Raw genomic sequence first — 72,089 nt, 5'->3', positions numbered from 1 at the left:
GGCTTTAATATCTATGAATTGCTGAATTCAGTATGTCTGATTGTCTCCTCACTCACCCCTATGTAAATCAGGAGCAACTCCACTGCAGTCAGTAAGGCTGATTCCCCTTTCACTCATTCCAATGTAATTGGTCCCATTTCTGTGCTTCAGTTTCCCCAGCTGTGAAATCGGAATCCTGCCTTCCTTGGTAAAATGCTTTGAGATCTACTGATTTAAAGCCCAGTGTAAGAGCTAAGTATTATTGCTATTCTTTGGCTGTCCCACTGTGCTCTGTTATTCAGCCCACTCTTTTTGGGACAAGATATAAGAATAATGGATGGAGGTTTGACATGAAGCAAGAGCATGAAGACGTTGCTCAGAATTTAGTGCAGGGGAACTCTATGTAGGAAAATGTGTGAGTTCACAACACCCATACAGACATGTGGGAATTACAGCCAGCTTCTCTGAGGCCTGGCCCTTGAGTTATTTATTTAATGACTTCACAAGCAATCCACCCCAAAGCTCAGGAGAAAGTCTGTGAATTTCTCTGTAGATCATGTCCCAAGGCTGCCTCTGAGCAGATTAAATCAGCCTTCCTGAGTCGAACACTGTTATTTTGCCTGAATAGAGCATACAGGAAAACCTAAGCATATAAGATATAGATAGTTCGGTTTTCAATTACAATGTGATGTGCCTACAATCTATTAAGATATTGGATGTTTGACTCCAATAGGGCAGGCTGAGTGCTTGAACCTTTTGACAAGTTTCAAAAGAAGTGTGTGTTAGAGAAGCAGATTGACTGGTTTTGGTTTTCTGACGGTGCTAAAACATCACTTTCTTCACTTATGATGTGATAACAAATGTTTGTTTGTTTTTTTTCCAATTCAGGATACATCCACAGGTTTGCTACAAACACAGTGAGTATATTTTGAAAATTCTTCAAGTACCTTCCCAGAATACTTAGCAGTTACACCAGTTTAATTGAATAGACCAAATAATAGTAGTAGTAGTAGTAACAATAATAATAGTATGTTAGAGACATGAGCATTATATGTCCCAGATGGTTATAAGCACATCAATATAAAGTTTTACAAATGGCTGTAAATCAGATTTATAAGCAACATATTTTGACCAGTGAACTCAGTACAAATTGCCTTAAGCATTTATGAAAACATCAATTACTAATCCTTCATGAACTATTTATTAATATAAAATATGACTGAAGTTAGAGGTGAATGGAGTCTGTCAATCTGTGGTACCATCACAGTTACAATTGGTCAAAGGAGGCATAAGTCAAATATGAGGGTATCATGAACAGCAACAGCAGATTGTCCTTTTCGGTGTTAGGGTTGGGGACCAAGTTGCACACTAGCGGCAGGCCCCTTTAAGATGTCTCAAAGCAGACATCCCAAAACAGAGGCACCCCAAATCAGTAGTCTTTTTTGAAAATATATGAAATATAGGACTCTTCGGTGTGGTTTCAGGCTCTGGGTGAGGAGTGTGTTCTAATAGCTCAGACGAAGGAACAGGGAATCAGGGTTCTGTTTCCAGGTCTGGGAGTGGAATGGATGCCCATCTCTGTCTAATGCTCTGAGCCGACAATATGCTGAGGGCTCTGGGCTCCCATTGAGAGCTTTGAGCAGGGGGTTGGACTAGATGACCTCCTGAGGTCTCTTCCAACCCTAATCTTCTATGATTTTATACATGTGCACTACACCATACAAGTTCTGTTCAGCATCCAGATATATATGTGACTGCTCACTTCATTGTCTATCAACAATGATATGGCTCTAACAATATCACCTGTTATTTCTTTGTCTTCCCTTTACAGTTTCATGTATTTTGGCAGGTACAAAACCTGGCCCCAATGGTGAAGGGAAATCAAACCAATGTGAAGGAATTTATTCTGCTTGGGTTCCCTGGCTCTCGGTATTTGCAGATCTCACTCCTCATGATATTCTTGTTAATATACCTCCTGACATTCACAGGAAACACCACCATCATATCCTTAGTGTGGACCCACCGTTGCCTCCACACCCCTATGTACTACTTCCTCTGCAATCTCTCCTTCCTGGAGATCTGGGTCACCACAGCCTACATTCCCAAAATTCTTGCCAATCTCATATCACAAAGCAAAACTATCTCCTTCCCCAGTTGCCTCCTGCAGATGTACTTTGTTTTCTCCCTAGGCTGCACTGAATTTCTACTCCTGGCAGTCATGGCCTATGATCGCTATTTGGCCATATGCCACCCATTGTGCTATCACTCCATCATGAACAGCACCTTGTCCACTCAGTTGGCCCTTGGCTCATGGGTAGGTGGTTTCCTGACTCTTTCTGTGCCGATGTTTCTGATCACCAGGTTGTCCTTCTGTGGCCCTACAGTCATCAACCATTTCTTCTGTGACATAGATTCTTGGATAGCGCTCTCCTGCACAGACACACACCTGGTTGAAATGGTGTATATTGCTCTTTCCTTATTGTCGTTCTGGGGTCCTGTGCAGTCACCCTTGGCTCCTACATTCACATTATCTCCACCATTGTGAGAATCCCATCTGCCCAAGGCCGGGAAAAGGCCTTTTCCACTTGCTCTGCCCATCTCACCATTGTGGTTATGTTGTACAGCTGCTCCATCTTTCTGTACGTCAAGCCTTCTAAACAGAACTCACTGGACATGAACAAAATGGTCTCTGTCTTCAATACTATTGTGACACCATTGCTTAACCCTTTCATTTACACTCTAAGAAACAAAGATGTCAAAGAAGTCATGATAAAGTCTTTCAGTAGGACATGACATGATTGTTCAATGACCTGGATATCATTAATTTAGGCAGGCAGCAAGGGAAAAATCAAGCGAAACATCAAAACATACCACTATTAAATACATTTATCTGGTTATCCAAATAAACTAATAATAATAATAATAATAGTAATAATAATAATACAGAATTTGGCCCAGTGTTTGGAAACTATATTACATGGGCCTGCTTCTCATTCACAATAAAGCAACTCTGGACCCTTTTGGCAGTGTAAATGGGCCTTAAAGTGGGTATAACACTAATTTTTCAAGCTCTTGAAGACCTCTTTACACTGCTGGAATGATGGAATGGGGACGTGTAGTCGGGTGGTGGTCATCCCCCCGCCCCCGCCAGGTCGAAGGGAGGCCACACCATCTCACTACGCCATCGGGAGCTAGGACTAGTATTTGGAGGGAATTAGCATTTAGGTGTTAGTATCCTGACTAGCCTAACGGGATTGAATTCTCTGATAGGCAATTAGCCTCTGCCCGTAGGCAGAAACAGGTTCTCACAGGGTCCCATATGCCCTCCCCCCAAGGCAGGGGCTGAACAGTCAAGAGTCTATAGCCCTTGGGCCCTTTAAGCAGGGATTGTGCAAACACCCTGGTCAATTGGCCCTGGCCTCTTGATACAGAGACAGCGCAAACCCAGTAGTCAATTAGTTCAGGGCCCTTATTGCAGAGCCTGAGCAAACTCCAGGTGTCGGATGTCCTAGCTCCAGCGAATGGCCCACGAACACAGGCCACTGGACCCGGCAAGGGGAGGCTGCCACCTCAGCAATGGAGTGGCATGTGGGGGCTGGGCTTACCCTACTCCACTGGACCCCGACCCAGGGCCCTAACAGTGGTGAAGCAGTCCACCACTGGGTCAGCGGGGATCCCAACTGCAACACGCTGACCAGGCCTCAGGCAGAGCTGTAACCAGACAAAGGTTGGCTATCCCTGGGCCACCTCCTCTCCTCAGGGTGTACCTGGGTCAGCGGGTGTCCTCCAGCTCTTGTGGGTAGGTGGCCCATAGCAATCCCAGCGGGTCCATGGCAGAAGCAAGTTCCCTGGAGGGCAGGGCATCGCTGGGCTCAGCAGCAGGGTCAGCACCCAGGAGCGAGCAGGATCCATCTGCCTATCTCGGTGTCCCAGCACCAACTGAATGGGAGGCCCCGTCCTTTATACTTCCTGTCCTGGTTGCATACTTCTGGTTGGAGGGGTGAAGCAGGCCTAGCTCTGCCCACTTAAGTACAAAGGGTGGTTTCTCCCCCTCTGGCTCGGAAAGAGGTCACACTGCCTCATTACAGGCTGTATTTACAATCATAGAATCATAAAATCATAGAATATCAGTGTTGGAAGGGACCTCAGGAGGTCATCTAGTCCAACTCCCTGCTCAAAGCAGGACCAATTCCCAACTAAATCATCCCAGCCAGGGCTTTGTCAAGCCGGGCCTTAAAAACCTCCAAGGAAGGAGATTCCACCACCTCCCTAGGTAAAGCATTCCAGTGCTTCACCACTCTCCTAGTGAAATAGTGTTTCCTAATATCCAACCTAGACCTCCCCCACTGCAACTTGAGACCATTGCTCCTTGTTCTGTCATCTGCCACCACTGAGAACAGGTCATGTCCTCATTGTTTGTGTGTAAAAAAGTCTGATAGGAGGTATTTCTCCATTTTACCCAGATAGTTGCTTGTGACATTTAGCACTCTGACAGTTTTGGCTAATCTCCTCATGCATTGGCACCACTTTGCTTACATTCCAAAAACTGTTGATCAGACTGTCTGAAAACTTGAAGAAGACTTGGACATGTCTGCAAAGCTGTGACAATACTTTATCACATTGATGTAATCCTGATGTAGTTTAACAAACTTTTACATGATCTGACCTCTCTCTCTCACTCTATTACATCCTTTTGTCAAGGGTCTATGGCCCAACTCCTTAAAGGTATTTAGGTGCTAAAATCAGATTGGCATTTTCAAATGAGCCTAAGGGAGTTAGGCATGAAACTTTCATTCTGATGGGGTTTGTGAGCCCAGCTCTCTTCAGTGACTTTCAAAATTGCAACCTAAACAACAATAAAACATATTGGAGCTAGGTGTTGGTAAACCTCACATTTTCAATGATAGATATTCAAAGTAAGAAAAATGCTGCTTGACCACTTATTAGAGTCAAAATACAGTGGTTTAGACTTTTGAATTAGGTTTGTTACAAATGGACTACCGAATGAACAGTAAAAACATGTGCAATTTGTTGATTTAAGGATATTTAATGTGCATATTTTGATAGAAGAGGTTGAGATTCAATATGTTAAGCTTCATAAACCATTAAAGCAAAAATGTTCAATGTCTATTGTCATTAAATAATTGTTTGCTTCCCCATAATTTTGAAAATTTAAATCAATCTAAAAAAAAGAAATTCTTAAGAGAAAACATTGATATCGTCCATCAGATTCCACCAAGCCAATGCATATACATCAAATGTAAGTCAATGATGCTATTCATATGAGTAAGACAATTACAGTCTGGCCTAGTGACTCCAGAGATTTTTTGCTTTTTCTTATATTTTTTTAAAACTGTAGATATCATGTTGCCTTACTTAGTTACACTGATGTAATTCCAGGGGAAATCCACTGCATGTAGTAGGTGGACACCAGAGTGAATGAGATCAGAAGATTTTCAGTCTTTTGGTTCTCATCACAGCACTGCCAACTACTTGCTGTGGGTTAAGATTCTGTGCCTCACCGCGATGGGATGGTGGCCCCACTCAGGTGTAGAAAGAGTTAACTAAGCAGCTAGCAGCAGAGATGAGTCCTTCGAGCAGCCCAGGGAGGCTGGGTGAGGTGCAACCAATCAGGCAGGAGTTGCAGGGACCAACCAATCCAGGACCAGCTAGCTCAGATAAGAGGAGCTGAAGGGCAGAGCAGGGTGAGTAGCTGCCTGGAGCTCATGAAGTGAACACTGGGCTCCCAGCAGGTGGAAGGCCACTAGCACTGCAGAGCTTGAAGGCCGTGAGGTAAGGGTGAAGTAGGCAAAGAGGCTACATGGAACAGGCCCAGGGAAAAGTAGTGAGCAGTTCCAAGGAGAGCAGCATGAGGCTGCCATTGACAGGGTCCCTGAGTCAAGACCCAGAGTAATGGGTGGGTCTGGGTCCCCCCCACTGACTACTGGAGAAGTGGCATGATTATTGGACTACAATACTAACCCCCGGAAGGGGGAAACACAGATGATGACACGGCCAGAAAGCCAAGCCAAGAAGAGGGTGCTGCAGCTCCTGAGGCTGTGAGAGTAGCTGCAGGACGATGCAGAGACAGAGTGACAGTGTGCAAACCGCAGACAGGAAGCATTGGCCTTGAGCTAATCCCAGGAGTTGACCAGGCAGAGGCACCAGCCCAGAGGTGAGTGATGGACCCCATGACACTCACCTTACCCATCTGGACTTACTGACACTTAATGTATCTGAGATCCTTATTCAGACAGTATCAGGCATTATTATTTGAAACATTTTGATATCTGTGTCTATGGGCCTGATTCCCCCTTTTCTGGTCTAAATCAGGAATAATGACCTTGACATCAGCGGGGCCAGATCCCCAGCTGATGGAAATCAACATAGTTCCAATGAAATCAGTGGGGCCAGATCCCCAGCTGGTGTGAACTAACTCCATTGGATTCAATGGGCCATTTTGCCAACCTGATGTAAACTAGCATCGCCCCATTGAAGTCAAAGGGGTGAGATCCGCAGCTGATGTAAACTAATATACTTCTTTTGAACTCAATGGGCCAGTTGCTCAGATGGTTTTAATCAGCAGTAGCTCCATTAAGATCAATGGATCCAGATCACCAGCTGGTATAAATTAGTGAAGCTATGTCAGTTTACACCAGCTGAATATGTTGGACAAAGTTTTTTTTTCTGACTAAGAACTATTCTGTGGGCTGACTCTTCCAGCGGTTACTCATGAAACTATTTCTTACCCCAGTGAAAGCCTTGGCATCAACAGGCCTATTCCCACAAGTAAGGATCTTCAGGGTTAGGCCCATTTGAGTATTTGCAGGACGCAGCCCCTAACTTGTGTGGTTAAAAGGACAAATGACTGACCTGATTATTCACTCATGCCATTCCATTTTTTTTGCACAGATCTCCAGTGATTTAATGGAACCAATCCCCATTTACCTTAGTGAACATGATGGGAGAATTTGGCCTGATGTATCTGGTGATGACTTAAAATTCCAGGTCTCGCAGCTAGACAGAGCCTAAGGTTGTTAGACGCCTAGCGCCCATTGACTCTCTGTAGGATTTGGACACCTAACTCCCTTCATCCCCTTTGAAAATCTCAACTGCAGTTTTCCTGAGCAAATCGTGTGGTTGAGATTTTCAAAGATGTCCAATTCCCATTGATGTAACTGGGCATCTGAATCCATTAGGCTGGTATTCACAAAGAAGCCTACAGGAATCAGGTGCCCAACCCCCATTGAAATTCAATGGGAGTTGAACACCTAACTCCTTTAGGCCCTTCTGAAAATCACACCTTGAGAAAGCCTTGAAAATCACAAGCTGGGAGTTTGGGATGTGCTGGACCAAGCTGGCTAGATGAAATATGTTTATTTCTTGAACCTTATGTTCATCCACAATAAATTTACAGTATGGGATACATCCTAGATCTGCTCTAGGAATTATTTTTGGAAAGTTTTGTTGCTGTGATATGCTGGAGGTCAGACTAGATGATCACAGTGGTCCTTTCTGATGTTACAATCTATGAATCAAAGAACTGCATTCTGCCCCATATCTTTATATTTGGGTATGTCTACACTACGAAATTAGGTCAAATTTACAGAAGTCGATTTTTTAGAAATCGATTTTATACAGTCGATTGTGTGTGTCCCCACTTAAGACCATTAAGACCATTAACTCGGCAGAGTAAGTCCACAGTACAGAGGCTAGCGTCAACTTCTGGAGCGTTGCACTGTGGTAGCTATCCCACAGTTCCCGCAGTCTCCGCCGCCCATTGGAATTCTGGGTTGAGATCCCAATGCCTGATTGGTCAAAAACACTGTCGCGGGTGGTTCTGGGTACATGTCTTCAGGCTCCCCCTCCCACCCTCCATGAAAGCAACGGCAGACAATCATTTTGAGCATTTTTTCCTGGGTTACCCCTGCAGACGCCATACCACGGCAAGCATGGAGCCCGCTCAGCTCACCGTCACCGTACGTCTCCTGGGTGCTGGCAGACATGATACTGCATTGCTACACAGCAGCAGCTCATTGCCTTTTGGCAGCAGACGGTGCATTACGACTGATAGTCATCATCGTCATCTCCTGGATGCTCTTTTAGCCGATCTCAGTGAGGTCGGTCAGTGGCACCTGGGCAGACATGGGTGCTCCTGGCAGACCTTGGTGAGATCGATCAGGGGCATCTGGACATAAATGGGAGTGACTCCAGGTCATTCTCTTTTAAAGTTTTGTTTCATGGAGATTCAGTCGTACTGCACCATCTTCTGGTGAGCACCCAGGAGACGACGACGGCTAGCAGTTGTACTGCACCGTCTGCTGCCAACCTAAGATGTATAAGAGAGATGGAATGGATCAAAACAAGAAAGAGACCAGATTTGTTTTGTATTCATTTGTATTCATTTACTCCCCCTCCCTCCCTCCATGAATAGTGGGGGGAGGGATACCTCAGTGGTTTGAGCATTGGCCTGCTTAAACCCAGGGTTTTGAGTTCAATTCTTAAGGGGGCAGTTGTGTGTGTTTCTCCTTGATGCAAACCCACCCCCTTTGTTGATTTTAATTCCCTGTAAGCCAACCCTGTAAGCCCTGTCATCAGTCACTCCTCCCTCCATCAGAGCAATGGCAGAAAATCATTTTGCGCCTTTTTTCAGTGCAGACACCATAGCACAGCAAGCATGGAGCCCGCTCAGATCACCGCGGTAATTATGAGCACTGTAAACACAACACGCATTATCCTGCAGTATATGCAGAACCAGAACCTGCAAAAGCAAAACCAGGTGAGGAGGCAACGGCAGCGCAGTGACGAGAGTGATGAGGACATGGACACAGACTTCTCTCAAAGTATGGGCCCCGGCCTTGTGGACATCATGGTATTAATGGGGCAGGTTCATGCCGTGGAACGCCGATTCTGGGCTCGGGAACAAGCACAGACTGGTGGGACTGCATAGTGTTGCATATCTGGGACAATTCCCAATGGCTGTGAAACTTTCGCATGCGTAAGGGCACTTTCATGGAACTTTGTGTCTTGCTTTCCCCTGCCCTGAAGCACAAGAATACCATGATGAGAGCAGCCCTCACAGTTCACAAGTGAGTGGTCATAGCCCTGTGGAAGCTTGCAATGCCAGACAGCTACCAGTCAGTCGGGAATCAATTTGGAGTGGGCAAATCTACTGTGGGTGCTGCTGTGATCCAAGTAGCCAATGCAATCAAAGAGCTGTTGATATCAAGGGTAGTGACTCTGGGAAATGTGCAGGTCATTGTGGATGGCTTTGCTGCAATGGGATTCCCTAACTGTGGTGGGGTGATAGACGGAACCTATATCCCTATCTCACCAAGCTAGTGAGTACATAAACCGAAAGGGGTACTTTTCAATGGTGCTGCAAGCACGGGTGGATCACAAGGGACATTTCATCACCATCAACGTGGGACGGCTGGGAAAGGTACATGACGCTCGCATCTTCAGGAACTCTGGTCTGTTTCAAAAGCTGCAGCAGGGGATTTTCTTCCCAGACCAGAAAATAACCACTGGGGATGTTGAAATGCATATAGTTATCCTTGGGGACCCAGCCTACCCCTTAATGCCATGGCTCATGAAGCCGTACACAGGCAGCCTGGACAGTAGTCAGGACCTGTTCAACTATAGGCTGAGCAAGTGCAGAATGGTGGTAGAATGTGCATTTGGACGTTTAAAAATGCACTGGCACAGTTTACTGACTCGGATAGACCTCAGCGAAACCAATATTCCCATTGTTATTACTGCTTCCTGTGCACTCCACAATATCTGTGAGAGTAAGGGGGAGACATTTATGGCGGGGTGGGAGGTTGAGGCAAATCACCTGGCCACTGATTACGTGCAGCCAGACACCAGGGCGATTAGAAGAGCACAGCAGGGTGTGGTGCGCATCAGAGAAGCTTTGAAAACCAGTTTCATGACTGGCCAGGCTACGGTGTGAAAGTTCTGTTTGTTTCTCCTTGATGAACCCCCCCGCTTGGTTCACTCTACTTCCCTGTAAGCTAATGTGAAAATAGAATGAATTGTATTGTAAAATAGAATGGATTAAATAAATGTTGTATGTACCTTTAAGCAGAAATAAGGAATGTTGAAATACAGGAAAAGGAACATTAAGGCATAAACAATGAGTCCACTTAAGCTAATGGTGGAACATTAGCCGGAGATATGTAAAAGTTAGTAAGAAAAATGAATATGTATGTCTAGCCTCGGGTAAACTTGTCAGTTCTGCTTTCTTTGTCCTCTTGTTATGTTCGGGCTCTTTTTATCTGTATAAAATAAGGTAGGGTGGGTCTTGCATGGTGCTCACATTATCTGAATGTATTAGCAGAGCAAGGTGCTAATAAACAGAATGGTCTAAAAAATTGTGAGTCCTGAATCTAACTTTGACACTAACCACCCTCCCCTCCCCTCTTCGATCACCGCTTGCAGAGGCAATAAAGTCATTGTTGCTTGAGGCTAGGTCTATACTACCCGCCTGAATCGGCGGGTAGAAATCGACCTCTCGGGGATCGATTTATCGGGTCCCGTTTGGACGCGACAATCGGTCCCCGAATCGTCGCTCTTACTCCACCAGCGGAGGTGGTAGTAAGCGCCGCCGACAGAAAGCCGCAGAAGTCGATTTTGCCGCCGTCCTCACAACGGGGTAAGTCGGCTGCGATACATCGAATTCAGCTACGCTATTCACGTAGCTGAATTTGCGTATCTTAAATCGACTCCCCCCTGTAGTGTAGATGTACCCTCACATTCATGCATTCTTTATTAATTCATCACACAAATAGGGGGATAACTTCCAACGTAGCCCGGGATAGGTGGGGGAGGAGGGAAGGACAAGGCCACACTGCACTTTAAAACTTATCGAATGCCAGCTTTCTGTTGCTTGGGCAGTCCTCTGGGGTGGAGTGGTTGGGTGCCTGGAGGCCCCCCACTGCGTTCTTGGCTGCCTGGGTGAGGAGGCTATGGAACTTGAGGAGGAGGGTGGTTGGTTACATAGGGGCTGTAGCAGCAGTCTGTGCTTATGCTGCCTTTCCTGAACCTCAACCATATGCCAGAGCATATCAGTTTGTTCCTCCAGTATCCTCATCATTGCCTCTTGCCTTCTGTCAGCAAGCTGATGCCACCTATCATCTTCAGCCTGCCACTTATTATCTTCAGCCCGCCACCTCTCCTCGCGTTCATATTGTGCTTTCCTGGACTTTGACATTGTCTGCCTCCATGCATTCTGCTCTGCTCTTTCAGTGTGGGAGGACTGCATGAGCTCAGAGAACATTTAATCACGAGTGCATTTTTTTCACCTTCTAATCTTTGCTAGCCTCTGGGAAGGAGAAGATAGTGTGAGCGTTAAAACATTTGCAGCTGGTGGAGGAAAAAAAGGGAGAGTGGTAGTTAAAAAGACACATTTTAGAGAACAATGGGTAGACTCTTTCACGGTAAACCTTGCTGTTAACATTACATAGCACATGTGCTTTTGATACAAGGTTGCATTTTGCCTCTTATTGAGGGTATGCCGGTTTGGTGTGAGAGATCACAAACGCAGGGCTGGGCAACAGAATTCAGCTTGCAGGCAGCCATGGTAAGACACAGTCTTTTGGCTTCTTTAACATTCATAACTTGTGGGAATGGTTTCAAACAGCAGCGCCCTCATTTCCCATACCAAGCAGCCGTTGGGTTGGCCATTTAAAATGGGTTGGCAATTTAAAAGGAGGGGCTGCGGTTTTCGGGTTAACATGAAGCACAAACCCAACTAACCCCCACACACACACCCAATTCTCTGGGATGATCGCTTCACCCCTCCCCCCACCGTGTGGCTAACAGCGGGGAACATTTCTGTTCAGCCACAGCAAACAGCCCAGCAGGAACAGGCACGTCTGAATGTCCCCTTAATAAAATCACCCTATTTCAATCAGGTGATCATGAATGATATCACTGTCCTGAGGATAACACAGAGAGATAAAGAACGGATGTTGTTTGAATGCCAGCAAACATGGGGACCATACGCTGTGTTATGCAATGATTCCAGACTATGTGCTACTGGCCTGGCGTGGTAAAGTGTCCTATCATGGAGGACGGAATAAGGCTGCCCTCCCCAGAAACCTTTTGCAAGGGCTTTGGAAGTACATCCAGGAGAGCTTTATGGAAAAATGATCTTGAAAGAAAGATATGTTTAAAAAATTCAGTGACCATGAAATGAAGACAACTTCAGCATTCCATTTCTGCCACACCCCTCCCCCCAACCCAGAAAATTGTTTTAAATATTTTTGACCAGCTCTTGGTAAAACTGTCAAAAATCCGTAAGTGACCTAGCACTTTCTCATGGAAAGTCAATGGACTTTGTCTACATAGGAGAAATTGACTTGCATATGTAGTCCAGAATAATTTCGCTGTTCTGGAAATACTTCCCCATGCGGGCATTGTATTCAGAATAAAAGTGATTTTAGGCTGGATTAATTACTCTGCTTTGTAAGAAGACTAATTATTCAGGAATAAAGTTGTTCTGATTCTGGAATACAGTGTTCACATCGGGAGCTGTTCTGGAATAGTTATTGAGCACAGCCTATTCTGCAATAGCTATGCAGGTTGATTTTCCCATGAAAGCAAGATCTTTAACTCCTAAGCAACTAAATTACTTTTGGAAATAGGACTTACTCTCTGAAATCATTTAAGTACTTTTGAAAATTGTATGCTTAGTCAATAGTGTTTTTCTATGTTATTGCCAGTGCAAATGAGAAGCACTGTCCAATTATTGTAGGAGTTCCATATGTTATTGCCAATGCAAATGAGAAGAACTGTCCAATTATTGTAGGAGTTCCACCAGCAAAGAATCTATCCTAAAGTTTAATCAGAGTAGTCAAAGCACTTGCTGTCTTTATTGTGATAGGGACCATCTAAGTAAACGGTTCCTTGTATCGTTATTGGCAGCATGTCAAATATTTTCCTTTGTGTATTAAACTCTTTTGTCCCTGTCTTTTGCACAGAAATGTTTGCCATTCTTTGCATACTGAATAGGTTTCCTTGAACATATGGGACACCAGATCCTCAACTTTTGCAAATTGGTCCAACTCCATGTAAGATGCTATTTAAGATTCGTATGTATTTGACTCAAATTCCCATTGAATTCAATGTGAGTATAAAGTGGATATGGACTAGAAGATTAGCCCCTAAGATTTCTACAAGCAATTGAAACCAGGGTTTTTACTTACTGCCTGGAGCATCCGTTCACATGAATTCCACATCCTCAGCTGGTGCAAACTAGTATAATTCTATTGAAGTCAATGAAGCTCTTGGATTTACACTAGCTGAGGATCTGACCCTATATGTATGCTTGGCAGAATTATTATTTTTTACTTTGTTGTGATTTTGATAGCTATCAATGTTTATTTTTAAGCATTTTTTAAAATTTTCAATTTACATTTTCACAGTTGCACAAATTTATGGGATGAGGTTCAATATCACATGTAAAAATACACAAAATAAATATCCTTGAATCAAACTCTAAGTGCTCAAACAGCATTTTTGTATTTGTATATCTGCAAATTTCAATTATTATAGATAGAAATATTTTTGGTCAATTTATATGTGAAATTGATGTTTACCAACATTTACCAATAAAAATGTAATGCTTTAAACCTACCTATATGTCATAGTAGATGTTTGCAGAATTAGCAGAGCTGCTCAGATAATTGAATTTTCATCCTGTAGGAAATTCTGATATTTCAACATTTGTTTTCATCTCAACTTGGGAAAAAATATTGAATTTTTTTGTCATACAACAAATTCAGAATTTATTCCGAAATGAAAAAAAATGGCATTTGTTATTAAAAACAAAATGTTTCTTTAGTCATTTTAAAAAATGTTTTATTTTCAAATGTCAAGTCAAAATGAAACAAAAAAATTGAAACGAAAAATCTATTTTCCAATTGATATTTTTAGACTTAAAATTACATTATGAGTTGAAATATCAATTTAGAAGTATATTGTTCATGGAACCAAAACAAATGATTGAAATTGATTCTTTCCTGTTAATTTCAATTAAACCACATTTTGCAATGGGAAAATTGTTGGTCAAATATTCACTATTGTATACCCTCACACTCAGATGCCATCAATGCTGGATTACATTTACCATAAGAAAGGAAGAAAGAAAAAGGAAAAGGAAGGAAGGAAGGAAAGGACCGAGTTACAGTAGTACATATGAATAATAAATTAAATAAAGCACTGTTCTCAGAACTAACAACATTCTTCTGGGTTGCTTTCTCTCTATATGAAGACATGTCTGGTGCAGGAGGGGAAAATCAAACCACCATCACAGAAAGCAACAGAGAGTCCTGTGGCACCTTTGAGACTAACAGAAGTACTGGGAGCATAAGCTTTCGTGGGTAAGAACCTCACTTCTTCAGATGCAAGTAATGGAAATCTCCACACTGATATATACCTGCCTCTAGAGATTTCCATTACTTGCATCTGAAGAAGTGAGGTTCTTACCCACGAAAGCTTATGCTCCCAATACTTCTGTTAGTCTCAAAGGTGCCACAGGACTCTCTGTTGCTTTTTACAGATTCAGACTAACACGGCTACCCCTCTGATACTTGACACCATCACAGAGTTCATCCTCCTGGGATTCAAGGACCTTTGTAAGCTGAAGATCCCTTCTTCTTGGCTATCTACATAGTAACACTCACTGGGAATATCCTGGTCATGGTGATGGTATCATATATCCACATCCTGGGAACCTGTTTGTCCTGGAGATCTGCTTCACTACCAGCATCACCTCCCAAAATGCTGAAAACCATCCTGATTGTGCAAGAAGAGGTTTCCTTCTCCACTATCCTCCTGGAGTTCTATGTCTTTGGCTCTCTGGTGATTGCTGATTGCATTCTTCCTGCTGCCATGTTCTGTTACCACTACTTGGCCGTATGTAACCCACTGCCTTATGCCTCCATCATGTTCTTTCAACTTTGCCTTTGGCTGGTGATGGGATTGTGGGTCAGCATGTTCCTTTCACTGGTGCTCACCATGCCCATGGTTTCTACCTTAACTTTCTGTGCTTCCAATGAGATCGACTATGTCTTATGTGACCTGACACCCATCATTAAACTCTCCTGTGGGGACACCCACATGGTTTGGATACCAGCTTTCATCATAGAGTCTCTGGTGTCTTTCCTCCCCTTTTCTTTTAACCTTGCTGTCCTGCTACAAAATCATCTCCACCATCCTGAAGATCCTTTCTGCCAACTGGAAGCAGAAAGTCTTCTCCATTTGCTCCTCTGTGTGGCCTCATGGCCAACCGGTGGCCAAACATAAAGAAGGCCTTCTCTGTGCTGTGCATAGTGGTGACCCCAATGATCAGCGCCATTGCATGCAGTCTGAGGAGCAAGGAGGTCAAAAAGGCACAGAGAAAGCTTTTCACTAAAAATCCAGTGTACACTAAGGGGATCATTAAGTCCATGAATGGGGCTCTGACTGTATCAGAATCACTAAATCTTTTTTTTTTTTTTGCCTTGTACACACAAGTGGTTCCATTGATGGCATTTCTCTGCTTATCTGTCTGACTGTCTGCAAAGTGAAAATGTTTTCACACCATATCAAATCAATTCAGAAATGTCAGGGAATGTTCTAGGTGTCCATGGGCAGAACCCTGTGGAATTGAGGGAAAAAAAACAGAAAACTGAAAAGCTCAGGGCACAGTAATATGTCACATCCAAAGACTCTTATTGTATATGTGTGTTCGGGAGGGTTGCTTGGTTTTGTGTTTTCAGAAAACTTAAAAAGCCATTTGCACTGAAAATGTTGGCTAACACACTCATCTCAGCCTACGCGAGCAACAAAGAATGACTTTGGTCATTAGAGAGATCATGTCTGGGATTTTAAAGGGCTGTAAGTGAGCTAGGTGCCTACATCCTACTAAGTTTCCCATTGACTTTAAAACCCTAACCCATAACAAGGCTCATATTTCTAGTTATTTGAATGTAAAGCCCCATGAGTCTAGTACCCAGGTCTGTAGCACTACCAGGCAGTTAACATCTTCAGGCTGCAACTGGCAGTAGTTGTAACTACCCTGCACTCCACTTCCCATGACCCACTGTGGACACAGACCATGGGAAGGTCTGCCTCAAGGGTTTGCCTGGCAGCAGCCCCATGGCTCCTGATAGCTCCCTGCCATCTATAAACCCAAGTCCATGAACCAGTCAGTATTTTATATAATAATTTATACAATGTGGAACATCTTAAATACCCCAGAATACTTTAGAGACTAGAGATTACGTCTCTTTTCTCAGCGTTGGGAGATCTCACTTCAATTCTCTACCACCCAACAGGTAGACAGGGGAAGAAAACCATTGTCTCCCATATGGAAGAAGTGTGACCTAACCATTGAACTAAACTTACAAGAAAAATTGGTAGCTGTGGGAGTCCTCTTCCTCCTGCTATTCTGTGAATTTAGCCCAATATTTTTTTTTGGGTTGAAACAATTCAGCCAAAATCTGTTAAAATTATGAATAATTTTGAGCTGACCAAATCTTCCCTGTCGGGTGAATAAACTGTTTATTGAAAAAAAAAACCTTACAATTTATCTCCTCCTTTGTCTCAATGCCTATTATTTACAGCCATCATACACAGTCTATTTACTCCTTTTCCCCATTCCCTAACCTATGTCCATTTCTTAGTGAAGTTTAAGGCTGGCTGACCATGTTGCCTTCTTGTGGTAATTATATCTATTTGGCTAGGAGCTTCAAAGCACTGTAGGGGAGATGAAATTATTTGCTATTTGGGTGTCTAGCTCCTTAGGCTGTTTTGAAAATAGGAGCCTAAATACATGCCTTTTTTATCGACTGTTGCTGAGATTGGATACCTAAATCCTGTAATAATCCAAGCCCCATTGCTGTCATTGTTGCACACTACAGAGTGTTTCTTAAGGGCTGACCCTGCCCAGTGTTAGTAGGAGCTTGTTACAGAGAGTGCACTTCAGGGATCTTGTCCCAGGGGGAACAAAATGGCATTTAAACAGTTGTTAAGAAATCAGCATTTAGTCTTGGAGTCAGCTCAGCAAAGGCTCTTTGCTCCACTCCCACAGATAACCACATGCACTTTGAGGGGTTTCTCTGCTCCGGGGAAAGGGTGCAAGGGTCACATCCATAGACATGTTAGATGTCCTCAGATGCTGTATTCCAGATGCAAATAGACAGACTAGATAGCCAAATCCATACATCAGTAGGTAAACTAAAATCACGGGTCAGAATGATCTCACCACATATATGATCCATGTTTAAAAGGCAGGTGAGTTGATTCATATTTTCATTCCTTTTTAATCTTTTTATTCTTTCAATTTCAAAGGACCAGAATCTGCCCCACTTATATAGGTGTGGTTTCTCTGCAGAGTACCATTGACTTCTGCATGGATGCAGCAGTCTGCTCTCGCAGAGTCAGTTACACCATGGGGCAATGGCTGGCAACCCAGCTACTATTTGAATCACCCAGCTCGCTGTCTCACCCAGGACAGCACTGAGACAAATGAGATCAGTTGGTGCGTGTTAGCAGTAATTTCTATTTGTGGGATGTGTGTGTTAGTGGGTGGTAAGGTTAGGGGCAGGGCATTCTCTGCAGAAAGCACTTAGCTTTGGAGTTCACTTCGCACAGAATCTGCCTGTGTTGACATTCAGGTTCTAGTGCAAGATCTCTTTGCTTGGGTGTTTGCCTGATGAGCTGATAATGAGGAAAAGATTTAGTTTATTTCTGGGAGACATTTGGGATTAAACATAGATTTAACATTGGACAGAACACTGGCTCTGTTCCCATTTCCATTTAAAATCAATGTCAAAATAGCCACTCACTTCCAAGAGGGCAGGAGACATTCTCTTATGTATGAGCAGCCTGATATTCAGACTTGCGGGACACTGAGCCAGAAGTGCCATTAGGTCAGAATTTCAAAGGAACTTAAGTGATTTAGGCACAAAAGTCCCATCTACGTTCAGTCGGACCCCTCTTTTTAAAATCATGTCAGCGTGCATACAGAGTGTTTTCTGGGCACATTCCTTTATTGTGATTATTGTTAATGTCCCTCAATATTATTTAAGGTGTATTTAAAAAAAATAGTTTTCACAACATACAAAATCTTTAAGCTTAAGAAGGAGAAAGCTGCTGACTAAAATGTATCCTCATGAGTCATAAATAAATCCTGGCTGAACGGACTCTGTAGGTTTGGGTAGTTGGGAGATTTGTTAAACCCTCTGCAGAAATCCTACATTGTAGGTGCTCAAATTTATTCATTCTCCTTTGACTTTCCTTCACATTCTCGTAGTGCCTTAGAGTGCTGTCTTCTGGAAGTCACTGACCATGATGTCTTGCAGTCTGAACATGTCCATACCCCTAGGGATCTCGCCAAGTGCTCCAATAACTGCTGGAATTGTCTTTGTTCTAGTTTTCCATAACTGTTCCCCTTTGAGGCAGAGTCCTTCATACTTCTCAATCGTCTTTTTTCTGTTTCTGTCTGCTGGCATGACAACATCAATGTACACAGGCTTGTTTTGCCTTCTTCTTTTCTAAAACTTCTCTGGACTGTTTGACTGACCATTTGGTCTGTGACAATGGCCAGATCCCATTAAATCTTACCCTCTTCTTTTTCTAGAGTGCTTTCAGTTTGGTGTTTGTAACAGTGCAATGTTCATACAAATCCATACTTAACACAGCTTCTAAAGTGCAGACATTTGGCAACCTCACTGTGTCTTTTCATATATTCTCTCCTAGACAGACTTTAACAGTTACTCAATATTGTTCCACCATCTCTTCCTTTTTAGAATCCATTCTACACTTCAGGGAGAAGTTCTGTCAGTCATTTTTACTTCTTATATAATTAAGCCTTAAGGACTTCCTCTGTCCACTCATAATGAAGCTCTCTGACTCTCTTTTGAGTGATCCGTCTACAAGCCATGAGTTTGTTAATATTTTATCACTAATAGGTTTGATCTCACTCCACCACTGTCCATCCACTGATTTCTTGTAAATCGAGTCTTTTGGGGGACTCATTTCTTTCACACTTTCTTGGCTAGGATGCAGTTCAGTCATTGCTTTTTAACATGACCAGATGATCTTTATTGTGGTTGACTCCTCATATATTTTGATATTATATTCTTCATTATCAATTGCTTCCTCTATAGATAGCAGAATTTTTCTCTCATCACACCATGGGATGTACATCTTTTCAATGCCTTCCTTGCTAATCAATATTTTGACATCCAAACAAGACAACTGCTGGTGATGCATAATTTTTTTTCTTCTCCTCTTGATTCCACTTGATCGCTCCAGCAATGTGCTGTACTACTGGCATCACCTATACATAAATGGCTGAGATCAAATTCTTAAGACTTGAGTTTTGTCCTTAGAGTAGTTCTTACACATCCATACAATTCTTTCCTCCCTCTTTCTCTCAGTTTCTGATGTTGCATCTCTGACAGTTCCCTGATTCAAAGATATTTTTAGGGGCAATGCCGAGATTTCATGGACAATTCCTTCACTAAAGTGCATGCCATCAGATTGTACCAGTTTGGCCATCTTTACAGATGCTGATACACAGTTAGCCAAGCCAACCCATAGCTTTATATCTCCACCAAACTTTTCCACACATCATCCATCTCTGTAGAGCCTTTTTGTGACTGTTCATGGAATTTCACAAACAGAACAGGAGTACTTGTGGCACCTTAGAGACTAACACATTTATTTCAGCATAAGTTTTCATGGGCTACAGCTCACTTCTTCAGATGCATAGAGTGAAACACACACACAGAAGATATTTATACATACAGAGAACATGAAAAGGTGGAAGGGTGAGGGTTAGGGTTAGGGTTAGGGTTAGATTGCCCAGGTCTAACAAATGGTTAACTGGTCGTTGCTCTTTGCTGATCACCACAATTTATCATATCTCAACAAGTATCCATGCCAGTGGCTACCACAAATAGCACTGGTGCTAAGGAATCCCTTTGAAAGATTTCTTTTAATTTGAACCTCATCAATGAATCCCTTACCTGTAGAGTCGAGTGCTCCAGTTCAACATAGATTGCTGCAGAAAGGAAATGATCTTTGGATGAGCCATGGGCATTTTCAGTGTCTCAGTGAGCCATGATTGTGCGACACTGTTGTATGCTTTAGAATAGTCTATCCACACAATCACTAACTTTTTCTTTCTTTGATTTTTCTGTTTATTCCTTTGTGGTGTAATTTGTAAATTTTTCCTCTTGTTTTTAATCTGGTTCACTGTCTGATTATGTTGCGCAGTCTCAGACCAGATTTCCTTCCAGTAGCACTGAAACTATTCCACATCATTTATTGGCTCCCTATTTTTGCCTATTCTGTTTTTAAAATCCATCAGATCAAAGAATCTCCTAGGGTGTCTGATGAAGTGCCTGATTTCTTGATACTAATAACTTTGTGCTGAATATCTTTCAAGCCTATAACTCTGATGGATAAGCTTTCATTTACATTGTTCCTTCACAACTCTCTCATCCAGCTGATATCTCCAAAGCCATTTGCTTCTCTTGTCTCTTCAGATGATTTTTCTGATTCATCCAGTAGGCTGGTATCTCAATGTAAAAGCTTATTCTTCTGCTTTAACCTTAATTGCCCTGGAGGTTATTGAGTAGATGGAGTTTTCCAATGATGCACGTCCTCAGATGGCTTGATGTTAAACCGATGAGATGCTACTATTACTGTAGCATAAATTATATAATTCTACTGGCTAAACCTTGTTGGTTTTACTCCACAGTTTTCTTGAACATTTCATTAAGTGCTTGCATTATATCATCCAGTCTTTGCTTGTCTACAAATTTCATACTTGATAGCACTGGTCAATCCTCAATGTCTTGCACTCTGCATGATCTCGATCAACAAATTATTCATATTTCCCATACTTTCATCAGGTGCTGTTTCACTCATATTTGTTCTCAATTTTTCTTCCATTCCTAGCTTCTGTTTATCCTGTGTCACTACTCCCACCAAAATGTTTTCATGCAGTTCCACATGACTAATCTCCCTTTTCAAGCTTTAAATCCCCATTTGCATAAATTCCCTTCTTTAGAATAAAGCTCTCAGTGGTGCAGTGAGTCTATACTCGGCCATTCTCTCCTTCCAGTGTTGGAGCATTTGTTTGCTCCAGCCTCTCTCTTCTGGTTTTGCCAAAAGATAACCTCAGATCACTTCTGGGTTTATAAGATGAGTCCTTTTTACTCTTTTGTGGCAAATGATCTCTGGTGTTTGTTTGGACAGTTGCATGATATATGAGGTTGCCCATCTCCACACAAACACACGCTGCTAGGGGAGAAGGCTGTCATCCAGATAAGATCTTCTGAGGCCCCCTTTATGGCATTCATAATATTTATAATTTACATGGTATTCTCCATATTGGTTTGGGTTGACGGGCTATACCCTGCTGGGTGGCACACCAGTACTTCTGGGCCACAGTGGTGGGTAGGTGCCAAAGTCCAACAAGCCAATTTTTTCTATTTACAACACACATTTCACAGGATGTAGTCAGCCTTTCTTTACATTCATCCTACTAATCAGATGATCTCCATAGGCTATTTCAATGTATTTATATTCGTTAATTTCATTATTTTTTTTCAGTCTGACATGTAGGATTTCCTGAGTCAGAATTAATGGAAAATCGAACCAATGTGACTGAGTTTATTCTCCTGGGACTTTCCAGTGACCCACAGATTCAGATTTTCTTCTTCCTGGTGTTTTTAGTTGTCTACCTAGCCACACTTTTGGCGAACATGGTGATCATGCTGGTGGTAAGGGCTGATTCTCACCTTCACACCCCCATGTATTTCTTCCTCTTCCATTTGTCCTTTGTCGATATCTGCTATTCCTCAGCCATTGTCCCTAAGATGTTGGTGAATTTCCTAGCAGAGCACAAAACCATTTCTGTCAATGGCTGCCTTGCCCAGATGTTCTTCATATTCCTGCCAGCTGGTGCTGAAATTTTTATTCTCTCAGCAATGGCGTATGACCGCTATGCTGCCATCTGTGACCCATTGCGTTACATGAACACCATGAGCAAAGGAATCTGTGTTCTGCTGGTGAGTGGTGCATGGGCAATAGGCTTCATAGATGCCCTACTTAACACAGTTTTAGCCCTCAGGTTGCATTTCTGTGGCTTCAATCAAATCCACCATTTCAGCTGTGAGCTCCCTCCTCTATTACAACTGTCCTGCACTGACACCTTCACCAATCAAGTGGTGCTGTTTACTTCTGTTGTCATACTTGGATCAAGCTCCTTCCTCTTCACCCTCATCTCCTACATTCACATCATCTGCACCATCCTGAGGTTACGCTCTGCGGAGGGCAAGCGTAAAGCCTTCTCCACCTGCAGCTCCCACCTCATGGTGGTTGGTTTGTTGTACCTGACAGCTTTTTTCCAGTACACAAAACCCAGCTCAGTCTCCTCTGTGGCTCTGGATGAAATGGTCTCCATCCAGTACAGCATCTTGACTCCCATGTTAAACCCCATCATCTACAGCCTAAAAAACAAGGAGGTGAAAACAGCTGTAGGGAAAATGTTGGGGAAATTCAAGTTTCTCAAGTAGTGTCAATCTCATTTTAAAAAAATCAAAGAGCATAGAACTGTGGGTAACTTGCGTTTTGGAGATTCTCAGCTCAGGTATCTCACTAACATTTTGGGCCAAAGCCTCAGCTGGTTTAAATCCATTGAACTCAACAGGTCAGATCTTCGTTGGGGAGAAACGACACTGGAGCAAATGGGACTGGATCCTGGGTCTCCATCTAGGGTAAGTGCTAGAAGCACCAGGATCTAGTGCCAGTTAAGAAAGACACCACCTTCTCCTCTCAGTTTCACAGGGAGAATTTCTTCTTTCACATTCTTCAAAAAAACTGAATAGAGCTGGTTGAAAGTGGGAATATTTTCAAGAAAAAATCATGTCCCTCTTCCTCATCAGAATTCAAAACATATGTAACCCACTCATTGAATAGAAAATAGCACAGTTTAGCTACTTCCACCTCCTGCTTTCACAGGGTGGTGGCCTGTCTACTAAGTATCATTCTGTCAGATTGTGATTTCTTTAGCATAGGAATGATGATTACTGCTATGTTAGTTCTGGTCAAAATTTTTCCATGATTGGAAAAAGAATCGGAAAGTGTTGTTACATCAAGATAGAAATTTTCTGTGGAAAAATCTGAATTTTGAAGAAAAAATATTTCATTTTATTTGGGGGGGGATTTCAATTCAATTTCACATCTCAAATACATAATAATAATAATAATGCAGAATTTGGTCCAGTATTTGGAAACTATGGTACATGGGCCTGATTCTCATCTACAGTAAGGCAACTTTGGACCCTCTTGGCAGTGTGAACAGGCCTGAAGGTGAAATTAACTTTAATTTACAAGGTCTTGAAGACCTATTTACAGATAGTTAAGGGTTAATGCCTCTTTTACCTGTAAAGGGTTAAGAAGTTCACCTAGCCTAGCTAACACCTGACCAGAGGAACCAATGGGAGGACAAGATGGTTCAAAGGGAAGGAGGAAAGTCCCCTTTGTCTGTTAAGTTTCACTTTGGACCGGAGTGGGAAAGCTCCAGAATTCAGCCTCTTATTAAGTAGTGAGTATTAGTGAAGGAAATAAATAGGTTTATGTTTATTTCTTTGTAACCTGTCTTGTGCAATTAGAGGAATAGTCAAATTGGGTATTTGAGTATCTTTTTTTGTGTAACTAAGGTTTTGCCCAGGGGAACATCCTCTGTGTTTGGAATCTGTTGTCTGTGAGAGTAGCTGGTATGCTAATCTCTCCCAGAGGGTTTTCTTTTACCTTTCTTTTTCGTAATACCTGATTGATTTTTCCTTGTTTTTAGATCCAAGGGGGTTGGATCTTGATCCACCAGGAGTTGGTGGGAGAAAGGAGGGGGAATGGTTAATTTCTCCTTGTTTTAAGATCCAAGGGGTTTGGATCTGTATTCACCAGGGAATTGGTGAAGAGTCTCTCAAGGCTACCCAGGGAAGGGAATTAGCACTTTGGGAGTGGTGGCAGCAGACCAGAGAAGCTGGTAGTTAAGCTTAGAAGTTTCATGCAGGCCCCCACATTTGTACCCTAAAGTTCAGAGTGGGGAAGCAGCCTTGACAGATGCAAAGGAACTTTATTTTAAATGAGGATCAGGGTCTCATTGTTCATGTGTCTACACTAGTCTGATATGAGATATTTCTCCATTTTGCCCAGATACTTGCTTGTGATCATTAGTACTCAAAACTTTTTGATGTATCTCCACATGCATTGTCATGATTTTGCTTACGTTCCAGAAACTGTTGATTAGACTCTGAAAACTTGGAGAAGACTTGGATGTGACTGGGAATCTGTAACAATACTTTGTCACACCTGTCAACACCTTGATGTAAATCTGATATGTTTTCATAAACTTTTACATTTGATATCTCTCTAACTCCATTGCAATAATTGTTATAAGGCTCTATGGGCCAGATCCTCAAAGGTATTTAGGTGCTAAAATGAGGCTGAGACTTTTAAAGAAGTTTAAGGGAATTAGGCACAAAACTCCCATTCAATTTTGATAGGATTTGTGGGCCTAACTTTCTTAGGCTCCTTTAAAAATCACAACCTAAACAACAGTAAAATATAAATATGTGGCCAGTGTTGGTAAAACTCACATTTTCAATTCTGTGTACATAGGCTTGGAAGCATTAGATATTTGTCAGTAAATGCTGGCAAAATGTCAATCTCACCGTACACACACAAACTGATAAACAAATAGTCTCACTGAGAATCACATAAATTTACTGATAGGCAAAGTAAGACAAATGCCGCTTGACAACTTATTAGAGTCCAAATCCAGTGATCTACACTTTTATATTAGGATTGTTACAAATGGACTTGTGAATGATCAGTAAAGACAGTAGGATTTGTTGATTAAAGGATCTTTAATTTGCACATTTTGACATGTGATGTTGACAATGTGTGTTTTAATGGTTTATATAAAGCTTATTGAATCTCAGTGTCTCCTGCCACTAAGTAATTGTCGGACCCTCCACATCCATAATTTTCTGCAACTGTATCAATCTGAAGTAACTCCCCTGAAGTCAGTGGCATTATAGCTGTGTAAAGCCAGCATAAGAGTCTGGATGATCAGTCTCTCAGATTCTGGGTTTTTTGTTTGCTTGTTTTTTTTTTTTTTTTGGTCAGTTCCATTGATATTTAGGGAGATTTTCCCTCTGAAATAACAGCAGGGAAAGGAGAAAAGAAAATAGTTTCCATGATGCCAGCATGAGTCTGGTGGTGGGGAGGTGGTAGGTCTGTATCTGTAGTCACACAAGCCGAAAACTGGAGTAACACAGAGGTGAATCAGAGATGCAGAGCCATTGATTTCAATGGGAGTTAGGAACCTAGGTGCCGCTGAGTGTCTGGACCATTGTTCTTAAACAGTTTTTCGTGTAAGTTACGGCAAGTTAAAAACAATGGAGCTGCACCTATTTACTCAAGCAGAACAAGTGAAATCTCTTAGCAGAGTTCAGAATTTGTGTCTAAATCCATTGATTAAGAGGGCTAACTCTGAATTTATAATAGGATAATTGAGATCAGATTCCATCTTGATTCTTTTGACTTCAGAGGGGAGGCTGTGGATTTGCATTGAGGTAACTAAGATCAGAATCCATACCTAATCCCATTGGCTTCATTAGGATAACTGAGTTCAGAAACTGGCCAGAAACCCTGATTAGAATGAGTTATACTGGATCCCCATGAAAACATGGTAGCTTTGACTTACATGAATAGATAAGGTTACCTATGTATTTTTAATATCCCCTCAATAGCCCTATATTTTGGGCTTTTCTACTTAGTATACTTTTAAGTTAAACAGGTACCATTCACGCAAATGGCAGCCATTTAGAGCAAATGGTCATTTGCTCTAAATGCCTCCCAATTTCCCCATGAGAAATCATCTTTGACTTTGATCCAATGAAAGCAGGATCAAAAAGGCCCTCTTGATGCCATCAACCATTATGTTTTAGATGTTCAATAGACACCTGCCCCATACAGGCATTATACCCTGTAACGCGCCAGATTTGTTTCAGGACAGAACCTCATGGAGGCACAAAATGTATTCAATGGCCTCTGTGCTGTCCACACGATATGAGAACTCACCAAGTATTTGAAAGTACATTAAGATAAGGAAGACAAGGACACTTTAGTACATGGAAAGAGAGTTCACATGGGAGTTAGTGCAGAGACACTAATGTACTGTAAACTTACCCCTAGCTTGCTGCCCACTAACTTCTTCTGTACACAAGTTCTTATTATAGGTAGGGCATTCCACAAATAACAGCATAACCCTACTTATCTTTCTAAAGCAATTGGCAAGACTTCTGGGAGGCAATAGAGCTGGTCAAAACTCTGAATTTCCATTTTGTGGGATATGTTGATGTTTTAAAATTTGTTTTCATTCCTAACCAGAACAGAAACAAGTATTTTCTATATGTCATTTGAAGTGGAAATTGATAAACAAAGTTATTTCAAACTGTTTGTTTTGGGGAAAAAAATAAAAACTCCACTTCAAAATGAATTTTTGTTTTGCAATTTACTTTATTATTCCTTATATTAGTTTAACATTATGTCATGACAAGTCAGTAGTATACACAATATGGCATGCCTTATTATGTTGTCTTCATACTATGACAATAAAAAAGTCAAAATATTATTTTCTTTTCTCGTTTCTTTTTTCTCTTCCCTTTTTCCTTTTCACAAACAAACAAATTTTGGAGGGCAGCTGCTACTTAGGACAGATTTGAACAGAAAATATGATAATGTATGAAAATGGCAAACTGCCTCATGAAAACAGAAATAATATCCCTTTTGATCTAGAAAGAAGATATTTCAATCTGCACTGAGCAGTAGCTGTCATTAGTTTTTTTAAGTAAAATAATAGAAAAACACAATACAATAATAGATTATTTCAATTTATGTTGTGAAATATTGTGAAAAATAACAGAAATAATACAAACACGAAAAAGAAAATGAAAGAAAGCTATCTACTCTGAAGCTTGGATTTCCAAAGGAGCGTAAGAGATCAGGTACGCAAATCCCATCAGAGGTGCTGACTAACTACCTTGGCATCCTTTGAAAGCTGCAGACTAAATTCTTCCCTCTGACCTATTCCCCAGTACACTGATCATGAGCAGCTATGGTTCGGTATCTAGGGCACTGAACCATGAGCCAGGAGAGTTTGGGTCACTCCATGACCTCACACAATAGCAGATGTAAAGGTAGCCATCTTACAGCAAAAAAACTTCAGGACCAGACTCCAAAGAGAAACTGCTGAGCTCCAGTTCATTTGCAAATTTGACACCATCAGATCAGGATTAAACAAAGACTGTGAATGGCTATCCAACTACAGAAACAGTTTCTCCTCCCTTGGTGTTCACACCTCAACTGCTAGCAGAGCACCTCACCCTCCCTGATTGAACTAACCTCGTTATCTCCACACTGATATATACCTGCCTCTAGAGATTTCCATTACTTGCATCTGAAGAAGTGAGGTTCTTACCCACGAAAGCTTATGCTCCCAATACTTCTGTTAGTCTCAAAGGTGCCACAGGACTCTCTGTTGCTTTTTACAGATTCAGACTAACACGGCTACCCCTCTGATACTTGACTCCATGACCTCAGTTACACGGACGTAATTTCAGAGAAACTCCACTGCATTTAACAGCTGGCCACTACAGTGAACGAGATCTGAAGATTTTTAGTCTTTTTGTTCCTGTCACAGCACTGCCAGGTATTTCCTGTGGGTTAGGATTCTGTGCCTCACCTTCCCCATCTGGTGATATTGACACTTAATCTATTTGAGAATCCCAATTGAGCAGTGCTAGGCATTCTTATTTCAAAAAACTAGAGCTGTCTGTGCCTATGGGCTTGATCCCCCTCCTTCTTGCTTTCTCTGGTCTAAATCAGGAATAGCTCCCCTTACCTCAATGGGCCAGATCCCCAGCCAGATGCAAATAGGCCATACCTCCCAATGGGGCCAGATCCCCAGCTGGTGTGAATCTGCATAGTTCCAGTGCAGACAGTGGGGCCACCTCCACTAAGGTCAAGGGGATCAAATGCCCAACTGGTGTAAACCAATAGAGCTATGTCAGTCTATAGCAGCTGAATACCTGGCACAATCAGCAGTTCCTGACTAAGAACTATTCAGTAGGCTGACCCTGCCAGCTTTTACTGAGGAAAGTACTTCTTACCCCAGTGATCTCATTGTTACCAATGAAACCACTAATGTCAACAGACCTATTCACACGAGTAAGGATTTTCAGGTTAGGCCCATATGAGGGTGTGCATGACTCAGCCCCTAACTAGTGTGGTTAACAGAAGGACAAACGCCTGACCTGATGATTCATTCACGCCAGTTTTTTGCACTGATCTCTCCCAAATGACTTCAATGCAGCCACCTGTGATTTGCCTGAGTGAAAGTGGTGGGAGAACTTGGCCTGATGAATCTAAGCTGGGGGGAGAAGTAGATATGCTGGAGGGTAGGGATAGGGTCCAGAGTGACCTAGACAAACTGGAGGATTGGGCCAAAAGAAATCTGATGAGGTTCAAGAAGGACAAGTGTAGAGTCCTGCACTTAGGATGCAAGAATCCCATGCACTGCTACAGGCTGGGGACCGACTGGCTAAGCAGCAGTTCTGCAGAAAGGACCTGGGGATTACAGTGGATGAGAAGCTGGATATGTGCCCTCGTTGCCAAGAAGGCCAATGGTATATTGGGCTGTATTAGTAGGAACACTGCCAGCAGATCGAGGGAAGTGATTATTCCCCTATGTTCTGCACTGGTGAGGCCACACCTGGAGTATTGCATCCAGTCCTCCAGAGAAGGGATGTGGACAAATTGGAGAGAGTCCAGCAGAGGGCAACGAAAATGATCAGGGGGTTGGGGTACATGACTTACGAGGAGAGGCTGAGAGAACTGGGGTTGTTTAGTCTGCAGAAGAGAAGAGTGAGGTGGGATTTGATAGCAGCCTTCAACTACCTCAAGAGGGGGGTTCCAAAGAATCATAGATATCATATGTAACCCCCAAGGAGATTATCTAGATTCCTGGGGCCCTGTCTGCTGGCAGCTCAGGGAGAGGCACTCTGTCCCTGGTAGGGAGTGGGAGATAAGGCAAACTCAGAGTCTGCCTGGCAACCAATAGGGAGTGAGATGCCCCTCCCAGGGAGTTCAGGAAATGGGAGAAGCCATTTTTGAGTCGGTCTGGAGCCAGCCAGGGCAAGGGCAGGACTGGCTGTGTGGGGAGCGGTGAGTCCCAGGCCTGCATGCAGGGTTCCCCCTGAAAACTGGCCTCTAGGGACGTGAAAGCTAGATCCCTCAGCTGGGCTTTTCCCTCTCCACTGATGATTCCCAGTTTGTAGAGATTTGCTGGGAAACTCCCCCAGCCAGGCTGAGTTAGCCCTCCAGCTCCCTACGGAGACCAGTCACCACATGGTCAGCTCTGCTCTGGCTGCTAGTCCAGGGCTGCTGCCTGCTCTGTGTATGTCTGGATGCTAGGCTAGGAGACTACAGTTTGGATTTTAGTACAGTTGTGTAACCTGCACCTTGAGCCCTGCAGCCCTTTGTGATGAGGGGAAATCCTGGGACTGAAGCAGCCTGATTCCTGCCTGAAGAGGATCCCTGCCAGTAGAGATCAGCCCCTCTGCAATGACTGAGGAGTCCAGAGTCATCTCTGAACCTGAGGATCATTCAAGGAGTTTGTGAGTGCACCATCTTTTAGTTAGTCAGTCAGGGAATTTGTTTTGGAGACCCCCTACTCCCTGAACTGTGTCCTCAAGCCAGGGAGTGAGGGTTTGGGGATTTTATAACCTGCTGCATATTAAACCTGTGGAGGGATTTACCATCTTCTCCCACTTGTGAGTCCTTTGGGCTGTATTGAACCCAGTCAGCCACACTGCTAAACCACTGCAGAGAAGAATTTTATGGTCATTGGTCATCAAGGGCCCCAACAAAGTATGCGTACCAATGAGACACTAATCTTACATTTGCTACCTCAAGTCACATGACTGGGGAAAGTCACAGGTATTAGCAGCTTGGGCACTGGTGACCGTAAACATAGTGTTTTACCCTGTTATGCATATTCATCTAGTGTTTAATACAATTATTGTGTTGAATATATTGTGTGTTTGTGTTATTTCTTGGAAGTCTCCAACTATCAGGCAAGTAAGTGGGTATTACCCTGTGGTTAGAGTTTTCCTCCCAAGCTGCCCTGGTGACCCCGCCAGGAAGGAGCGAGGGAGGGTGGAGGCACCGCGAAATAAATTCATAGGAAAAAATAAAGAAGATACACCCTGCTGAATGGGTGGTGGGATCCAGAAGAACCCAGACCTGTCCATGAAAACCTGTAAGCAGATTGGCATTAAAGAAGGTAACCGGGTGGAGAGGGGGTGCTACACATAGAATATCAGGGTTGGAAGGGACCTCAGGAGGTTATCTAGTCAAACCCCCTGCTCAAAGCAGGACCAGAGGATGGGAGCTAGGCTATTCTCAGTGGTGGCAGATGACAGAACAAGAAGCAATGGTCTTAAGTTTCAGTGGGGGAGGTCTAGGTTAGATATCAGGAAACACTATTTCACTAGGCATGTGGTGAAGCACTGGAATAGGTTACCTAGGGAAGTGGTGGAATTTCCATCCTAAGAGGTTTATAAGGCCCAGCTTGACAAAGCCCTGGTTGGGATGATTTAGTTGGTGTTGGTCCTGCTTTGAGCAGGGATTGGACTAATGACCTCCTGAGGTCTCTTCCAACCCTAATATTCTATGATCTAGTGATGCCTACAATTCCAGTTCTGATCCTTTCTTACAGCCAGACAGAGCCTAAGGGAGTTAGACATCCACCTGGGATTCACAAAGGAGCTTAAGCAAATTTGGTGCCCAACTCCCACTGAAATTCAATGGGAGTTGGGCACCTCACTCCCGTAGACGCTGCTGGAAATCATACCCGCTGGTAGCCTGGAAAATTACAACTTGTGTGTTTTGGCTGTGCTGGATCAGGCTGGCCAGATAAAACACACATGCTTTGCTTGACCCTTATATTCATCCACAGGACATATATATAGTGCGGACACCATCCTAGCTATATTCTAGGAATTATTTTGGGGAATTTCTCTGGTCTTTGTTATACGGGGGGCAGACTAGATTAGCACAATGGTCCTTCCTGTCATCAGAATCTATGAATCTAAGCATTGCATTCTTCCCCATCTCTTTATCTTAGTCAGTGTCCCCCAGCCCTAACGTAGAGGGACGATCTGCCTTTCTTTAAAGCCCCACAAATCACCATGATATAAAGGAACCTCCGTGGTAAATTGTAACATCTAACAGTTCAGGAAAGTGACATTCACCGGTGTGCAGAGTCAACGCATGGCCAATTAAGCCCTTGAAATAGGATTGTGATGACCCCCTGGGGTACATCTGCGGAGACAATACACAGATACAGCCTATGAAACAGTTGCCCCAAGGCAATAGGTATAGCTCTAGAAACACAGTGGGTACAAGAGTCCCACAACTTTGGGATGACGTGGTAAGAGGAAGCAGGGTTTACAGGACTTTAGCGGCATGTGGACCTTGTGTTTTACAGACATTGGTTTTCTGTTTTCAGAAATAAACTTACTTACAATTTAGCTCCTCCTTTGTCTCAATGCTTATTATTTACCACCATCATATACAGTGTATTTATTCCTTTTCCCCATTCCCTTACCTGTGTCCCCTAACTAAGGATGGCTGGCCATGTTGCCTTCTTGTGGTAATTATATATATTTGGCTAAGAGTTTAAAAACATTGTAGGGAAGATGAAGTTTGCAGATGATATTAAACTGTTCAAGATAGTTAAGACCAAAGCAGACTGTGAAGAACTACAAAAAGATCTCACAAAACTAAGTGATTGGGCAACAAAATGGCAAATGAAATTTAATGTGGATAAATGTAAAGTAATGCACATTGGAAAAAATAACCCCAACTCTACATACAATATGATGAGGGCTAATTTAGCTACAATGAGTCAGGAAATAGATCTTGGAGTCATCATGGATAGTTCTCTAAATATGTCTACTCAGTGTGCAGAGGCGGTCAAAAAAGCAAACAGGATGTTAGGAATCATTAAAAAGGGGATAGAGAATAAGACTGAGAATATATTATTGCCCTTATATAAATCGATGGTACGCCCTCATCTCGAATACTGCGTACAGATGTGGTCTCCTCATCTCAAAAAAGATATACTGGCACTAGAAAAGGTTCAGAAAAGGGCAACTAAAATGATTAAGGGTTTGGAACGGGTCCCATATGAGGAGAGATTAAAGAGGCTAGGACTCTTCAGCTTGGAAAAGAGGAGACTAAGGGGGGATATGATAGAGGTATATAAAATCATGAGTGAGGTAGAGAAAGTGGATAAGGAAAAGTTATTTACTTATTCCCATAATACAAGAACTAGGGGTCATCAAATGAAATTAATAGGCAGCAGGTTTAAAACAAATAAAAGGAAGTTCTTCTTCACGCAGCGCACAGTCAGCTTGTGGAACTCCTTACCTGAGGAGGTTGTGAAGGCTAGGACTATAACAGAGTTTAAAAGAGAACTGGATAAATTCATGGTGGTTAAGTCCATTAATGGCTATTAGCCAGGACAGGTAAGGAATGGTGTCCCTAGCCTCTGTCTGTCAGAGACTGGAGATGGATGGCAGGAGAGAGATCACTTGATCATTGCCTGTTAGNGAGCATAAACTTTCGTGGGTAAGAACCTCACTTCTTCAGATGCAAGACTTGCAAGATGCAAGTCTTGCATCTGAAGAAGTGAGGTTCTTACCCACGAAAGCTTATGCTCCCAATACTTCTGTTAGTCTCAGAGGTGCCACAGGACCCTCTGTTGCTTTAAATAAAAGGAAGTTCTTCTTCACGCAGCGCACAGTCAACTTGTGGAACTCCTTACCCGAGGAGGTTGTGAAGGCTAGGACTATAACAGCGTTTAAAAGAGAACTGGATAAATTCATGGTGGTTAAGTCCATTTATCGCTATTAGCCAGGATAGGTAAGGAATGGTGTCCCTAGCCTCTGTTTGTCAGAGGGTGGAGATGGATGGCAGGAGAGAGATCACTTGATCATTGCCTGTTAGGTTCACTCCCTCTGGGGCACCTGGCATTGGCCACTGTCGATAGACAGGATACTGGGCTAGATGGACCTTTGGTCTGACCCGGTACGGCTGTTCTTATGTAAGTGATTTGCTATTTGGGTGTCTAGATCCTTAGGCTGTTCCTGGAGCCTAAATTCACACCTTTTGTATTGACAGTTGCTGAGATTGGATACCTAAACCCTATGATAATCCAAGCCCCATTGCTGTCATTCTTATGCACTACAGAGCATTGCTTAAGGACTGACCCAGCCCAGTGTTAGTGGGAACATGTTACAGAGAGTGAACTTCAGGGATCTTGTCCCAGGGGGAACGAAACAGCATTTAAACAGTTCTCAAGAAATCAGCTTTTAGTCCATGGAGTCAGATGAGGAAAGGCTCTTTGCTCCACTTCCACAGATAACCCTACACAGCTTGAGGGGTTTCACTGCTCCAGGGAAAGTGTGCAAAAGTCACATCCATAGACACATTGGATGTCCTGAGATGCTGCATTACAGACGTAGATAGACAAACTAGATAGCCAAATCCATACAAATCCATACGTAGGTAATCTAAGAAAACAGAAAGAGAAAATCATAGGTCAGAATGTTCTCACCACATGTATGATCCATGTTTAAAAGGCAGGTGAGTTGATTCATATTTTTATTCCTTTCTAATCTTTTTATTCTTTCAATTTCAAAGGAACAGAATCTGCCCCACTTATATAGCGGTTAGTCTCTCTGCAGGGTCCCATTGACTTCTGCCTGGATGCAGCAGTCTGCTCTTGCAGAGTCAGTTACAGCACAAGGGCCATGGCTGGCAACCCAGGTACTCTCCCTCTCGCCTAGGACAGCACTGAGACAAATTAGATCAGTTGGTGCGTGTTAGCAGTAATTTCTATTTGTGGGGTGTATGTGTTAGAGGGTTGCAAGAGTAGGGGCAGGGCATTCTCTGCAGAAAGCACTTAGCTTTGGAATTCACTTTGCACAGAATCTGCCTGCGTTGACATTCACGTTCTAGTGCAAGATCTCGTGGCTTGGGCCTTTGTCTGATGAGCTGATAATGGGGAAAAGATTTAGTTTATCTGTGGGGGACATTCAGGATTAAGCATAGATTTGACATTGGACAGAACATTGGCTTCATTCCCATGTCTATTTAAAATCAATGTCAAAGTAGCCAGTCGCTTCCAAGAGGGCAGGAAAGAGACTCTTATGTATGAGCAGCCTGATCTTCAAACTTGCAGGTCCTGTTGCATCAGATTTTAAAAGAAACTTAAGTGATTTACATATAAAACTCCCATCAACTCCCATCAGCATGCCTAGAGTGTGTTTTCTGGGCACATTCCTTTATTATGATTATTATTAATGTTCTTCAGTATTATATAAGGTGTATTTTTAAAAAAGAAATAGCTTTCACAACATACAAAATCTTTAAGTTTAAAAAGGATAAAGCTGCTGACTAAAATGTATCCCTGTGAATCACCATTAAATCCTGGTTGAATGGACTCTGTAGGTTTGGGTAGTCAGGAGGTTTGTTAAACCCTTTGTAGAATTCCTGACTTTTAGGTGTTCAAATTCACTCATTCGCCTTTGAATTTCCTTCACATTCTCACAGTGCCTAAGAGCGCTGTCTGCTGGAAGTCACTGACCAAGATGTCTTGCAGTCCAAACATGTCCATACCCCTGCTTGTCCATAACATTGTCCATAACCTTAGGGATCCCTCCAGGTGCTCGAATAACTGCTGGGGTTGTCTTTGTTCCAGTTTTCCATAACTGCTCCCCTTCGAGTCAGAGTTCTTCAGACTTCTGCATCTTCTCTCTGTGTTTCTTTTTTATGTTTTTGTCTGCAGGCATGGCAACATCAATTAACACAGGCTTGTTTTGTCGTCTTCTTTTCTACAACTTTGTCTGGCCTGTTTGACTGCACCATTCGGTCTGTGACTATGGTATTGGACTACTGGCATCATGGACATATTAATGGCTGAGATCAAATTCTTAGACTTGAGTTTTGTTCTTAAAGTAATTTGTATACATCTGTAATATTCTTTCCTCAATTTTTCTTTCAATTTCTTATGTTGCAGCTGTGACAGTTCCCTGATTCAAAGATATTTGTAGAAGTCATGCTGAGATATCATGGAAAGTTCCTTCATTAACTTGCATGCCACCAGATTGTACCAGTCGGGCCATCTTTACAGATGCTGACACACAGTTAGCTAAGCCAACCAGTAGCTTTATATCTTCACCAAATTGTTCCACACATATCTCTGTAGCTCCTTCTTGTGACTACTTATGGATTTTCAGATTGCCCATGTCTAACAAATTGTTAATTAATTGTTGCTCTTTGCTGATGTGATAACCACAATTTATCTCAACAACCATCCATGTCGGCAGCAGCATGGCTACCACAAACAGCACTGGTGCTAAGGAATCACCTTGAAATATTTCTTTTAATTTGGACCTCATCGATAAGAGTCTCTTCCTGATAGAGTCAAGTGCTCCAGTTAAACATAGATTGCTGCAGAAAGGAATTGATCTTTGGATGAAACTTGGACATTCACATTGTCTCAATGGTCCATGATAGTGAGATGTTCTTATATACTTTCTGGTAGTCAAGCCACACAATTTCTATTTTTTTCTTTCTTTCTTTCTTTCTATCTTCGATGAGCCTCCTGTTTAGCCTCGGGTGGTCGTTTATCACTTTCATGTTTAGTGTGCTGTATTTTTTGCTCAAGAGGCAGCATTCCATTGTGAGCTCACACTATCCAGATCTTCTTTGCCAGATTCATTGATAGAAATGCCCATATAGTTGGTCAATATGTGGTAAGGCTATAATTCATAGGATCACTGCAGCCTTCTTTTTTTTTTCCTATATGAGAAGAGTTGCCACTGTCACCCTCTACCTTGGAAATCCATCCTTCAAATATTTATTAAGTTGTTCAAGTAAACAATTATCCAGTGTTGTAATGAATTTCAGCTACAATCTATGCATCCCATCTGATCTGGTGTTTTCCAATTTTTTATTCCTTTCAGTACCTCATAAATTTCTTTCTTTGATCTTTCTGTGTATTTGTCTTTGGTGTGGTTTTCTACATTTTACTCTGGCATTTTAATGCCATCCACTGTCTGATTATGGTGTACTTCCTCAGATTAAAAGAATAGGAGTACTTGTGGCATCTTAGAGACTAACAAATAAGCGAAAGCTTATGCTACAATACATTTGTTACTCTCTAAGATGCCACAAGTACTCCTATTCTTTTTGTGGATATAGACTTACACGGCTACTACTCTGAAACCTGTCATTCCTCAGAGTAGATTTCCTTCCAGTAGCACTGAAACTCTTCCACGTCATTTATTGGCTCTATTTTTTTCCTATTCTGCTTTTAATTCTCAATCAGATCAAAGAATCTCCTAATGTCTCAGGTCAAGTGACTGTTCTTCTCATACTGATAACTTGGTGGGAAATCTTTCAGGTCCATGACACTGAGTGAACAGCTTCCATTTACATTGTTCCTCTACAATTTTCACATCCCTTTCATTCAGCAGATATTTCATCTCCAAGGCCATTTGCTGCTATTTCTCTTCAAATATTTTTTCTCATATTCATCTAGTGGGCTGATATCTCTAAGTAAAACCTTATTTGTTTCCATGGAGGTTGTTGAATATAGATTGTTTTTCAATGGTTTGCATCTTCAGATGGCTTGATGTTAAACTGATGAGCTGCTACTGTTACTGTAGTATAAATTATCTAATTCAGATGGTTAATACTTGTTGGTTTTACCCAACAATTTCCATAAGCACTTCATTAAGTGCTCTCTTTATATCATCCAGTCTTTGCTGGTCTACAAATTTCATACTTGGTAGTGCTGGTCAGTGCTCAATGTCTCTTACACTCTGAATGACCTCCATCAACAACTAATTCATATTTCCTGTACTTTCTTTAGATGGTGCTTCATTCACATTTGTCCTTGTTTTTTCTTTTCTTTTGTGGTTTCTGTTTGTCCTATTGTGATGGGATCCCCGCGGGGAGCAGCCTGGGACTGTGGGACCACTGTGCCTCCTTAACTCCCTCCAGATTGGGATGTCTCTCACAATGCCTTGCTAGTGACTAGCAGCAATCCCCTCCAGGTGCTGTGATCACTCAGCACAAGAGCATGTGGAGCTCCACACACCCAGCTAGATTGCATGAATGCTCCCAGAGCCTCTCATGAATCATACAAAGAAAGGCACCAGAGCCAAATCCCCTCATCTACCAGCACTGTACCTCAGAAATATACCGTTTTGCACCGCTCAAGACTAGCAATGCAGATTTATTAATTGGTTCACCACTTTATCAATGGAAAGTGAACATACACCAGCCTTTGTCAAACCTGAGCAGATTTGCAACACACTTCATTCAAACTCACTGGCAAAGATAAACAGTAAAATAAATGTATTAACTATAAAAGGTAGAGTTTAATTGATAGGCAAAGTTAGTTCAGAGTTAGTTACCAAAAGAAATAAAATATAAGCACGCAGTCTAAAGTCTCAACCCTATTAGACTGGGCAGCAACTAGATTAAGCAGTTTTTCTCACCCTGCTGGATATTGCAGTCCTTTATATAAAGATTTGTCTCTTAAATCTGGGCCAGTCTCCTCTGTTGAAGTCTTCAGTCTTCTTCTCAGTGTCTTTGTTGCTTGCAACATAGGTGGGGGCAGAACAAAAGGACCAGTATGTGCCCACTCTGTCTGTTTTATACCCTCAGTCCGTGTGCTTGGAAAACACAAGTCCAGGCATGTCTGGGGGCATTGCTGAGTCTCCAGGCAAGGTTGAGCAATTGCCCTGGTGTGGCCTCATGCAGGTGAGTCATTACAACGTAGCCCCCTGGACAATGGTTGATGATGGGTTGATTGATACCCCACCCGTGTGTTTGCTACTTTCCTTGCTGTTGCCTCTGGGGAGCTAATGTCTGGCTGATTCCTCAACTTACAGCATATTTTATTGACCACCATACAACACAATTCTCATAACTTCATATGCATTAATGATATACGTATATGTATAGAGAAATGACTTTCAGCAGATCATAACCTTTCCCCTGATACCTTACAAGGCATGCTTTGTATGTAAGCTCACAAATATATGAAAATGAGGAAAATGGGGTTACAGGATGCTCCCCCACGGTATAGAATGTCACACCTATATCACTTCTTTTATCAAAATGTTTGCATGTGGTTCAATATGATTATGCTCCCTTTTCAGGCTTTCAATCTCCAGTTGCATAAATAGTCCTTGTTGCAATTAAGATCTGAGTTGTCCGGTGAGTCTATGATTGGTTGTTTCTTTCTATGTGTTGTTGTTTTTCTTCTTTGAGTCTTGGAGCATTCACTTCCTCCAGACCTTCTCTTCCAGTTTTGCTAAAATACAATCTTAGATCATTTCTTGTTTTGCCCAGTGAGTCTTTTTCACTCGTTTGTTGAAAATTATCTCTGCTTTTCTTGGATTGTTTGGTCAGTTGCATGATATTAGCCTGGAGGTACTTGCCTCCAAACAACACAGTTTGCCAGTGTGGGAGCCTGTCATACAGCTATGCTCTTCTGACACCCTCTTTATGGCATTCGTAATATTTATCAATTTGTCTGTATTCTCTATACTTAGTTGGGTTGTCAGCCTATACCATGCTGGGTCACAAACCAGTAATTCTAGGCTGGGGATATTGTTGTTTGTATTAATGATTAATTATTAATTATTACTTATTATTATTATTAATTGAAATCCCAGGTATTTTGATATGGATGAATCATCTAAAATACTAAATACTCTTCACAAATTACCACATGTAACAGAGAAAGAGGTACTACTTATAGAACTGGCCAGATCCCCAGTGGGTGTGAATCAGCCATAGATCCATTAGAATAAAGAGGCCAGATCCCCAGCTGGAAGGGAAACAACTGTATCTCTATATGTTAGTGGGACAGATTAAAACATTATTAGGCCAGAGAGAAACAACAAGAGAGTGGATGACTTTATAGCATGGTGGTTGGGTACCTCACACCAGATGCAATGTCCAGTCCCCTTTCTCCAATGCTTCTTTAGTTATTGAACCACAGTGGAACAGAGTCAACAGGAGAGACTAAGCAAGGCCTGCATCAAACTATCCCATAATCCCATCTGGGTTTTGTGAATAATCGTGGGACCAGATTCTGGGATTTAGGTACTTAAAGTGGCAGTTAGGGGCCTAAATCATTGTCTGTATCTGGCCCATTTTGTCACCATAAAACATACAAAATCCGAACAGCTTATTGCTATCTCTTTCTATAAATTTTGTTTATTTAAAAAAAAAAAAGGCTAGAATACAGTTCTCTTTTAATTCATACTTCTGAACAGATGGTCTCCACAATCCATTTCAATTCACTTTTAGGATACGGGCTAATTTCATTTTCTTGTCTTACAGGTCACATTTTTCCTGAATAAATGTCAATGGAAAATCAAACCAGAGTGACTGAATTTATTCTCCTGGGACTTTCCAGTGACCCACAGATGCAGATTTTCCTCTTCCTGGTGTTTTTAGTGATTTATCTAACCACTCTGGTTGGGAACATACTGATCATGGTGGTGATAAGAGCTGATTCTCACCTTCACACCCCCATGTACTTCTTCCTCTTCCATTTATCCTTTACTGATACCTGCTATTCCTCAGTCACAGTGCCTAAAATGCTGATGAACTTCCTAGCAGAGCACAAAACTATTTCTGTCAGTGGCTGCATTGCCCAGATGTTCTTCATCCTCTTCACAGCTGGTGCTGAAGTTTTCATTCTCTCAGTCATGGCATATGACCGCTACGCTGCCATCTGTGACCCATTGCATTATGTGAAGAAAATGAACAAAGGGATTTGTTTTCAGCTGGTGAGTGGTGCATGGGCAATAGGCTTCTTTCATGCCCTTCTTAACACAGTCTTCTCATTCAATTTATATTTTTGTGGACCCAATCAAATCAGCCATTTCAGCTGTGAGCTCCCTCATTTATTAAAATTGTCCTGCAGTGAAACCCTCACCAATCAAGTGGTGCTTCTCACTTCTATTGTGATATTTGGATCAAGCTCTTTCCTCCTCACCCTGATCTCCTACATTCACATCATCTCCACCATCATGAGGATACGCTCTGCGGAGAGTAGGCATAAAGTCTTCTCCACCTGCAGCTCTCACCTTATTGTGGTTGGTTTATGGTATCTGACAGGTTTTTTCCAGTACACAAAACCCAGCTCAATTTCTTCTGGGGCTCTGGATGAAATGTTCTCTGTCCAGTACACCATCTTGACCCCCATGTTAAACCCCATCATCTACAGCGTGAAAAACAAGGATGTGAAAAGGGCACTGGCGAAAATGTTGGGGAAATTGAACTTTCTCAAGTAGTGTTGATGATTTTATTTTTATTTATTTTTAAGTCAGAGAGCACAGAATTAAGGATAACTTGTCTTTGAGACATTCTCAGCTCAGGTAACTGAGTGACATGATGGGACAAAAACCTCAGCTGGGCTAAAATGGTGTGGCTCCTTGGAAGCCAGCAGGCCAGGCCCTTAATTGCACAAGAGTCACAAGAGCCTGGGGGACTGGAGCCTGGGTCACCTGCACTTGGGTTGAGTGCTCAGACCACCAAGATGTGGAGTCATTCACACATGTTGCTCTTTCATCTCTCTGCATCTTTCTTTAATGTGGCTCACTGACTTCAGGGGAGCTATGGCCAATTTATACCTGCCAGGCATCTAGTCAATTCTATAAAAAGAATCTCTTCCTCTATTAATTTCTGTTCTCTTTGTTTTTGGCCTAATTTGTAGAAAACCTTATTTAATATCTCTAGTATCTTATTGGATTCTACCCTATTAAAATCTCAGGGTTTTTTTTCAATAATAATCCATGAAGTCAATGGGTTTACTCCCCAGATAGTGATATATACTCAAAGGGACTGAGCTTTGCACAAGAGAATATGAGAGAGACCCAGATTAGGATATCCCATATGCCAGTGGGTTAGGGTACCCAACTGAGTGGAGAAAGATCCCTGTTTAAATCCTTTCCCCTTGTCAGGCACTTGAAGTGGGGCCCTCCCACATCCCAGGTGACTACCCTAATCACTGGGATAAAAGTTATTTGCTGTCTCCTCCTTTAAATTTGTTGTTCTTCCTCTTCCCACCCTGCACCCCATCTTCTTGTAACAAAAAAAGTAGGTGGGGTTAGTGGGTTCCCAGCTGAGAATCCCAAGCAGAAGGAGGTGTGTCACTCATGGGAATATGAGGAGTGAATTCTTTGACACCTGCGGGGTTAAGAACACACCCCACTCCTCTGTATATAGTTTCCTAGCCAATGGATATATCATCATGTTAGAACATAAGAACCAATGAAAGACCATCCCAGGTGTAGCAGGAAGAAGGCCTGAAACATGTGCCCTTGTCTGAGAGGCCTGGTATGAGACCTGAGGCCTAGGCTAAAGTAGTGGTCAAAACTTTGCTGATATAAAGCAAAGTTAAGTTGTGAGCAAGAGGCAGGCCCTGCTCACATAATCTGGCAAGAGCAGGGCTGATATTGCAGAAACATACATCCCTAAGAAGTGATAGGCACAAAACACATGCAAACACACTCCAGAAGGGTGGTACCAGAACACCTCAGTACCAACACATTCCCCAAAGATAACAGGAACACACTGACCCACCCTAAAGATAAGTTCAGGATGACAGCATGATGGATAGAGATGTTTTGATTGAACCAACAGGTACAAGATAATGGGGGGTGGTTAGCTATGTTAGAGGATGGCACCTAACTAGGTCAGAGGGCAGTAACTAATCACTTCAGAGAGGTAATACGAAACTTGTTTGTATCTGTGTATAAAGTTGCATCTCAGAGGCAGTGTTTTTGTCTGGCCAAGGGGAAAATGGAAAGTTCCGCCATTCACTGAGCCAGTCCATTGTCACGGACATACATGTGTTAGTATACCTGTAACCATTGAGCCCAGGCATTAACACCGTGCCTCATTGGCAATTAACCCGACCAAGTTCCTTCGCTACGAACCGAATCTGGATTTATTGTGCAGCTTGATCAGAGCCTGCTGTATGAGCTATTTAGCCAGAGTCAGTGCAGCACGCAGAGAGAACACACACGCAGCCAAACATCTGATGACACTAGTGACCCAGGACTGCTGACCTGTAAGTAAGCGAGCTGCCCTCTGTGGGAATTGAGATCTAACATGGCAGAAAACTATGTGTTAGGGAATCCCCTTAACCCCTTCCTGAAAATCCCACAGAGTTTAATAAGGTACGGGCATGCTGGGTTGCTAGCAAAAGAGGTCCATATGAATTTTAAAAATGTAGTGGGGAAGAAACATGGAATGGAATCTGTAAGGCTAGGGCAGAGACTATGGACTTAAAAAATAAGAGAAAGAAATGTAAAACATTGCAAATGGTTAAAACAACACACCACACAATTAGTGGGGCAAGTAACGGAAACAAAGTAAGAGCTACAAGAAGCAGGAAAATCCACACAGCCCTGGAATGCTCCTGCTCCCCTTGCAGGGCAGCAAGCAGGCCAGAGACAGCAAGCACAGGAACAGAATACAACATTGGAAACAGCTGTAAGGAACCTACAAAAAATACCTTCCCCTGTTATAAATATTTGTGGTCAACAGCAGGCTTCAGGTAGCTACCCTGTGCCTGAAGAATGGGGACAGAAATGGAAAACGGTGGCTCTAGAAAAATTAAAAGATGAAACAGGGTCTACTGCATTGCAACCACCACCATATGATAAAAGCCAGGTTCTGGTTAAACTTAAACTGAGGCCTAGACTGGTGCCTGTCAGAACGGGAGAAGTAAGTGCACAGGAAGGAGAAGTAGCAAACAATACTTTTCCTGGATTGGTAAATCAAGTGAAGGAAAAAATGAAATAGTTCACAGAGCACATTAGTACACAGGAGCTGTGACTCAATCACAGGGGAGTGAATAAAAATGAATTTCAGAGTGAAAGAACAAACGTAAGCGGGTTAACACCTAGACTTGATGCATTAACACATGGAGTTGCCCCAAAACAGTTAACTGCAGCATGTAAGAGAACTCCCACAATCCATTTGGCATGAACACAAAAGCAACAGACAGTGGAGGAACAAATTCAGGTTTTGCCAGAGCCAGGATAAAAACCAAGGGTGCAGGTTCCCAACTGCTCTAACACACAGAGCAACACTCCTCATTCATAGCGAAAAATATAACTTTCTTTCTCAAATATTTTTACATACCAGTGAAGTTTTCCTGTATATCCTTTCACAGTTTGCTAGAATTAATCTTTCTTGGCTCAGGTCTCGCTGTCTCCCTAGGTTGCTCTTCACCCCTCCCTTCCCCTGCCTCGCCTCACTTCCACTCTCTCTCTCTCTCTCTGTTTTAAAAGTTAAAAGTTATAGTTTTTGCAGAAACCTTCAAAAGATAAAGCAATTGAAAATAGAACAAAACAATCAAACAAAGAAAAAACAAGGTAAAAATTTACTTTAAGTAAATCCAGTAAATTAATCATTTTAACCCTTCAGGAATGCAGCAGCTGAAATTACTCCTAACTTTCTTAAAGCTATGGTTGCCAAACAGCAGAAATGCAGACTCTGCTTCTAATCCTAACCACTGACTAATATTTGAAACATGGCCTTCCTTATTACCACATAGCAGAGATTTAAAATATAGTTAATTAAAGTAATGGAAAATGCCTTAAGTTACTGAATTAATATAACAAATCTGAGAAATAATAATATAAATTTTATCAATTTTTATTAAAAGTTTTAAATAACAAGGTAATAACTTGCTTATTTAAATGTTTAGCCTTTTTATTTTTTAATTTTTGTTTGCCTTATTTTGTATAGTTATAAATTGAATTCTGGCACCATTTGTTTTTATTTATAAGTTTGTACTGTATGTCATGTGTGACACTATACTCCATATTCTTTATGAAAATATGTTTGTGGTAGGAATATGACATAACTAAAATATGCTTTATGCAATATAATTCTTGTGTGGTATCATTGGAAAGGTTATGATTTACTGAATATGATTATCCTGTTTGTATGCATGAATCATTTCTGTATCTGAAATTAGGAATATTGACTATATACCTATATTTCAACTATGTTACTTTGGGTGATGCCCCTGCTAACACTTCAGGTACAACAATGGAAAAGCCAGACAGTGCACTGACAATGAATTCTGAAAGAGCTTAGTCTTCCTGTGGATGTGTGGGTCAACCTGTGAAGAATGGCAAAAGGGGCCTTGAATAGGCATGTGACCATGTCACCTGATACTGGAAACCATCTTGAATTCTGTACTTTTCCAGGAGAAGCTAGGGCGGGAGGGTCAAACTAGGAAACAAAGGACTCCCGCTTTACGCAAATCCTAGTTAAGGGTGGGGAGTGAGGTAATCCAGGTCCTCAGTTCTCCCCTACTACCCCACCAAAGATGATTACTAGAAACAACTAAGACTGAACTGGGGGAAAGAACTTGGCCCAGGCTGGAAGGGTGTCTGGCCTGTGAAGAAGATTATTGGAATCACATTTAGGGTGAGATCTCACATGTAATCAGTTTCTTTAGTGTATTAAACTAAATTTGCATGTTCTGTTTTATTTTCTTAGTAATCTGCCTTGTTCTGTCTGCTACCTCCTTAACTACTTAAAATATACCTGTTATAGTTAATACATTTTTTCTGGTTTATAATATAACCCAGTTTATGTGATTTCTAACTGGGAGGGGACAAAAAACTGTGCATACTCTCTTCCACATTGAGGGAAGAGGCAAATTTCATATAATTTTGGGTTTGTACTCCGGGAAGTGGTGGACATCTGGGTGCTGTGGCAAGCCCCTTAAGCTGAACCTTCCCAGAGTGGATCTCTGTCTCTCTGCGCAGCTGGGTGTGGCCCTGCCTGTGTGCTTGGCTGGAAAAGGCTGGAGAGCCTAGACCAGCAAGGTCAGGAAAAAGGGGGCCCAGGCTGGCAGAAGAGTCTGACTCAGTGGTGTCCCAGCACCACAGGTGACATCCCAGGGGGCCCAACCTGTGACATCATCTATGTCCTGTGTTGCTGTACAACATTTACAATGTGCATAAACTTGCTCAACTTTTTAACCAACAAGCAGGTAAAAATCAATAAACGAATGACAGCAAACAAGATGCAGGCAAGGAAAAAACAAATTGGTAAAGAAATCATTAAGTTATACAGTAACTACAAAATAGGTAAACAAATTCCTTATTAGTACCGGTCATAATTTGGATCAATGACATTGCATCCTAACTGAGGCACATGTTATTCAAAATAATCTTATATTGGGGACCAATACTAAATCCTGACACAGCAATATTTCAGAAATTGTTTACTGTCCATTCAGTAAGTTATATGGAAGACAGCAACTGAAAGAAACAACTGGATCTACATCAGCTACTGGTGTATCACAGAGCAATGCACCCAAAGGAGCAGAGAAGCTAGACATTCCTGCTTCCTGCCCAGTGAAGTTTACCAGAGAGAGACAACTAGCAGTGAGGGTAACCTGTAACATGAATGGACAGTACTGTGTAGTAACTAACTACAAGAGAATTTATATATAAAGGTCACTACTCCAAATTTCTGTTTTAATTCTCATATACATAGCACTATGACACTATGGAACACACTGCAATAATGCCTATATAATGCCTATCCCAGTATTTCAAAACACGAATAATGACACAGGTGATAACTGTAATTGCCCTAATAAAAGCGTATTGCTATCTGTGGTGCTAAAGTAAAAGGGCCAGACTACAACACCATATTGGAAAAACATTGTTATGCTTGAATATAAGGCGGTCTCTTATGTACACATACATACTATATATACATACCCATTGTGACAAAACTCCGACCTTGTCCCCGTGGGTACTTCCAGGCGGTTTATGCTACCCTCAGAGGCTCACTGCAACCTCCACGTAGCCCTTCTCTCTCTAGGGCCAGGGTTACTGAACCCTTTTCATCATAAGCCAGCAAGGAAGTTGGTGAGAGAACTCCCACAGCTCTGTTGTCCCTATGGGCTTGTTCAAGAACAGTTTAGCCTCCTGTCCTGACAGGGGCCTGTCTTCCCCTCCCAGGGGGTGTTTCTGTAGTGGCGGGTTGGGGGGAACCTGGGCCCGCCCTCTACTCCAGGTTCTGGCCTAGGGACCCTAGTGGCAGCAGCTGTTGGCAGCCGACCTTTCACCGCCAGAGCTACTACACTTCCCTGGGCCACTTCTCCACAGCTCTCCCGCTTCTCTCTCTTAACGCCTTCTTCACCCTTAACTTAGGGCTCCCTTTCCAGTGGCTTGAAGGTGTCTTTATTACCCAGCCCTTCAGCTGCACTTCCTCTCCTCTGGCTCCCTTTTCCTCTCCCCAGCCTGACCGGAGTCGGTCCTTTTATAGTATCAGAGGGGCGTTAATTAGAATAAGGTGTTCACAGTATCTTAACAGCCTCACCATCCCCTGGTGAACCTAGTTTAAAGCCCTCCTCACTAGGTTAGCAGGCTTGCCTGTGAAGATGCTCTTCCCTCTCTTTGTTAGGTGGATCACATCTCTTCCTAGCAATCCTTCTTCCTGGAACAACATCCCATGGTCGAAGAATTCAAAGCCCTCTCTCCAACACCATCTGTGTAACCATGAATTCACCTCCACAATTCGATGGTCTCTACCTGGGCCTTTTCTTTCAACAGGGAGGATGGATGAGAACATGACTTGCTCCTCAAACTCCTTTATCCTTCTTCCCAGAGCCACATAGTCTGCAGTAATCCACTCAAGGTAATTCTTGGCAGTATCATTGGTGCTCATGTGGAGAAGTAGGGAGGGGTACTGGTCCGAGGGCTTGATCAGTCTTGCTCAGTTTCAGCAAACACTAGCTCCAGGCAAGCAGCACACTTCTCGAGTCTCCCGGTCTGGTCGACAGATCGATGACTCCATCCCCCTTAGGAAGGAGTCCCCGACCACCACCATCCATCTCCTCCTCTTGGGAGTGGTGGTTATGGTGATCATGGAACCCCCATCCCTAGGACAATGCATCCCATGCATCTGGACCAATTGGGGTCTCCTTCTGATACTTTCCCTCAGAGCGCTCTTCCAAATCCTTACACAGCTTCGACCTTTCTGGGTCTTACCTTGGAGCATTCAGCATCCTTTTCCACACCGAGCACTTCCCACAGTGAGTCCACCCAGCCAGGGCTCCTGGGAAAGCCAGAGGGCCCTTCACCCCAACTCCACAGTCAGACGTGACTCTCAGCCAGCCGGTAAAACAGAAGGCTTATTAGTTGAAAGAAACACAGTGCAGAACACAACTTGTTAGGACAGAAATCAGTGACTTTCAGCCAAGTCCATCTTGGGGAGAAGGGAGTCCAGAGCCAGGGCTCTGATCCTCCCCTGAGTCCCAAGCCAGCTGAGACTGACTCGCTTCCAGCTGCCTGACCCCTGCCTGCCCATTGCTCCTCCTCCAGCCTTTGTCTCACTTCCCAGACCAAGAGTCACCTAGTAGTATCCCCCTCCTGTGTCTCAGGTTATGAAGGGGCGGCCATAGCATCCATGCAGGCAGCTGGAGAAGCCCCTGCAAAAGTCACCCCCCCTTATTCCCACCACCTAGACACTGGTGCAATACACAGGGAAACTGAGGCACACACAGCATTCATGCAAAACTGTAAGACTCGCATAGGCTTATATACAACATAGCAAGGTAAAATACCTACTTTGTCATATCTCTCCCCCCTTTGAGACCGAACTGAGTGGGGTCACTTTAGCCAGTGACCTAGGAAAGTTCAGGCCACCCTCTCCGGGACAAAGCATCAGGTCTTGGTATGGGCAGGCACCAGACATGGTGATGGCATTGAGCCTCTGACACACCACACAGAACTGGCTTGACCCATCTTTCCTGGGAACCAGCACCACGGGAGAGGCCCCCAGGACTGGTGGATGGCTGGATCACCCCTAAGCCAGTATGTCTCTGACCTCTCCCTCCAAGGCCTGTGCTGTGTTCCCTGTTACTCTGAATGGGGAACACCTAATGGGAGGGCTGGCTCCTGTCTCCACTCAGTGGACAGCTCGGTTAGTGAGCCCAGGCCAGTTGGAAAACGTATTGGTATGAATGCAGCATCTCTCTGATCTCTGCCTGTTGGGAAGGGGTTAATTGGTCAGAGAGGGGGGCTGATTCCACAAAGGGGCTGGCTCCAGTCTCAGGGAAGAGACCTACCAGGAGATCTTCCCCCTTCTCCCACTGGCCACACACGGCCAGTACCAGCCTCTCCCTGTCACTGTACGGCTTCATCATGTTGACCTTGTCCCCTCGGTGGCTGTGAGCCCGGTTGAGCTGTTCCACCACATCATTCTCCTCATTCAGCTGCTTGATGACCGTGAAGGGCCCGTCCCAGGCAACTTGCAGCTTATTCTTCCTCACCAGGATGAGAACCCTCACCTGGTCCCCGGTGCCATAGGCTGAGCGGTCGTACCAGACCTTCTGTCTCCCTTGGGCCCTGGCTAGGTTCTCCCTGACCGGATCCATGAGCTCAGCGAACTTTTCCTGGAAAATCAGTACATACTCCACCACTGATTCTCCATCGGGAGAGGACTTCCCCTCACATCCGTCCCTCACCCAGTCCAGGACCACCTTCTGAAAAGGCTCATCTAGGACAGGTCGGTGTCCCAAGGCTGCGTTACCCCTGTCCTGGGCCATTTGCACCTCTGGACAAGGCAGCCCTTATTGGCAGTTGTCCCACCCTGGCTGTGCTTCCCCACACTCAGCTGGGGTCTCCGATCCCCCTGGGATCAGCCTTGACTCTGCTGTCCCAGTGAGGGCAGGCAGGGAGCCTCCTGCTTGGTTCACAGCATCAGAGCCAGGGTGAGCCACTCCCCCATTTGCAGGGGGACGGGGAGCATCTCTCTGTCCCACTCAGCTCCAGGGCTCTGGTTACAGAGAGACAGGTATCCTGAGCTTAGCATTTTCACTGACCACTTCAGTCTCAGCCAATTGGTTCCCTGGATTCAAATTCAAATCCTTGGCTGTTACAGGAGCAGGGCCTGGATCCTGTCCCAACAGGACTTCACAGCCAATATCTTGGAGAACCCCAACTACCAGCCAGCCTGACCCCTTCTGTGTCTGCACAGGGATCTGGGCCATAGGCAGGGCAAGGGGCTTCATCCCTGGGACCTACACCAAGGTCACACAGCCCCTCATCATCTGGTGAGGCTGCACCACCCAGGGCCTGACAACAGTTCTCTCTGTCCCAGGATCTCGCCACCCCAAGAATATCTCCCTATTGACCACCACTTTCATTATAGTGATATGTCTCTCCTGCTGCTGATGTGCTGCTGATGTATACAATATGAACAGCTTCAACAGGAAAGCCTGAGAAAGTTGTGCCCTAAATTACCTTATAGACCAAAGATTAAAGCAATTTCCTGAGAGATGGGAGACCTATCTACACATCTCTGCTCCACAGAAAGCAGAGGTGGGAAGTTAGTGAGTTTCTCCAACATCCGAGTAGCCCAGCCAATAGGTTAAATGTATTCAGTGTGGGTGCTAGGGTTCCATATCATGGGTTGTCAATTTAGACTCCTCTCCCACCTTGCATGCAGATATTTGGTGAATGGGCATCAAATTTGCAAATAATATAGGATTAACCAAAACTGCTTTTTTTTCCCAAAAGAAGTATTTGTCTGAAAAGTTTTGCCAAATTCTGCACACTATAACTCCACCTTTGTCTCATCACCTACTTTTTTCCTGCCACCTCATGCAGTCTAGTTGTTCCTTTCACATTATGGTTAGCATCTTCAAAGGAGTGTTTGGGAGATGAAATGATTTGCTATGTGGGTGTCTAACTACTAGGGTGCTTTAAAAATCCAAGCCTAAATATGTGTCTTTTTTATTGACTGTCACTGAGATTGGATACCTAAATCCATTAGGCTCCTTTTCTAATCCAAGCTTCTGTCCTCTCATTCTTATGCATGGTAAATTGCTGCTGAAGGACTGACCCAGCACGGTGTTACTTGTAGCTTGTTACAGAGGGTGAACTTCAGGGATCTTGTCCCGGGTGGAATAGACAGCATTTAAACAGCTCTCAAGAATCAGCTCTTAATCTAGGAGTCAGATGAGGAAAAGCTCTTTGCTCCACTCACAGGGAGAACCCTACCTCCCTTGTCAGATTTAAGTGTTTGGAATAAAGAAAAGTTGATATCCTAAGATGCTGTATTGCAGAGGCAGACAGACAAATTAGTAAGTAGGGAGATAAATAGACTAAGACAACAGAAAGATAAAAGCACAGGTCAGAGTAATCTCACCATTTTTATGATCCACATTTAAAAGGCAGGTGAGTTGATTCATATTTTTATTCCTTTTTAACCTTTTTTTATCCTTTCCATGCCAAAGGACCAGATTCTGTTCCCCCGTATCCAGGGGTGGGTCTCTCTACTGAGTCCCATTGACTTCTGCCCACATGCATCAGTCTGCTCACACAAGCTGGGTGAGATAATATTTTTTTATTGCACCAGCTTCTGTTGGTGAGAGAAACAAGTTTTCGAGCCACACAGAGCTCTTCCCTCTCACCCACAAAAGTTGGTCCAATAAAAGATATTATCTCACTCACCTTGAGTCTTGAATCTCCTAGGACCGAGACAGCTACAACAACACTGCATGTTCACACAGAGTGAGTTGCCACCCAAGGGCTGTGGTTGAGAACTCGGCTATTACTTCAATTACCCATCTTTCTCTCTCTCTCTCACTCTCTCTCTTTCTGAAATACCACTGAGACAGTTCTGGTCTCCCATGTTTAAGAAGGATGAATTTAAACTGGAACAGGTACAGAGAAGGGCTACTAGGATGATCCGAGGAATGGAAAACCTGTCTTATGAAAGGAGACTCAAAGAGCTTGGCTTGTTTAGCTCTCTATAAATATATCAGAGGGATAAATACCAGGGAGGGAGAGGAATTATTTAAGCTCAGTACTAATATGGACACAAGAACAAATGGATATAAACTGGACCTCAGGAGGTTTAGACTTGAAATTAGACAAAGGTTTCTAACCATCAGAAGAGTGAAGTTCTGGAACAGCCTTCCAAGGGGAGTAGTGGGGGCAAAAGAGATATCTGGCTTCAAGACTAAGCTTGCTAAATTTATGTAGGTGATGGGATAGCCTAATTTTGGTAATTATTTGATCTTTGACTATTAGCGGTAAATATGCCCAAGAGCCTGTGATGGGATGTTAGATGGGGTGGGATCTGAGTTACTACAGAGAATTCTTTCCTGAGTGTCTGTCTGGTGAGTCTTGCCCACATGGTCAGGGTTTAGCTGATTGTCATATTTGGGGTGGGAAGGAATTTTCCTCCAGGGCAGATTGGCAGAAGCCCTGGGGTTTTTTCGCCTTCCTCTGCAGCGTGGGGCACGGGACACTTGCTGGAGGATTCTCTGCACCTTGAAGTCTTCAAACTATGATTTTAGGACTTAAATAGCTCAGACATAGGTTAGGGGTTTATTATAGGAGTGGGTGGGTGAGATTCTGTGGCCTTCATTGTGCAGGAGGTCAGACTAGATCATCATAATTGTCCCTTCTGACCTTAAAGTCTAAAGTCTATGACAAATTGAGATCATTTTGTTAGTGTTACCTGGTGTTTCTTTTTCTGTGTGTTTTATGGGCATGCAGAGGTTAGGGGTATGGCATTCTTTGGAGAAGCATCTTAACTATATTAAGAGTATAAGAATGGCCATACCAGGTCCAATAAATGGTCCATCTAGCCCACTATCCTGCCTTCCAATATTGACTGGCATCAGATGCTTCAGAAGGAGTGAACAGAATAGAGCAATTTATCAAGTGATCCATCCCCTGCTGTCCAGTTCCAGCTTCTAGCAGTCAGATGTTTAGGGATATCCAGAGAGTGGGGATGAGTCCCTGACAATCTTGGCTAGTAGCCATTGATAGATTTATCCTCTATGAACTCAATTCTATTTTGAACCCAGTTATACTTGTGGCCTTCACAATATCCCCGGCAATGAGTTCCACAGCTTGACTGTGTGTTGTGTGAAGAAGTACTTTCTTATATTTCTTCAACATCTTTCTCAGTGATTGGGATGATAGGATTAATTGCACCCTCAGCAAGTTTGCAGATGACACATAGCTCGCAGGAGAGGTAGATACGCTGGAGGGTAGGGATAGGGTCTAGAGTGACCTAGACAAATTGGAGGATTGGGCCAAAAGAAATCTGATGAGTTTCAACAAGGACAAGTGCAGAGTCCTGCACTTAGGAAGGAAAAATCCCATGGGGACCAACTGGCTAAGCAGCAGTTCTGCAGAAAAGGACCTGGGAATTACAGTGGACAAGAAGCTGGATATGAGTCAGCAGTGTGCCCTGGTTGCCAAGAAGGCTAATGGCATATTGGGCTGGATTAGTAGGAACATTGCCAGCAGATCTAGGGAAGTGATAATTCCTCTCTATTCGGCCCTGGTGAGGCCACACCTGGAGTATTGCGTCTAGTTTTGGTCCCACCACTACAGAAGGCATGTGGACAAATTGGAGAGAGTCCAGCAGAGGGCAATGAAAAAGATTAGGGGGCTGGGGCACATGGTTTATGACTGGGATTATTTAGTCTTCAGAAGAGAAGAGTGAAGGGGGATTTGATAGCAGCCTTCAACTACCTGAAGGGAGGTTCCAAAGAGGATGGAGATAGAATCATAGAATCATAGAATATCAGGGTTGGAAGGGACCTCAGGAGATCATCTAGTCCAACCCCCTGCTCAAAGCTGGGGATAGGCTGTTCTCAGTGGTGACAGATGACAGAACAAGAAGCAATGGTCTCAAGTTGCAGTGGGGAAGTTCTAGGTTGAATATTAGGAAAGATATTTCAATAGGAGGGTGGTGAAGCACTGGAATGGGTTACCTAGGGAGGTGGTGGAATCTCCATCCTTAGAGGTTTTTAAGGCCCAGCTTGACAAAGCCTTGGCTGGAATGATTTTGTGGGTGTTGGTCCTGCTTTGAGCAGGGGCATGGACTAGATGACCTCCTGAGGTCTCTTCCAACCCTAATATTCTATGATTCTATGATTCTATGAAAAGCTGATGCCTATTAATTTCATCAGGTGATCCGTTGTTTGTGTGTTATGTGAAGGGATAACACTTCCTTATTCACTTTCTCCACACCATTCATGATTTTATAGACCTCTATCACATTCCCCTTCATCATCTCTTTTCATAAGAACATAAGAATGGCCCTACTGGTCAGACCAAGGGTCCATCTAACCCAGTATCCTGTCTTCTGACAGTGGCCAGTGCCAGGTGCCCCAGAGGGAATGAACAGAACAAGTAATCATCAAGTGATCCATCCCCTGTCGCTCATCCACAGTTTCTGGAAAACAGAGGCCAAACAGTCCCAATCTTTTAAATCTCTCCTCATACAGCTGCTGTTCCATACTGTTAATCATTTTTGTTGCCCTTCACTGTACTTTTTCCAATTCTAACATATCTTTTTTGAGATGGGCCAACCAGAACTGCATGTAATATTCATGATGTAGGCATACCATGGATTCATATAGTGGCATTATGATATTTTCTGTCTTATTCTCTCTCCCTTTCTTAATGGTTCCTAATATTCTATTAGCTTTTTTGACTGCTGCTGCATATTGAGCAGTTGTGTTTTAAGAACTATCCACAATGACTCCAAGATCTCTTTCCTAGAACAGCTAATTAAAACATCATTGTTATGCATGTATAGTTGGGATTATATTTTCCAATGTGATTTATTTTCAGTTTATGAACATTTAATTTAATCTGCCTTTTTCTTGCCCAGTCATTCAGTTTCTTGAGATTCCTTGGTAACTTTTCGTAATCTCCTTTGTATTTAATTATTTTGAGTAATTTTGTATCATCTACAAACGTTGCTATTTACCTATTTTTCCAGATCATTTATGAGTATGTTAAACAGCACTGGTGCCAGTACTGATCCTTGAGAGATCCAGCTATTTACCTCTCTCCACTGTGAAATTTCCCTCTGTACAGAGTCTGCCTGTGTTAACATTTACATTCGATTACAAGGTCTATTTCTTTTCTTAGGTATTTCTCTCTTAAACTGATAATGGAGTAAAGGTTTAGTTTCTCTCTAGGGTCATATGGGGTCAAAGATTGGACATTGGAGAGGATATTGGCTTCATTCCAATTTCTATTAAAAACTGATGTCAGAAAGCCACTCACTTACATGAGGGCAGAAAAGATTCTCTTCTGTATGTACAGCCTGACATTCAGGTGTGCAGAACAATGAATCAAAGTCAGTTTTCAAAAGAGCTTAAGTAATTTAGGGGGGAAATCCCATTAATTTTCTATCTTGCTCTTTTCAAAATTATGTCACTGTGACTAGAGAATGTTTGCTGGGCACATTCATTTCTTCTTCTTCTTCAAAAATATTAGTGATTTTAATAGGGATGAATCCAATAAGATACTAAAGATATTAAACTGCATTTTCAACAAAATAGTCTAAACCAGTAGACATAAATAATAGACAAAATGGTAACTGACCAGATCCCCAGTAGGTGTAAATCATACATTGTTCTTTTGCTGTCTATGATCCAAATTTGCTGTGGCTGAATTGAAGTCACTGGGGCAGATAAAGAGATATTAGGCCAGAGAGAGTGGACAATATAGAGAGTGAGAGAGAAAATTAATGACTCTATAGCCTCATGGCTAGAGCACTCAGCCTGGATGTGGAAAACCCAGTATCCAGCACACCGGTTGCACTTTCTCTCTAATTCTTTAGCCAGAGTGGAACAGCTTGCAGAGAAGAGTCTGAGGAGTCCCACATCAGCCTGTCTCAGAGTCCCAGTTGAGCAGGATATTTGTGAATACCAGTGGGGCCTGATTCTGGGTTTTAGACATCGAAAGGGGCAGTTAGATGCTTAAGTCCTTTTGTATATCCAGCCCATTTTGTCTATTTAAAATATACAAATTCCATTCAGCATCGCTCTCGCTCTCTCTCTCTCTCTCTCTCTCAATATAAATGATGTAAAACACATATTTTACAGGCTGGAATAGGACTCTTTTTACTTTCATACTGCTGATCAGATTATCTCCACATGCTGTTTAAATTTACTTTGGTTCTAAATGTTAAATTCATTTGTTTTTTCCCCCTCATTTCCCAGGTCACAGTTTTCCTGAATATATGTCAATGGAAAATCAAACCACAGTGACCAAATTTATTCTCCTCGGACTTTCCAGTGACCCACAGATACAAATTTTCCTCTTCCTGGTGTTTTTAGTTATTTACCTAATCACCCTGGTTGGGAACATAGTGATCATGGTGCTGATAAGAGCTGATTTTCACCTTCACACCCCCATGTATTTCTTCCTCTTCCACTTATCCTTTGTTGATATCTGCTATTCCTCCATCACAGTGCCTAATATGCTGATGAACTTTCTTGCAGAGCACAAAACAATTTCAGTCAATGGCTGCATTGCCCAGATGTTCTTCTTTTTTCTCTTAGCTGGTACAGAAGTTTTCATTCTCTCAGCCATGGCTTATGACCGCTATGCTGCCATCTGCTACCCATTGCATTACGTGGATGCAATCAACAAAGAGATCTGGGTTCAGCTCGTGAGTGGTGCATGGATCACGGGCTTCTTTTATGCCTTAATTAACACAGTTTTTGCCCTCGAGTTGCACTTCTGTGGACCCAATCAAATCAGCCATTTTTGCTGTGAGCTCCCTCCCCTGTTACAACTCTCCTGTACTGACATTCTCACCAATCAAATGGTGCTTCTTACTTCTGTTGTGATACTGGGATCAAGCTCCTTCCTCTTCACCCTCATCTCCTACATTCACGTCATCTCCACCATCTTGAGAATACGCTCTGCGGAGGGCAGGAGGAAAGCCTTCTCCACCTGCAGCTCCCACCTTATTGTGGTTGGTTTGTTGTATCTGACCGCTTTTTTCCAGTACACAAAACCCAGCTCAGTCTCCTCTGTTCTTCTGGATGAAATGTTCTCCATCCAGTACAGCATCTTGACCCCCCTGTTAAACCCCATAATCTACAGCCTGAAAAACAAGGAGGTGAAAACAGCTCTAAGGAATATATTAGGGAAATTCAGGTTTCTCAACTAGTGTTGATGTTCTTATCTTTTTTTAAAAAAAATCAGAGACCATAGATTTCTGGGTAACAGGTGTTTGGGACATTCTCAGCTAAGGTATCTGACAGACATTTTGGGCCAAATCTTCCACTAGTCTAAATCAGTGTAGATCCAGTAAAGTAAATTGGCCAGATCCCCAGCAAGTGTAAAATAGCATAACTACATTGGAACCAATGGGTGCTGGAGTTAGACTCACAAAGGGTCTGCAACAGGAGAAATTGAGAGAGATATCCCATATTCCAGTGGTCAGGGCACACATATGAGATTTGTTCAAATATTTTTCCTCATCATACACTTGAAGAGGGGGAGTCTGCCACATACTAATTAACTACCCTAAGCAATGGGATAAAAGTTATGTGGAAAGTCCATGCTAATGATCATAATATAGTATTCAGGCCTGTATATTTGCCTTAGATAGAATTTTGGGCTTTGTTTGCTCATTTGACTTTTGATACTTTATATTCTTGCTAACAAGTGAGAACAAAGACACTGTGTATTGGATCTGCTCACAACCAGGTGGGGTTTATAGCACAGTGAGAAAAGATAAGGAAGAAAGTTAAAATGTTGCTGGGTATGGTGGGGAGTGTAATGTACAAGCATACACTTGAAGGCTGCCTGACACCTCCCTCAAGCCAAGGTCAAACAACCAGTTAGGAGGGACAAGGGGGGGGGATGGGAGAGAGACATAAGAAACACTAAAAGCTAAAGAAAAGCCTGGCCAGTACACAACCTCCCTTCCTCTCCCTCCCATGGGGTACAAAGAGGTGGAATCAAAGCCCCACGACTCAAGACCCTCCAAAATGGAACATGACTATGCTGCTGCCAAGGGCATGCAGTACGGGTATAATTATGTCTGCTGAGAAAGAGAAGGGAGGAACAGGGGAAAAGCGCTACTGGTGTGGAGAGCTATGGATAAGTTTGCTTGATTAATCCCAATAAACATCACATTGCCTGCACTTCTGGTCTTCTGCTTTCTGTCGGTGTGGCAAGAACCAAGGGAAGGCGAAGGACAAGCCCTAATATCTTGTTGACATGACTCGGATGCATCATGCTGGACAGGTGAGTAACAGCCAGGTAAGTCCCCCTCAATAACAATCCACAAAGCTGCTTGATGGTGATATGATGGGCTCTGGTAACCTGAGGTAACAGCCTTTTAAAATAAATTGATACAGAGGAATCAGGGCCCATACCAGTTAAGGGGGGTCAACCTGAGATGAGATTGAAAAGGAGATGGGGGATGTTATTGGGGATCCCAAGGGAAAGGAATATTGGAAAAAGAGGAACGGCATTACAAGGTCTGTGCCCAGGCATGGTGTACTGGGTAAAAAGGGAAGCTGATCTCCTCCAACATATTAAGGCTTTGGAGTGGACCAACAGATTTTAATGGAAAAAAATCCATACTAGCAGTAGAGGTAGTGAATCTAATGACACGTGATGCTGTATGGACAGAAGAGTCCTGTGAGGCAATTTGGCGGGAGAGGCATGAACGGCTGGGGAGTGGAGCAGATTTATACGATGAGCTCTATCAATGTAAGTGTGGGACTAATGGTCTTGGGGGTCTCAAACCTCAGTTTTTGGAGCAGCTGGATGTGTGGAGGTAAATACATCAGAGGAAGGAGCCAATCCATGTTATTATCCTGAGGGGACAGATCCCAGATGGTTATAGCCCTCTGCCCCATGCCTTCCCCAAAGGGAACAGCAGGAATCGTGTATGGTAGCAAAGTTAATAGACAATCTTAAGAGCCAGAAACTGCAACTCAATCCCAGGGAAGGGAATACAAAGGAATTTCACAGTGAAAAATGGTGAGTGAGTGGGTTAACATCTAGAATTAAAGCATTAACATATGGAGTTGCCCAGAAACAGTTAACTGCAGCAGGCAATGGCACTCCTGCAATTCATTTGGCATGCAAACAAAAGCAACACTGGGAGAACAAATTCAAGGTTTGGAAGTGCAGTTAACAAACACCCACTTTTCCCCCAGAGCCAGGATAAAAACTAGGGGTAAGGGTTCCCAATTATTTTAACTCGGGGAGCCCCACTCTTAGCTCAGAGCTAATAATATCCTTTTTTGAAATTATTTGTCTTTCTTCCTTTTTTTCCAGTTTGCTAAATTTGCTGCTGTTAGCCTGTACTTTAAAATTACTTCACAGGCTTAACTGGTTGCTTTCCACCCCCACTCCCCCTCGCACTTGTTTTTCTGAAGTTTTCAGGGAGGTTACTTTGAATACTTATGTGAAAAGTATTTTTGACAAAGCATGACAGAGGTCTGCTGTATTCCACTGAAATCTTAAAGCAAAAGACCCATGGGCAACCATGGAAATAATATTAATACTGCCTTTTCCAACAGTTCCATGGTAAAGAAAGCACAGACTAAAGTAGCTGTGTTGCAGGGACTGTACTTGGTGGCTAAGTCCTTACAGGCAAAATGCACCACTTTAAAGAAATGAATGCAGAAGTGAGTGACTTAAAGAAAGAGTGTGAAGAGATAAAACTAGCTGTTGCAGAAATTAATATTATAGAGTTTGGAGGGAAGTAAATAGTTGAGAGTTGTGGAAATGTTAAAGAGTAACCGTTGTGGTGTTATAAGAATAGAATTCTTGCTTTGATAATAAAACCCAGTCATGTAAATATAAATATATGTGCAACTCGGTACAGTCATACTGGGTGGAATCCTGTTAGTTAAACAAATTATACAAGGGGGTCAGGTACTGGCCACTACCACAACTATGTTTTTGTCCCCAGGAGCCTTTGTTACCCAGGGTTTTCAGACCCCCAACACTGGTAACTTAACTATTTCACTCCAGGCGGTGTCAGGAATAAATCAATAGGAACAGAGCAATTCTGCCTCTCAAGGATTAAATGCAAATAAGCATGTTCTTGTCTAACACTGCAGTTTATTAGATTTACGCATGCACAAACATACGCAATAGGTTTAGAACATCCCAGATATTTCACTAACATCTGGAATGGTATTGAATAGTTAACAGCAGGTTTGTAGTGGCCAGTTGCTCACCCACTGGGGAGAAAAGGTGTAAGGAAAAAGTCTCTCAAGATGGCTTCAGAGGACTGCTCCAAAGTACACTCTAGTATCTAAACTTTTTATAGCTAACTTCTACAAAACACATAGGTCATGATGACCCCTACTGGATCATCATTTTTCTAACTTTCAATAAATTTTTAATATCAGAGGCATCTAGATTCAAGGCTTTCCAACCACCAAGCTTTTCAGTCTCACTTGTTTGCTTGTCTGTTCCCTCCTCCCATTCTGATTAGCAGAAATGGCCAGCTAGATATGACCTTGTTTCTGAAAGCCTGCTTTCAATTAACCCTTAACTATGTGGTGTTCTATTTTATTAAATCATGATGGCTGAATGCACATAATATGGTTGCAATTGGCTTGATCGCGTTCTGAGTATACACACCCTTCAAATCCAGGACAACATCTTTACATCTAATCTGAAGGAGAATGGGCCCTTTCCCCAAAGGAATGGTCTGTAAATAATCAATTGTAAAGGGATGCTGCAGGTAGCATGCAGAGAGACAATCTGATTTAAATTATTTAACTATTGGATGATTTAATCAGAATCGCTAAAAGAAATAAGTGTTTACCATTGGAACTTGACTTGACTGCCTCCAATTGTATGCTATGGAAATGTAGTCTGGGTATAGTTGTAATAAAAATGAATGTTGGGAAAAGAGAATTTTTGTATGTGTGTATGTATTTTCGTGTAATTATGTAAGGTTTTAAGGACCTAAACCAACACTCATGTTTTGTAAAACGCTGTTTTGTAGGTTTAAGATAAAAACAAAATAAAATCAGGTTTTTTTAAATAACAATGTCACTAAAACTCCATTTGAATTTCTCATTCAAAGTTGCAATACTTACAGTCCCTTTTGCCAGACACATGCAGCTAGTTTGGCTTTGGTATTTAGTATTTAACCCTTTGGGTACTTCCATGTTTTTATAAAGTTTAATATCTTTTAAAATAAGGACCAGAGAATGTGGCCATGGCTGGGGCAGACAGAACCAGGAGTATAAAGTGAGATTCTGGATTCTTTTTGTTGGGGGGTGGGGGGAAATCAATAGCAGCTAAGAACTGCAGGAGAAGAACAAAAAGTTAAAAGCCAGTGTAACTCTGATACAAAAGAAGCAATGTCAGAAACAGTGAGCCTTAAGGTGGCTCTGAGTAATCAGACTGTCAAAATGTTAAACCTTGGAATAAATGTAATGTTAGTAAGTAACCATGCAACAATGTATAATATGTATGGTTTCGGGGGGGCGGAAATTAAGCATGCTAAAAATGGTAATTGAAAACAAATTTCATGTTCAAAAGTCTCCTGGTAATGCTGCCTCTCAGCTATTGCCTGTAAATAAACCTATATCTTGGCACAGAAGAGAAGCCATTACAAACCTGGTCTGCTGTAGAAGAAGGGAAACTGAATTACACCACCTCATGAATTTCATAAATGAACAGTAGGATAATCCACCCTTCCTCTTAAGGGTAGAAGCCATTAAAGCCTGGTCTGCTGATAGAACAAAAAAACAAGAAACTGTGAAAACAACAAGGAGTCTGGTGGCACCTTAAAGACTAACAGATTTATTTGGGCATAAGCTTTCGTGGGTAAAAACCTCACTTCTTCAGATGCAAGAAACTGTGGAGACAATTATTCTGTTTTTCCTGCAATCAGCAAGGAAGTTTGTAAAAGGAAGGGTTATTTTAAGCAATAATCTACTGCCCCCTAAAGGAGGTAGAAAAATGTGCTTTTTGTCTTTCAGAACTTTAGAAAATCTGACGCCAGCTGAAGAGGAACCCAGAATACCATGGATCACAGCAGGCAGTGGCCTGGCAAGAGGAACAAGGAACAGCAAAGGTCAAAGCATGATGTGACCTGCCCAAAGAGCATTATCCACGCAAGATGGGAGATCAAGTGATGTACCGGATTTCAGAGCAATACCATCCATTCTCAGCTCTTCACTGGAGGGGCCCTACATAGCCCTTGACCAATTAGGGCCCAGCCTGCTGCGATTGGGAACAGAGGATGCAGAGCAGGGATGGGTTCATTGCACACAAATAAAAGGGACAAAATGGAGGTTAAGAAGGATGACGTATAAATTCTATTGCATGTATCTTACAGGTGAACCCACAAAGGAAAACAAGGACCCATTGGCCTGGAATGTAACAATTGTTGCTGCTAATCACAATTGTTTCTATTGTAAGCCCTACCCGGAGCCCACAATGTGAGGTGACAAAAGGAGGAAACACGTGGACTGCTACACCCTCAAGTTATGGTAATGAAGCAAATGAGGACTTTAAGGATCTACCCATAAAAGATGCTACCACCAATCCTCCCATGGGAATTTGGCAGCGTCGGTATGTGGTGTACAGATCAGATGGTGGGAGGGGGGGGTCCCCAACCCGGTGAAGAATATCAAATTTATGAGGACATATTGTGTGGTATGCCCTAGACTATGCCATGATCAATGACAATAGGAAACATAGTCATCCAGACATGTGATTTGTCATGGAGGACCCCAAAAATATAACCCTCTGGTCTCCGAGTGTTTGAACCACCTTTGAGTTATGGGGTCTCATAATTAGGGTGTGATGTTACCATGTCTAATCACAATGGAATCTCCATAGAGGAAAATTCCAGGGTGTGAAGTTGTTATGTACACATCACTCTAGACATAAAATCTACCCTGGGACATTGGGTATATGACAATTTAACCGTTTTGAAGAATGTAACCCTACATGTAATATGGATGCCAAATTGGAAGAATCTGGATTTAAACTGGCCACAGCCTGGAGCTGGAAGTACTCCCCAACAGGTGAACGTGTGGGAGCAGGTGCACCCAGCGCTTTTCAATGTGTCCTTTCAGTCTAATACATGGGTGGTACATCCAAAAGAATGGTGGGTGGTCTGAATACACCCCAATTGCAACACATATATAGAAGGGTTAAAGCAACAATTTAATTGGTGGGTGAGGGGACATACAAGGAATCATCATTGGAGAAGGGATTTGTGGGCAGCAGAATAACTTGTAACTCTGAGTCACTCATTTATCCAGTTGGGCTATCTGAAAAGACCTTGGCTAGGTAATCAGCCAGAGACAATAGGTCTCTGCCCAAAGTGCAGCTTCTAAAGTAGCTTTAAAATTTGCATTTCCTTAACCCACCAAAATGTCCCAGGACATCCACTTCACATGTAATATCCCCCAAATTTCTTTCACGTTCCTAATTTCTTCCAGAGACTGAACTAATAATGACTTCTTCCTAAATAAGCTCCACATAATCTTGCAATAGTAAATAAATGTGCATTTTCATACAATCAACTCAGAAGATGTTAATTCAATAATGTTTAATTTAACTCAAAAAGGTTTGTCCAGGGTGTTACAGGACAGTGTGATATCTGTCACAATTATGATCTTGTATTTAAGGGTATGTCTACACTACAAAATTAGGTTGATTTTATAGAAGTCATTTTTTTAGAATTCGATTTTATACAGTCTATGGCTTATGTCCACACTAAGCGCATTAAGTCGGCGGAGTGCGTCCTCACTAACATGGCTAGCATTGACTTACAGAGCAGTGCACTGTGGGTAGCTATCCCACAGTTCCCTCAGTCTCTGCTGCCCATTTGAATACTGGGTTAAGCTCCCAATGCCTGATGGGGCAAAAACTTTCTCGTGGGTGGTTTTGGGTACATGTCGTCAGGCCTCCCTCCCTCCCTCTTTCTGTGAAATCAATGGCAGACAATCATTTCACGCCTTTTTTCTGGAGTCCCGTCTGCCAGACCCGCTCAGCCTGCTGCTGGTCTAGGGCTCTGTCCACTGGCTCCTGCCAGCCAGGGTCCTGCTCAGCCCCACTCAGCTGGCAGACCTCGGTGAGGTCGATCAGGGGTGCCTGGACAGACATGGTTATTCTCCTCTTAGAGCACTGAATGGGAGTGACTCCAGGTCATTCTCGTCTTTAATTTTTCTCTAATGGAGATTCAGTCCTGCCTGGAATATCATGCAAGCTGGAGGCTTCTGCCTCAGGCTGCTCTCCTAGCCGGCAGCACCGCGCAGTCGCACCTACCCCAGCCTGCCCCTTGCTTCCATGGCTCATGAAGCCTGGACAGTAGTAAGGAGCACTTCAACTTGTGGAATGACAAATCCAGAATGAAGGATTGCACTCTATGGGCCATGTTAAGATTATTTCAGAGTCCTAGATAGCATTTAGTCCCTATAAAAGGCTTCATGAAAATTTTCCCCAGCCCCTAACAAAAATGTTAATTTATCAGAGCAGCTGAAAGGGTAAGGAACCTGGGACTATAACAGAGAGAGCTTCCATATAATTTAACTCATAATTGATATAATTCAAGGTAAAAATTCACAGCGCGGTCTGTTCTAAGACTAAAAATGCAAGAGGGGAGTCAGAAAAAGGAACACTGACCTGTTTCCGCTCGGTTTCAAACCAGGGATATTTTGCGTGTTAGGTGAACGTGATAACCACTACACTACAGGGCTTCTCTTTTTTTGCCACCGACTTTGCTGAATGCACAGGAATGTTTTCTCTAGCTACAGAAGCTACCTAATGCAATGTCTATATCTATGGCCTTCCTGCTCACAAAGCAGTCATGCCCCCGACCAAGGCTGACACAGCGCGGAGTGCATGTGACACAGCGACCTGTCTCGGGCAGGATCGCTAGCGAGGCATGATACTTTTGCCGTTAAGCAAACACAGCAATTCTTTCCTGGCCTCTGCCACTGAATGCCTCCATGCATTATGCTGTGCCCTATCAGTGCGGGAGGACTGCATGAGCTCGGAAAACATGTCATCGCGAGTGCATTTTTTTCGCCTTCTAATCTGCAATAACCTCGGGGACGGAGATGATAGGGGGAGCGTAGAAACATTCTGGGGGGACTGCATGGTCACCTGTCCTGCTGAGTGCTGCTAAGTTCACCACACTGGCCAAAAAGGAAATGAAATTCAAAAGTTCCCGGGGCTTTTCCTGTGTACCTGGCTAGTGCATCTGAGTTCAAAGTGCTGTCCAGAGCGGTCACAATGGAGCACTCTGGGATAGCTCCTGGAGGCCAATACCGTCAAATTGCGTCCACACTACCCCAAATTCGACCTGACAATGTCGATTTCAGTGCTAATCCCCTCGTCAGGGAGGAGTACAGAAATCGATTTTAAGAGCTCTTTAAGTCGACAAAAATGGCTTCGTCGTGTGGATGGGTGCAGGGTTAAATCGATCTAACGCTGCTAAATTCAACCTAAACTCATAGTGTAGACCAGGGCATAGTATCTGAATCCCTTGCTGCACTAACTCAACTCAAGGGCTTTTGGGATCCTTCTTATCCATTCCAGTCTGCCTTAAAGACAGTTCCTTAGAAACTCCAGAGCAAATCAAATCCATTACTATGAAATCCATCCATCTAGTTCTGGGTCTCCCAATTCTTCTCTTACCCTCCAATTCTAACTTTAACACTCTGTTCCCTATATATTCTTCTGGTGTTCTTTTCACATGGCCAAACCATCTAACCTGGATTCCCTCAGCTTTTTAATAACTAGTACCACCTTCTTGCTTCACCTATATAATTTATTTTGAACATGGTCCATTCTTGTAACTCCAACCACCCATCTTAATATATTCATGTCCATTGTGTTCAAGATCTGCTCTTGTCTCTTCCTCAGTGCCCAACTTTTGCAGCCCTGACAAAGTGCAGACCTAATTACAGTCTTATAGTTCTTACATTTAAATTTGATAGGCTTACTGAAAACTTAAAAGTTCAATATTAATATATTGCCCAGTCCTGCTCAAGGCTTGCCCCAGAGAACAGGTTGAACCCATGATTAATCATATTGAAGTTAAGCATGACTATGGAGCACTAGCATGAGAGTGAATCTATTTGAAGGACTGGGATTATACACAAATGTGATTGGGCTCAATCCTGCAGATTGTGTTCTGTGAGCCTTGGCTGGAGTTCTGCATGGAGACAGACTGTGGGGATATGTCCATTTAGTCAAAATACTCAAGTTAATGCAATATCACAAATATAGAGAAGAAGAGATGCAGAAAAAGACATAATAGATGAATGAAAAAGCCCATTCAGCTGAGACCTTCTCTCTTCCTTTCTATAGGATTTTGATAATGTGAGGGTGATGGTTTGTTGAACCACTAATGGAAAGATGTTCTATGCATGTGCTGATGGCACAAAGAAGACACATAATTGGACTATGGAACTCATTGCCACAGGGAGACACTGAGACCCAAAATGCACCAAGGTTCAGGAAGGGATTGCATAAGAAGATTATCCAGAGCTATTATAATTATTTAGAATACTATTTTTGGAAGGGATATTAAATATCATGCTTCTGGGCTTAAGACGTTCTCTAAAAAAAATCCAGACTCTATTATGGGTGCAGAGTATCCCACATCTGTGTACTGCCAGGTTCCTGAGCCTTCCTCTGAACAGCTGGGTCTAGTCATTGTCAGAAACAGGATACTAGACTGGATGACCAGTCTGACTCAATACGGCAATTCCCATGTTCCCATAACAGAGACAATGTCAGTAGAAGAAGTGAGCAGTGTTCTTCAGCAGCTTCCTTCACTCAAATATCTCAAGGGATTTCATGTGCATCAATGTAGGTTCTAATTTAGAAGGACTATATGGGCCCAAAGAGTCATCATAACCCAGTCACTGTGCAACATTAAACAGTATTAAATACAGTTCAGCGTTTGGTATGCAGAGAGCTCATCCTGCTTAATACCATGGTAAACACACCATGAAATATCCTATCTAGCTGGAGAGCTTTAAGAAGGGGGTTGGGGGGTAAAACTCTGCAGATAAACGTTTGAACTCTGGGGCTGCACTGACCACGGGCAGAGACTTTTGGGTTGTTGGACTTTTGGGTGATTTTTGGGTTGCTGGACTCAAGAGACTTTTGGGGTATTGGACTTTTGGGACTTTGGGTGATTTTTTGGGTTGCTGGACTTAAGAACCTGGGGGGAAAAGGTCACTGCCAAACTTACTTGGGGGTGAGTCTTTTGCTCATGGTTTGTGTTATGAATCCTGTTTGTGGTGTTTCCCCAACATAATCCTGTGCTGTTTCCCTCCTTTATTAAAAGGATTTTGCTACACTCAGACTCCGTGCTTGCGAGAAGGGAAGTATTGCCTCTTAGAGGCACCCGGGGGGTGGTATGTAATTGTCCCAGGTCACGGGGTGGGGGCTTCAGACGGTTTTGCATTGTGTTATTGAAATGGAACCCCTTGTTGCTGTCAACTCAGACAGGCAGAAGGGTTACATTTTGGGGGGCTCGTCCAGGATGGAAGATGTGCAACAACATCTTCAGGAGCTGGCTGCGAATGGCATCATTACAGAGTCCCGCAGCCCATATGCCTCACCCATTGTGGTGGTCCATAAAAAGAATGGGAAAATCCAGATGTGTATTGACTACCGCACCCTAAACAGTCGCACTGTGATTGACCAGTACACTATGCCCTAAGTCCAAGATGCCTTAGACTGCTTGCTGGGAAGCCAGTGGATCTCTGTGTTGGATCTTCGGAGTGGATACTACCAGATCTCTCTGGGAGAAGAAGATAAGGAGAAGACAGCCTTCATCTGCCCATTAGGGTTTTATCAGTTCGAACGCATGTCCCAAGGGATTTCTGGAGCACCTGCCACATTTCAACATCTTATGGAGAAAGTTGTGGGAGACATGAATTTACTGCAAGTGTTAGTTTATTTGGATGACCTGATTGTGTTTGGAAGAACCTTGGAGGAGCATGAAGAAAGACTTCTTAAAGTGCTTGATAGGTTGGAGGATTATGGTTTGAAGCTTTCAATTGACAAATGCCAGGTCTGTAGAACCTCAGTGAAGTATGTGGGTCACATTGTATCCCAAGAGGGTGTGAGTACTGATCCCGATAAAATAGAAACACTCACTACATGGCCATGTCCAAGTAACTACAGAGAACTCAAGACCTTTCTTGGGTTTAGTGGCTACTACCACAGATTTGTGAAAAACTATGCTATGATTGTAAAACTTCTGAATGATCTTACCAGGGGATACCAGTCCAGCAAGAACAAATCTAAGACCAAGAATAAGGGGAGGTCCCCAAAGCCTCCTGTGCAGAGACACTATGGCCACTTTGAACCATGTGGGCCACGGTTGGATGAGAGATGCGAAAGGGCTTTTCGAGAAATCATTACTTGCCTAAGTCATGCTCTGGTCCTAGTCTTTGCTGACCCAAGCAAGTCGTTTATCGTGCATACTGATGCCAGTTTGGAGGGTCTGGGAGCAGTCCTGTACCTGGAATTGAAAGGCAAATGTAAACCTGTAGCCTTTGCCAGCCGAGGACTGTCTGATAGTGAAACTCGCTATCCCACCCACAAGCTAGAGTTCTTGGCCTTGAAATGGACCATCACTGAGAAATTTCGAGACTACTTGTATGGTGCTCAGTTCCAGGTGTGGACAGACAACAACCCACTGACTTATGTGTTAACAAGAGCTAAGCTGGATGCTACAGGGCAAAGATGGGTGGCCGCTTTGGCTAGCTATGACTTCAGCATTCAATACCAATCAGGGAGAACAATGTAGATGCAGATGCATTGTCCTGGCATCCGCAGGCACCAGAAGTTGCTGTGATACCCACGGATGGAGTGAGAGCTATTTGCAGTGTGAGTCACCAAGAGCCAGAGGCCCATGAGAGCCTTCATGGATGTGTTGCAGAAGCTCTGGGCCTGCCCCCTGAAAGCATGCCTTCTGCCTCAGTGAACTATATTGCATTGGACCAATCTCCCTTGCCCATGCTCAATGCGGCCAACTGGCAAAAAGCCCAGCTGCAAGATATTGACATTCATGGTACACTACTTGCCAAAAGGTAGGGGCGAAGCCCAGCTGCGGTTGTCCCATCTAACCTGGAGGGTAAACTACTATTGAGAGAATGGACCAAACTAAAATTGATTCAGGGAGTGCTACACCGAATGGCCACCGACCCCTTACAAAAGCAACGAGCACAACTAGTGCTGCCAAAAGAGTACAGAGCCCTGGCCATGAGGGCCTTGCATGATGACTTTGGACATTTAGGGATGGAGAGGACCCTGGAACTTATTTGTAGTAGGTTCTATTGGCCCTGGATGGCTGAAGATGTTCACAGGAAATGTGAGACTTGCGCTCAATGTGTTCAAAGGAAAACTCTGCCCACAAGGGCTGCATATCTGAAGAACATCACCAGCAATAAACCTCTGTAGCTGGTATGCATTGATTTCTTGTCTTTAGAAGTAGACAAGAGGAATGTTGGGAACTTTCTAGTAGTGACTGACCATTTTACGCGGTATGCGTATCCCACATGTGATCAGAGGGCCACCACTGTCACTCGAGTACTGTGGGAAAAATATTTTTCAGTTTATGGATTCCCAGCCCGGATACCCTTGAATCAGGGATCGGGGCGGGACTTTAAGAGTCACCTTCTGAAGCAGGTGCTGAGGATAGCGGGAATTAAAAAGTCTAGGACAATGCCTTATCACCTGCAAGGTGACCCTCAGCCAGAGAGGTTCAACCGAACCCCATTACACATGTTGGGGACTTTGCGACCAGAGCAGAAGGCAACCTAGAGCCAACATGTCACATTTCTGGTGCATGCCTACAACACCACAAAGAACGATGCTACGGGAGTCACCCCATATCTCTTGATGTTTGAGCAAGAACCAAGATTACCCATAGACTTATGCTTTGGTGTATCAGAGGATAGAGATAACTATGAAACTCATCAGCAATATGTATCCTGACTAAGAGAAAAGCTGCGGGATGCTTATCACTTAGCTACATCTATGGCTTGGAAGAACCTCAACAAACATTGATATGATGCTAGGGTACGTTTGCAGGAACTCCAGCCGGGGTACAGAGTCCTGCTGTGAAATTTGGGTATTGCTAAATTAGGTATTACCTAAATCACTTGGGCTCTTTGAGAGTCAAAGCCACAGTGCTCTCATTTTTATGAACCATACACTGTTGCTTTAAGAGCTGACCCAGCACAGTGTTACTGGTAGCTTGTCACAGAGAGTGAACTCCAGGGATCTTGTCCCAGGGGAACAAGACAGCATTTAAACAGCTCTCCAGAAATCAGCTCTTAGTCTTGGAGTCGGCTAAGAAAAGGGTCTTTGCTCCATTCCCACTGATAAGCCTGCACACACTGAAGGGTCTCACTGTTCCTGGTAAAGAGTATTGAATGTCCTTAGATGCTGTATCCCAGAAGCAGATAGAAAAATTAGACAGACAAATCAATAAGTAAGTAGATAGACTAAGAAAAAAAAAAGAGAAAATCACAGGTCGGGAGCTCTCATCATAGTTATGATCCACTTTTAAGAGGCAGGTGAGTTGATTCATATTTTTATTCATTTTAACCTTTTATTATCCTTTTGATTCCAAAGGATCAGATTCTGCCCCCCATTATCTAGGAGTCTGTCTCTGTGCAGAGTTGCATTGACTACTTAAACTGCACAACTCTTTCTCTCTCTTTCCCAAGGCATCCCTGAGAAAACTGGGTTCAATTAGTGTGTAATAGAAGTAGTTTCTGGTTTTGGAATGAGTGTTAGTGTGTGTGTGTGTGCGTATTAGGGGTAGGGCATTCTCTCCCTTTGTTATCATTTTGGTTCCAATACAAGGTCCAGCTCTTTGCTCAGGCATTTGTCTGATAAAGTGATAATGGATAAAAGTTTTAGGTTCTGTCTGGAAGACTACAGGATTAAACATAGGTTTGACTTTGGACAGAACATTAACTTATTTCCCATTTCCACTCAAAATCAATGTCTAAGTAGCTGCTAACTTCCTTGAGGGCAGGAGAGATTCTCTTATATATGAACAGCCTGAAATTCAGATGTGCAGGACCCTGAGTCCAAAGTCCCATTGGATTGAATTTTCAAAGGCATGTACTGTAGCATTTTTCAGGAACGTAACCACGTTAAGCGAGGAGTTACTGTAACAGATTTAGGAACAAATCTCCCATTAACTTTCAATTCAACCCCTTTGTTTCAAATCATGTCACCGTACCTAGACAGTATTTGCTGGGCACATTCATCTGTTATGTTCAGTATTACACAAGGGGGATTTTTAAAAACAAATAGCTTTCACAATATACAAGTATAAAAAGGGGAAAGCTACTATCCAAAATTTATCCCCATGAGTCACCAATAAATCCTGCCCAGCACCTGCTGTGTAGGTTTGGGTAATCAGGAGTTTTCTTAACCCCTCTGCAGAATTCCTGCATATTAGATGCTGGAATACATTCATTTTCCTTTGACTTTCCCTAACATTCTCACAGTGCCTGAGAATGAGAGTTCTGTTTGCTGGAAGTCACTGACCATGATGTCTTGCACTCCTAATGTGTTCTTCAGCTGCTCAGTGATACCCTTAGGGATCACTTTAAGTATTCCAATAATTGCTGGGATACTCTTTGTTCTAGTTTTCAATAATCATTCTACTTTGTGGAAGTGTTCTTCATACTTTAGTATATTTTCTTCTTGATTCTTATTATGATGGTGTCTGCTGGTATGGAGATATCAGTTAACATGCTTGGCCTGTTTTTCTGCACCACTCAGTCTGTGACAATTCCCAGATCCCAAAAATCTTAGCCTCTTTGTTCTTTAGAGCACCTTCGATTTGGTGGTGGTAATAATGCACAGTTTGTTTAAATCCATACTTCAACAGAGATTCTAATTCAGGAACTTGGTGGCCTCCTGTGTCTGTGCATATAGTCTCTCTCAGTGAGGCTCAACTGTCTTTCTTTTCCGAATGCGTTCTGCAATTCAGGGAGCAGTTTTTGTTGGTCAGTCTTACTTCTATATGATTAAGCCTTAAGGACTTCTCTTGTGCATTCATATTGAGCATCACTTTCTCTCTGCTCAGATATCCTTCTAGAAGTCATGAGACTGTTAATGTTCTCTCACTAATAGGTTTGATCTCTCACCACCACTGTGCGTGCATTTCTTTCTGTTGAAAATTGTGGTGTCTTTCTGTGGGGATTTCTTTCTACTTTTTTTCACTGTTTTGGGGGCTGGAATAGACTCTCAGTCATTGATTGTTATCTCCACCAGATGATTTTTTACTCTGTCTGACTTTTCATATATTTTGATGTTGTATTCTTCATTATCACTTTCTCCTTCCACAGATAGACTTTTTCCACCATCACATGCCCTGTCCATCTCTTGCTTCATAATCAATACCCTGCATTACCAGCAGCTGTCTTGTTGGATGCCAAATTTTTACTTTTCCCCGTGATTCCACTTGGTCACCCCGGCAAAGTACCGTACTACAGGCACCACCCTCATATTAGTGGCTTGGATCAAATTCTTAGCCTTGAATTTTGTCCTTAGAATAGTTGCTGTTGATCTAATGTTCTTCAATAACTTATTCTTTGACTTTGTTATGTTGTAGCTCTGACAGTTCCCTGATTCCAAGGTATTTGTGAGGATCATGCTGAGAGATATCTTGATTGTTCCTTCATTAACTTGTATGCCATTTGATTGTACCAGTCTGCCCATCTAATAAAGATGCCAACACTGTCAAGGCTGCTTCCCCACTCTGAACTTTAGGGTTGAAATGTGGGGGCCTGCATGAAACGTCTAAGCTTAACTACCAGCTTAGATCTGGTCCGCTGCCACCACTCCCAATGTGCTAATTCCCTTCCCTGGGTAGCCTTGAGAGACTCTTCACCAATTCCCTGGTGAATACAGATCCAAACCCCTTGGATCTTAAAACAAGGAGAAATTAACCATCCCCCCTCCTTTCTCCCACCAACTCCTGGTGGATCAAGATCCAACCTTCTTGGATCTAAAAACAAGGAAAAATCAATCAGGTTC

General features: G+C 42.9%; 3 protein-coding genes and 1 pseudogene across 3 annotated transcripts; all 4 read left to right on the top strand.

Moving 5' to 3' along the window:
• Nucleotides 1–1,846: 1,846 nt before the first annotated feature.
• Nucleotides 1,847–2,772, top strand: LOC117886217 (annotated as a pseudogene).
• An 18,857-nt stretch (nucleotides 2,773–21,629) lies between these two features.
• On the top strand, nucleotides 21,630–22,562 carry LOC117886147 (olfactory receptor 1009-like). Its single transcript, XM_034787787.1, has one exon. It carries the CDS (start codon nucleotides 21,630–21,632, stop codon nucleotides 22,560–22,562), a length of 933 nt encoding a protein of 310 aa, XP_034643678.1.
• A 17,010-nt stretch (nucleotides 22,563–39,572) lies between these two features.
• LOC117885923 (olfactory receptor 1009-like) lies at nucleotides 39,573–40,511 on the top strand. The gene has a single exon (XM_034787486.1). It carries the CDS (start codon nucleotides 39,573–39,575, stop codon nucleotides 40,509–40,511), a length of 939 nt encoding a protein of 312 aa, XP_034643377.1.
• A 14,899-nt stretch (nucleotides 40,512–55,410) lies between these two features.
• LOC117886055 (olfactory receptor 5A1-like) lies at nucleotides 55,411–56,214 on the top strand. The gene has a single exon (XM_034787690.1). It carries the CDS (start codon nucleotides 55,411–55,413, stop codon nucleotides 56,212–56,214), a length of 804 nt encoding a protein of 267 aa, XP_034643581.1.
• The last annotated feature ends 15,875 nt before the right edge of the window (nucleotides 56,215–72,089 follow it).

Source organism: Trachemys scripta, chromosome 12, assembly GCF_013100865.1.
Source record: "Trachemys scripta elegans isolate TJP31775 chromosome 12, CAS_Tse_1.0, whole genome shotgun sequence".
NCBI classification, from domain to species: domain Eukaryota; kingdom Metazoa; phylum Chordata; order Testudines; family Emydidae; genus Trachemys; species Trachemys scripta.
Note: the sequence above shows the minus strand (reverse complement) of the source record. Positions and strands in the feature narration are given on the sequence as shown.

What these genes read in the sequence shown, in the direction of transcription:
- LOC117886147 (XM_034787787.1), top strand. Translation starts at nt 21,630, where the DNA reads ATGGAAAATCGAACCAATGTGACTGAGTTTATTCTCCTGGGACTTTCC.
- LOC117885923 (XM_034787486.1), top strand. Translation starts at nt 39,573, where the DNA reads ATGTCAATGGAAAATCAAACCAGAGTGACTGAATTTATTCTCCTGGGA.
- LOC117886055 (XM_034787690.1), top strand. Translation starts at nt 55,411, where the DNA reads ATGGTGCTGATAAGAGCTGATTTTCACCTTCACACCCCCATGTATTTC.